This window comes from Cebidichthys violaceus, unplaced genomic scaffold (genome assembly GCF_023349555.1).
Source record: "Cebidichthys violaceus isolate CVI_PGR_0920_01 unplaced genomic scaffold, fCebVio1.0.p SCAF_16, whole genome shotgun sequence".
In the NCBI taxonomy this organism is placed as follows: domain Eukaryota; kingdom Metazoa; phylum Chordata; class Actinopteri; order Perciformes; family Stichaeidae; genus Cebidichthys; species Cebidichthys violaceus.
In genome coordinates, this window is record NW_027176329.1 from 12,998,079 (window position 1) to 13,059,026 (window position 60,948).

The 60,948-nt window shown below is 41.1% G+C and overlaps 3 protein-coding genes across 9 annotated transcripts in view; 2 read left to right on the forward strand and 1 right to left on the reverse strand.

Annotated features, from left to right (window-relative positions):
- Window positions 1-5,910, reverse strand: part of meaf6 (MYST/Esa1-associated factor 6) — a 6,170-nt gene extending 260 nt beyond the window's left edge. Inside the window, exons 1-8 of one of the 2 annotated variants that reach the window (XM_068711330.1) lie at window positions 5,815-5,910; window positions 4,958-5,073; window positions 3,843-3,930; window positions 3,688-3,733; window positions 3,405-3,597; window positions 1,072-1,101; window positions 561-594; window positions 1-202 (exon numbers count right to left, since the gene is read on the reverse strand). The exon at window positions 1-202 is cut by the window's left edge and continues 260 nt beyond it. In XM_068711330.1, coding sequence (XP_068567431.1) covers window positions 188-202; window positions 561-594; window positions 1,072-1,101; window positions 3,405-3,597; window positions 3,688-3,733; window positions 3,843-3,930; window positions 4,958-5,073; window positions 5,815-5,904 — 612 coding nt within the window. In that variant the 5' untranslated portion in view covers window positions 5,905-5,910 and the 3' untranslated portion in view covers window positions 1-187. The remainder of the gene's footprint in view (window positions 203-560; window positions 595-1,071; window positions 1,102-3,404; window positions 3,598-3,687; window positions 3,734-3,842; window positions 3,931-4,957; window positions 5,074-5,814) is intronic. The other variant, XM_068711331.1, reaches the window with a different exon arrangement.
- Window positions 5,911-6,080: 170 nt separating this feature from the next.
- Window positions 6,081-9,305, forward strand: stpg1 (sperm-tail PG-rich repeat containing 1). The gene is made up of 8 exons (XM_068710639.1): window positions 6,081-6,144; window positions 6,223-6,347; window positions 6,429-6,530; window positions 6,854-7,033; window positions 7,117-7,225; window positions 7,323-7,491; window positions 7,591-7,781; window positions 9,232-9,305. Exons 1-8 carry the CDS (start codon window positions 6,111-6,113, stop codon window positions 9,303-9,305), a joined length of 984 nt encoding a protein of 327 aa, XP_068566740.1. The 5' UTR covers window positions 6,081-6,110.
- Window positions 9,306-15,145: 5,840 nt separating this feature from the next.
- On the forward strand, window positions 15,146-53,921 carry LOC137872856 (MAP7 domain-containing protein 1-like). Of its 6 annotated transcripts, none has more exons than XM_068711332.1 (18): window positions 15,146-15,522; window positions 31,172-31,387; window positions 33,821-33,889; window positions 34,142-34,162; window positions 36,338-36,501; window positions 37,869-37,977; window positions 38,806-38,910; window positions 44,370-44,489; window positions 45,442-45,590; window positions 46,415-46,557; window positions 47,069-47,310; window positions 48,213-48,540; window positions 49,210-49,390; window positions 51,949-52,053; window positions 52,174-52,224; window positions 52,326-52,380; window positions 52,456-52,707; window positions 53,335-53,921. In XM_068711332.1, exons 1-18 carry the CDS (start codon window positions 15,456-15,458, stop codon window positions 53,343-53,345), a joined length of 2,388 nt encoding a protein of 795 aa, XP_068567433.1. In that variant the 5' UTR covers window positions 15,146-15,455; the 3' UTR covers window positions 53,346-53,921. The 6 variants fall into 6 exon arrangements, with proteins under 6 accessions (XP_068567433.1, XP_068567434.1, XP_068567436.1 ...); XM_068711333.1 differs by having other exon boundaries at window positions 52,459-52,707; XM_068711335.1 differs by having other exon boundaries at window positions 15,147-15,522; window positions 45,466-45,590.
- Window positions 53,922-60,948: the final 7,027 nt, after the last annotated feature.

Sequence of the window (60,948 nt, forward strand, 5' to 3'; positions counted from 1 at the left end):
TTGACCAATGGTAGGTGAAGTGTGGGGGGAGGGGGGGGGCGGCAAGCAATACACGCAGTACAGGCTGAAATATGGCAACAAAAAAAAAAAAAAAAAAAAAGGTATACAAAGTTCATGAAGTTCAGAATTCTTGACTTTCTCTACAGGTGTCCTCCTCACGTGTGTCCAGGTGTTCCAGTCGTCTTTGCTAAGTTGAATAGTCCTGCAGGAGGACAGGAGACGAATAACGGCAACGATTATTGAAATAAAGGCAGCGAGCCCAGTCACAGCTGCAATGATAAGTAGATTAATTGATTGCCAGAAAATTTATCAGCAACTAGTTTGATTATGTAATAATAGTTTGTGTCAGAACAGCTGATTTTTTTAAAGCAAAAATGAAAACATTTGAAGATGCCATCTTGGTCTGCTTTAAATTATAAAAGGCCATTTTCTGACATTGTAGAGACAAAAGAATTCATCTAGAAAACGATCGCCAGTTGCGTGGCTAATAAATGCAATCCTTAGTTTCTGACCAAATAACAGTATTACCGTACAAACAAAACAATGAGAACTCAACTTACAGCTCGGGGTTTCTTGTTAACCTTCATGTCAAATCTGCAACAACAACAAAGAAAGGCTGCATTATATATGGATCACGAACCTGGCTTTGATGGGAATTATGGTAAGAAGCGATACCACTACTATACCACGAAGAAGCCTAAAGGCAAGCTTATAACAAGAACACTAAATGACCATGTGTTTGTTCTTGTTCGTGCACAAATCTGAAGCCAGCCAAACATCTGACAAAACCAGCAATGTTTTCTTCAATTGCTGGAGCTGGGGAAGCACACTCTGGGGTCTGAAAGATATGGAAATACCCCAATAACAAGCACGAAAATCTAATGGAGATCAGAGTGCTGGATGTTGATTTGCATTCAAATGATGGAAGTGTTGGACATGCAGTATGACTGAATAACTAGCAGGCTTAAATTCAAAGTGTAGGTCAACAGAAGCAGACAGAGAGCAGAGGACGGGGTTCACAGCAGGCAGGATGTAAAGACCACAGGAGCAGGAAGTAAAATTCAGACTTACTCAAAGTCATAATCAAACATGGCAGAAGGACTGGGGGAGGGGCGGCGGCATTAGGGAAAGGAAGAGAGCAGCAACCGTTAATTCACCCACCTGAGTCTACAGCCCTACAGTCTACATAATACTGCAGTCCGGACTTTACAGAGTGAGAGAACCACTCCGTCACAGTGTGTTAGGTGGAGCGCCTGCTGTGTTAATATGTGGTTAGAACAGTGAGGCCTGAGTCAGGGAAAACCGGATGACATTCAGTAGTAGTGGTGTAACGGACCATTGTCAATCCGTACGGATCCCCCGCCCACGGATCGGCACGTATGTGGACCGTAAATTAATTACAGTTTAACGTTAACCATCAGTGTGAAAAAAAAGAAGGTTTTACTGACGATCGTTATCCGCCAATATTCAGTAAAATATGCTTTCAGGACATCAGCATTCAAGCTTCTCTAGTCGCCGATAGCTGATGTTACATTATAAACAACGTGTTTAAATTGACAGGAGCAGAGCTATATGGTTTTACATAGCTAACGGTCTCGAAGGCTCCGTTCAGTTACATTATGATGCGTTCAGGCTCTGTTCAGTGAAAATTAATATTGGGTGAAGGTAAATTATAACGCATCATGAAGTGTTCACATGTGATCTCGTAAAATGTAGTGATGGTGGGAAACTTGAATAAAACCAGATGTTTGAAGGAGATGTTTTCACAACAACATAAATAAATATTAGAGATGAATTATGAGCCGTTTACACTAGCTATAAGCAGATTATAATACATCATTATAACTACTAATGGCAAGATTGGTTTTGATCAATAAAATTACAATCTTTTACACTGAATTTGGAGGAGTTGAAATGATTTTTGGGATGTGACAAAAAAATAGTCTGGAGCCTTGTAAATAAAATCGTGATCAAGGATCCCTAAAAGTTATATTTGCTTACTTTTTTCTTTTGAGCTGATCCAAACCATGAGTATTATGATCTGTTGCACCACTATTAAGTAGATTGGTGACACGCAGCCAACTTCATCATTCAAACAACAATTCTGCTTAACAAACCTATTAGTGAACAGTTTGTTCAACTGACGACATTTACTTTTAAATCAATAAAACTAGACTTACCAATAAACAATCAGGGCGTTTACATGCTCTTAAGTTGGAGTTATTAAGTGTTGGATCCCCCAAAAGATCAAAAAGGTCTAACATAGAAGAAAATACCAGTGTCCCGAAAATAATATTGTTTTCCCTGGAAATTACATTTGAACAAATATTACATTTGAGGAACTACGGTATAATTCTCTTACACAAAATTTAATATTTTTTTGGATAGAAGCAAAACATTTCGTTAGATAAAAACATAAGAATTTAGGAAATGTTTTTTTCAATAACAAATTTGGGAGGTTATTATCAAAAGGACGTTTAAAATGATTACGCCACCTTAATGAGATCCGGCAGGGAGGAAATCTTACCCTGCCTAGGGATGGTACCGAAAGCCAGTATTAAACAAAATGATTATAGACCGCAGTATTGGTAAGCTACAACATTGTCAGTTCTTTTTGAACAGTTTGGTGTAACTTATTTCAACTACACAAAAACACAAGGAGCGAAGCAGAAAGGCTGCGGTAAAGACGGTGAAGTGAACCAGGTTAAGTGAAGGTAAATACGCCGACAACGCTCGTTCCTGTAAGTGCAGTAAAATCTTTGTGAGTTAAAAGACAATTACTTTATCAATACACCTGTTCAACAAGCATGAACACGTGGAAAACCGATATATCAATCTGCTCTGTCAGCAGTCTCTCATCCATCGCCGCTGTGTTTACACAAGCAGAGTGCTCGCTCAGCTGACAGCGAACTGCTACAGACAAACTAAAACAAGAGCTGTCTATTGCTGTCGAACTGTTTAGCTTTAGTTTGTTCTTGTAAATGTATCTGCTGGCTGAGACAAAGCAGCTCTCCTCTTTCTACCAGTGAATCACATCAGCAGAGGGAGAACAGGCAAAAAAAGAGATACTGACGGATAGCCGCATTCTTTATTCTTCATAAACTTCACTTGGGAAGACGATTTATTTTATTGCAATTTTATATTTGTTGAGATATGAGTGTATATTGTGACTTTGCTGTAGTAAAAATCACTGTTAACGCTCTACAAACATTTTTTTTAATAGTAATGTTATCAATAAACTCCCAACGAGGCCTGCTGTATGGAAACATGGATATACATACACCACTTTCTCCCAGTAACCTGGTTTCTGTCAAGAAATTGGATGTCAATTAACAGCACAAGCAGAAGGCAAAAGACGCAGAGATCAAACGGCACGATGACACACTTGGACCGTCATTGTTTACCTGTGTCTGTTTTTGTTCTTCCTCTTCTTGTGGCTCCCGTGATGGCTGCCTGAGGAGGAAGAGGAGGCCGCTTTCTGAGGCTTTAGGTCCTGCAGCGTTGAGTCCACATCCTCTGTGTCCTCCTGGCTGGGCTCGTTCTCTTGGTTCTGGAGATCTGGAGAGGCGTCGCTTTCTGTGCCGCTGCCCGCCTCACCTGACGGGACCCAAACGGCAGCACAAATTCAGTGTCAGAAAGAAGCCAAAGACCATGGCTTGAGAAAACGATTGTAAAAAAACAACTCACGTTTTTCATTCATGTGATCGGGTATCCCACCGAGTGCACAAACTGCCTGAAAAATCAAAACAGAGAGAGCAGTGCATTAGTACTTATTTTCTTGTCATGCCGCAAATGAGTAGCTAAAGTATTGTGTGAAAAAGTCCAGTGAGAGGAGAACTTACTGCAACTGATGTGACGGATGACTTGCTGAATAAACGCTCGGCTTCCTTGAATTTCCTATTCCTTCTATCAGTTTTACTATTGGAGTTCCTGTTAGAATATCAGAAATATGGTTAAAGGTGCTTTTGATTAAGGGTGCTCCGATCAATATGCTAATATTCATTTTGAATGGTTTGATCGGTGGTCTCTATGAAGGCCGATCAATGGAAACGTTTCCAATACTCATTTGCCTGCTCCTTCAATCGCCTGTTTGATCTAGTGATTCCACAAGCAAATCTGGCAAAAAAAACACACACTGACTCTAACAACGAAAGGATACATTATGATATGAATTAGATTGTGATACACAATTTGAATGCGGCTGAAATTAAATTTCCACACATCCCTCTGCATATGAATATTTTTTATGAATGTGTAGCTGCTCTATAACTCATCTCCCTTTGTGCACAGCAGCAAGCGGGAGAACAGTTCGTTGACCGCAGTGATGTTGTTGTTTTTGAAAGGCTAAATGCTAAAAAAAAAACTACATAGATTAAAGTAGAATATTTCATTAGATAACAATATGTTTTGGAATTTTGTAAATGTTTTTCCAATACATTTTTACTTTTGGACTTCACAACACCCTGGAGTTATTGGAAATGTTCAGATCACACAAGTCTAAAACAATCTGAGGCAGCCACCACTGGAATCCACACCCACACACCCACACAATAATTATAATGTCCACACACACTTGTGAGTTGTAATTTTTATATATATATATATATATGTATATATATATATATATATATATATATATATATATATTAATTATTCGCCACATATAAATGTCATGAATAAGGCCTTGAAGTAGTGGGATAGCACTACGTTCCCACCACACACCTGCTCATTAATTCTGTGACATTTACACAGTGATCATTTTATAACAAAGCTTAAGAGAAAATGTATGTGATTTCCAGTTAAGTAATGAAAAGCAATTACACAAGCACTACACATATTGAGGCTATTGTGATTGCTGTAAAATTCACTAATTTACTCTTATTTTCTTTTCTTCTACATATACACTTCATAAAGAGTTATGCAGACAGTGTGACAGTAATGTTTCTGATATACTTACTTTTGGTTGGTGAGGTATCGGTCCCATCCTCTGATGATGTTGCCATACATCTGAGTGTCTTCTAGATAGCTGCCTTCAAATGCATATATTTGTCTTTCTAAGTTCACCAGTGTCTCCTAGAAATAAATGCAAACTTTAATTAACTGTGATAAATGAGTAGGTACTGTGCACAGATGATCAGACAAATGTGTTAGAATGTTTGTCAGACTCTTGATTTTAAGTCAAGGATCCAGAGACATGCGAGTTATCTGAACTGCAAGCAGAGTAAAGATGCCGGGTGAGAGGGAGAGACAAGTCCGACTACTACAATTAGTTTACTTACTGCTCTTGGTTGTGCATGACTTGTGTTGTGCCCATGCATGTTCCTTGTGTCGTTAAATGAACGCTAGCCTAACGTAACTGTAGGTGTATAATGCGCCCATATAGCCAACGTATCGCGAGAACTTTGCCAACCGGGCGGCGGCTAAATTTAAGCTATGCTCACTAGTTAGCATATTCGCTGCAGTATAAACGGTATTACTTTCAAATAAAATGTTTTTTAAATAGTAACACTTGAGTGTAACTAAATATCCCCATACTAGTCCACGTTGGATGGGTGGACAACAGTTAATAACGCTACGCTCCCTACAGTATTGTCTTAACGGGAACGTTAGCTAGCTAGCCAAGTTAGCAGGAGCTACTAGCACTACTCTAATGAACGGCCCAGCGATAGCTAACGGCATTAGCTTAGCAGTTAGCAAGGCCTCAGCTAGCAACCGCTGAGATTAAAGTTAAGAGTTACCTGTAATTATACATGGTAAAACAACACATTTAATGCAGCATTCATCTTTGAGGGAATAGCGGTAATATGGACTCACAGCGAGTTCTTGTTTCCTCTTCACCAGCTCAGCGAGCTCCCGGCGGGTGTCCGGGATCTGTGGTGGAGTCGCCTTCGCATGCATCGCCATGATGGATAGAGCTAACTGTAGAAACAAAACAGAGGCGGGTTGGTATAAAGCGCCTGTTGGACGACCGTATGACCGACAGATGGCGCTAAAGGATCGCGTCAGCGGGACACACGCTCTGTTTTTACGTTTCCATAACAACGATAAGTTTTTTAATTACTTAAATAAGAACAGATTTACTGACTTTCTACGTGATAACCAACTGAAGCATGGCCAAGAACCGAGGATTGAACGTTAATAAACGTGAGTCTAAGTGAAAACTTTAATATATTTTTTAGCTAAGGAATACTATATCATAATTATTTTTTTATTTAAATGCAGATGTGATTCCGGCCTGCACCGTTTCACCCTCAATTCCAGCAAAATACCAATGTGTGGTGATGGTAAATGAAGAAAAGAAGGGGTTTTCATCTCGAACTAGGAGATTCCCTTCACAAGTCTGTCTGGTAGGGACTCACCCAACATCACTATAAAGTATTAGCCAAAAAACAACGCAATATAAACACGATGATGTGTGTTTGTTTCAGAATGAAAATCCAGGACCAGGCAGCTATGGATTAATGTCCAGCGCTGAAGTTGAAAGTCCTTCCTTCTCAAAGAAAGGCACCACAGGTTTTGTTGCATCCAAGGTCAGGCTCCCAAGTCATTCGCACTAATTTCAGGTGCATGCTCAGCAGGGCCATAGCCAGGACTATAAAGACACTGAGGTCAAGTCAGAGACAAAGTCACACTTATTTGAAACCTTCATATTTTATTAAATATGTTATTCATTTAAGTGTTAACTTAATTTAACATACATTTCTATAAATCCTATTTCCCAACATGACAGTCGAAATTGTGTCCCATGATTACTAAAACCCCCAAAAGTTTAGAATCAGCTGATTGCCTGTCAATACACCAAATATACTATTACAAAATGGATAATTATTTGTCGTATCGTCCTCTCCAATAGACTGCCAGGGCTTCCAGTGATCCGCGGAGAGGCCTCCCAGGACCAAATGCATACAACCTGCAGAGCACCTTCATAAACAAGAGTAACTTCAGCATTGGAGCCTCCAGGGTGTTCAGGTTGCCTGTGGCTGTGCAGCTGGATGGTCCGAAGCACGAAACTCCAGCCCCGAATCAATACGATGTATGTATGTGAATTGTGCAAGTAGATTTGAAATACTGTGCTGTGCATTCTGTAGTTAATGTGCAGTCTTTTTTTATTGACAGGTCAGTTGTGATAGAAGAAAGAGCTTTTCCTCAGTGGTTGGTACATCAACTTTCCTGTCAAAAACTGGACGTGACACTTTTTACCCAAACAAAAATGTGCCATCGCCATGTAATTACCTCAAAGTTCTCTATGAAAAGTCAAGTATAATGTAATTTTAATGTATGAATTTTATGTATCTTAATCTTGCATCCTATATATGTTAAAGGCCACTATGAGGTGAGCGGCCACTTTATCCAGAACGGCTCCAAGGCAGTCTCGTCCCCCTTCAAATCAAAAACTCAGAGAATCCCTCCTCCGATTGACCACCGCGTACCAGGCCCAGGAGCCTACAGTCCCCATCGGGCCCCTGCACCGGTGAAGAGGGCCGTCCTGCCGTAAGTAAACGCATAATATTTATCGCTTTGGTTATTCTCCCCCGTAGTTATTCCTTTTCATTTGTCTACAAATGGGAATCCTGTGAACTGTGTTTGTAGGAGGGGATTCTATTTGGCAATATCAGCGCCTGCTAAGATTGTTCCCAAGGACCCTCCCTTGCCAGGCCCTGGGCACTATGACATCAGGGATTATGATGGCCTGTCTAAGCATCCCATGTCCACAGCTGCATTTGCATCCAGATCTGAAAGGATACCACAAAACTCACGGGCCGACATGATGCCAGGTCCAGGTAATGCCTAAAAAAGCAAATCCACGACATAAAACAAAAATACTATGTATTTTACAAGAAATTATTGGTTGTTGGCATTTAAGTATATTCTTGTTTCTGTGAATAACTACAGGGGATGTGATGTCAGGATATTTCCAGTGCAGTTTTGGCTCTCTCAAACACAGTGAACAATAACCACCAGGTTGTGGTATCTCTCCAAAGAAACGGTTTCTTTATAGACTAATCATTACATACATTTCACACACAATTATATGGGTTACATAAGCTGAGATACTGACTTCTGCAGTGAGGTAGTTGTGGTGTGAAATGCCATCATTTTCATGCACTAATTTGTTCCTTGTAGTCACATGCTAATTTGTACAGCTTTAAATTTGCATAACATTTGCATCCCTACTCTGAGAGCTGTTGACATTTTAGTGTGGGAAATGTAGGAAACTGCTGACTTAAGTATATGGAAATGAGGCAGGATGAGGAAAAGTAGGAGCAGATCAAATTTTAATGACAACATTTCACCATAAAGTAACTCCTCGAAGCCACCTGTGATTTTTCCTTTAACCCTATCAGTCTCACTTTTTATTCAATAGTCTTGTTCCTTATGAGCAACATGATCTATCGTGCTAATATGTAGACTTTGTTGTGATATGGTTAAGACACATGTACTTATTAAGTATGGTAAACTTTATGAAGTCTGGGGAGATTCTGGAAAAAAATGTTTGCCTTTGTTTATTTATTGTGATGCTTTTGTAAATAGTTTACATTCTGGGTTGTGCCCCTCGACACATACAGTCAGAAAGTTTAGTGAGGGTTGACTGGAGTTTAAGTTTTGTTGTCGCACTTTCACCTTTTATTTATCGGTTATGATGATGTGCTACAGTAAGCCCAGAACCTCACAGATGATGTCACTGATAAACTGGATTACTGTTCTATTCACATCAAATGTTTTTTTTTTTAAATAGCCATAGTTATCCCCAAAAAAGAGAATGTGCAATTAATACATTTGTCTAAGCCAAGATGTGACCTAGAGAAGGAGATTGACACAAGCGGCACAAAAAAATGCGTTCTTTTTGGCCTGGAGCTGAATGGGTAATTTCACCCATCAAGCTGTGACACAAGGAATGCCCCTCATGGGCTTTAGGGGATTTTAGCAGGAGACCAGAGCTCTCGCTCATTGAACATTCATCTCTGTCTCTTATCGCCTGGAGCAAGAGAGAAGAGCAACTCCCCTGCAACTGGTTGCTGTCCTATTATATAAAGGTCAACTTGATTTTAAAGTTCCAGACAACATTAGAAGTCATGCACAATTTCTTCTTCGGTGGGAGTCGCTCAGGTTGCCCATTTGTCTGACATCATGTTCTCTGGCTGTTGGTGAAAGACACGTGTGTAGTCTTAGTTGTTCGATATGATTGCAAGTATGACAGCATTAAGTTATGCTTTCTCTCTTTTTGTCCAGGTTTCTATGATCCACAGATTCCACAGAAGCAGTCCTTCTTCTACAATGACTCCAGAGTCTGGCTTCCTGTATAAGGCTTTCAGGGAAACCTGCACTGCAGATATGTAAAATGTTCACACACACAAACTATCTGTATTAAAAAGTAAACCATAAACTTGATTTCTCCAGAGTGGTGATATAACGGAAGGCAAATCTTTTGAAAGGCCATATGTTTTATCCTCACCTCGATATCCTGATGCTCTTATCTGTAGATGACACAGAAGTAGGTGTTGCTGGGTACCCGACAGCTGCTGGTCCGGTCAGTGGTGCGCCATGGTAACAGCTGAGAGCTTGAGATGACACCACTGTGCCAACTGCTAGAGGGCAGACAGAGGGGTGGAGGGCGACTGTATGTGAGCAATGTGACTGACCGGGCATGAGGCAGCAGGGTGGTGTTTAACCCCCAAAGAACAAATGGACACATCAGTCATCAGCCTTCATCAGATGTTATATTGTTGGAACAGCAGCTATACAACACTTTTCTTACCCCACAATGAGTTAGTTGTGAGTTGTAGCTCATTGTTTAGCTGTCCGGCCTACAACTTTACCGTTTTGATTTACTCTCACAGCACTGACGGCATCATTTTCATAGAAAAAGGCTTTAAAAATCCTACTGCACACTACCTGCTCAGCAGCAAACAGCAGACAGACACAGTTAGACACAAGCTGGTGAGAATATTGTAGTATTTAGCAGCTCAAGAGACAGATATTTCCCTCAGGAGATGGCGGAGACAAAAAAAAAAAACAGAGCTAAAAGAGTTACATTCATCAGGTGGAGACAAACACAATGTGAATAATAATATTACTCTATAATTGCTGGATGTGTAAATAATGTGCGACTCTTTGCAAACAAATTTGCTATATCAACTTAAAAGGGGACGAATTGTCGATGTTGCATTCACAACTTGTTTCCACTTTCCCCAAATGGCCAAATTTGTTTTATTATTGCAGGTATAAACAGCAGCCAGTTTGCTAAGCTTGGCTTAAAGACTGGACACAACAGTAATACATATAGTAATATAAATAAGCGTACCAGCCCCTCTAAAAGCTCACTCATTAACATGTAATACCGTTTTGTGTTAAAAGGACAAAATGCAAAATGTTTGCAAAAGGTTGTTTCTTGGCACAGTAACTTGCTGAAGGTTGCTTGGCAACCGCAAATTGTAATTTGTAAGGCAGGTCACACATACCCAAACTGCATTTGGGTATGTAACGTAAAGATGCAAATTGCTTTGCCACCAGAGGCAAATGCATGTTTTTTCCCCTTTGGCTCGCATAGAAGGGGCGCTTATGTGTTGCCGCGCGCCCTTAAACTTCAGTTTTCGCACATAATAAACAAACAAGGAGTAACTTTTTAATTAGTGAATTTCAGGTGGTGCTATTATGGTAACTAGCTGTTTTCAGTATTTATGCTAAGCTAACCTAATGCTAGCTGTAGCTTCATATTTGCCATATAGCCATGGAACTGGTGTCAATATTCTCATCTCAACTCTCTGCCGCAAAGCAAAAAGGCTTTCCAGAGCTCTGAAAATGTATAAACATTGGCGTGGCATTTTAGTGTTCATCAGACGCAGCTGCTGACATGGAAATTCATCTCAGGGAGAGGTATCTGCTCTCTGGAAATTACAGATTTAAACAACAACATGGTGCCAAAGAGTTGTTTATTTATACCTCAAGCTTCTTCTTTTTTTCCATCTGCAAAGACAGAGGATGCTAACCAGTTCAAACCACAGTGTCATGTGCTCGCGAAGAAATCAGTTGGACATTTTTCTCCCGCTCTGCACTCGATAACCGCAGCAACTGCAGACTTGCTTGACTCCCACACTGTGGCAGCTGGAGTTATATTCAGACTCTGACTTCAGCAGTGTGCTCTCCAAATATGTCTGCTCACCCTGTAAAACCAAACCATTGTGAACGTGGTGGTTTATACAATGAGAGGCACATTCTGTAACTCTCTTTCGCAGACAGAAATGTCTTCTCCCCGCCTGGTCAAACACGCAGGGAGGATCCAGACGAATGTTTTAAGTGTAACTGCAGGCTTTTTAGGCTAGTGGGTTGCCTTTGTGGTAGTGTGTAGGAGGGGCAATTACCTACATGCCTCTCTGGGTTTATGGGAGGCGCTCTGAACCTCCCTATGTTTCAATCAGGTGCAGGCGAGTGTGGACATGTACTCCCTCAAAGGAGTGTATAGGGAGTCTCACTGAGAAAGCACTTTGTTGTAGGAAAAGTTGAAGGATACATGCGGATTGAATCAGTTCCTCATGGATCTTCGCTGATTAAATATCTTCATGCATTTAACTAAGTGCTCTCATCTGGTATATTAGCTTAGATTTGGCTCTAAATGATACCAATAATAGTCTGAGCGATCCAATTAAACTAATTTGACTTGCTAAAGTGACGCTGCCTGCATCAGCCATGTGTTGCTTGGCAGCACATCAGTGGATTGCAGGCACAATTTGTTCTGCCATAATTGTATGAGCCTTGCATGAAACGGTGTATTTATGGAATTCTTGAGAATCAAAAGTACGAGAAAAACCACGGTATAGCGCTTGAGGAGTTTCCTGTCATGTTTGTCCGTCACAATTTAATTTTCAAGCCATGCTTGTGGCAAAGGGGATGTCAATGTGAACCAAAATAACTCAACGACTAACGGATAGATTGCCATGAAAATTTGCGCAGGCTTTCATGGTCCCCAGAGGAGTAATCTTCATGACTTTGGTGACCCCATGACTTTTAGTCTAGTGTCATTAACAGATAGACAATTTTTGGCTTTTATTGACATGTTTCGACAATTACTGGATGGATTCTGATGATATTTGGTACAGATATTCATGGTGCCGAGAAAATGGATAACAATGACGTTGGTGAACCCTGAATATTTGATCAATCACCATTATAAGGTAAAAAATGATTTTAGTCCAGCTAACTTTTGTTTATGATAAAATACCTGCAAAACTAATTCCCATCACATTCCCATCAGCCTCAGCTGTACGTCATGTTTAGAGCTAATTAGCAAATGTTTGCATGCTAGCACACTATAACATTCTACCGGCTAAACATCAACAACAGATTCATACTGCTTCAATGGAGGGAGGATGAGACCTGAGGAGAACTTAAAGGTTTAGCTGTAGTCTGTTCATCGTTTCACTGCAATCTTTGTCTGAATACGGTCACCAGTGCAACAAAGAATCCCTTCAACGAACAAGATTTGCTCGGATGAATTAGGTAATTAATTTATTTTGAGGTTAAAGCCTTGAATATGACAACATCTCATCCCCTCTCCCATCTAACACATGACTTACAGTAGTAGATAAACAACACAAGTTTACAGTGTGACCGGTGTCATCAAGCGCCTCTCAACCCGTCTGCTGTCGGATTTTTCTGGCAAATGTGGAAACTTAGCAACAAATACTGTAGAATGTTTCTTGTGGTCTATTGGTCCAGTGTGTCTATGTACAATGTGCGTTCAGAAGGAGACATATTCTTATGCTATGCAGATGAACAAGATATGTAAGGTTTATTGAGCACTTCCTTTCCTCTGTCGCTGTATTGTATTTCCTGCACTTGCAAATCCCAGTAATGAATCAACAGATCTTTTTTCTTTTTTTTTTTTTTTTTTACCAGAGACTCCAGACTCAACAACAGAGCCGTTTGCTCCTTCACAGGCAGTTCAGATTCCATCAGCCCCGATGGAGCTGCTTCTCTTCCCCTCTCATGTGTCGCCAGTGGCTTGATTAGCAGTGTTTTCAGCACATCACAGGCTATCTTTAGCATCCCTACCATGTTTATAGGGATACTTCAAAAGAAGCTTTAAGTCAGCTAAAGATTTTTTTCGGATTGACTTGTGAAATTAAGAGTTTTTAACAGGCAACATTAGAATGTAGGCTGAATTATGAGGAAAAGGAAAGAAGTCTCTAGCGTCAGCCGCAATAAGCAAGGAGTCTGGAGGTCTATGAAGTCCTTAGTGTCTTCACCAAGCTAAGTGGGTCATGCATATTTTATCTCTCTGGTAAAACCCACATACATTTGGCCTTACAGCATTAAGCATGAGCTCTAACATCATGTTGTATCTATGCTCTCAAAGGAGTCTCAAAATTAGCTGTTGGGGAAAACATTTTATTCTATAACGTATGTTGGTACTCAGGGCCATCCTTTATGTCCTGCAGATTCAAGAAGAAGAAAAAAACAGAATGTACAGATGATCTCATCTATAATTAATCTGAATTTCTTGATTCAAATGACCAAAAAATGCAAAGTGGGTGTGATTCTGGTAAGACTATTTATAAAATGCCTCTTTTTAAAAATGAATGACGCTCCTCCTCAACTCTGTAGAAGTCACTTATGAAGATGAAATTGACTGTCATTATGGCAAATGATTTTCTGCAGTGTATATAGGATTGTATGTCCATGCATTGGAAGGTTTTACAGAGACATTTGGATGTTACTTTGTGTCATTCTTTCTTTATTAGTATTCCAGTAATATTCCAGTTTAGTTTTCATGTGCTGGTCAAGGCCAATTGCAAAGCTATAATATAAGCATTTGTCCTAATATATATCTTGTCCATAGCGTAAACAATACCATTGACTGTTACAACCCGTTAATTAATTACTGTAATCACACATACAGTCCGTTTTATACGCTGTCAATTCACCTCGTTCCAGGCAGCAGAGCTGTTTTCAGCTGCTGAAAATCATCTGATGGATCAAACCATTCGTGGTGTCCAAGGGGACACTTCTTGTCCTGTTACTGCGGCCAAAACCGATGAGAGAGTTCTAACGGTAAGTGAAATGTATTGTTTCGCGTTTTTCATTTGTCTTTGATAGATTATTTGTGATGGTGTTTTGGTAAATTAGTTTTGTCCCTTGCAAAAAAGTTGGTACAGTCTAGTTGTCCAGCATGCGGTTTTTCGTTGCGATCGGCGGCGTCAAAATATCATGAGGGAGAACGAGACATACACCGGAAACTGAGCAATGTTGCTTTCAGAATAAAACGCTGTTGTTTTTGCGGTACCTGAAACGTTTTAAGTAATATTACTTAAAACGTTTCAGGTATTGTTCAAAATCGATTTATGTTAATAATTCTCAATGGATTATTCATTTCAACTATAGTAGTAGTACGTATTTCAATGCAATCACATTGCAGTGAGGAAAATTCTGGGATACAAGCAACATGGATATAATACTAAATTCTTACTAATACTTTAGTATTATTTGTCCTGTCTGTTTAGTGTTGTATGCCTAAATCATTGTTTGTATTTTATAATTGTGACCCACCAAAGGACTGCAAACCAAATTTGGTTTTCAGCTAAATCATGTACAATTCAGTGAAGAGACGCATTTGCATAGGCTATATCATGCTGCAACAAAATAGTTATCAGACCTTTTGAATATAATGACCATACTTGGATATGGATACAGATATTTGGAAATCTGTTTGAGTATTCTTCCAATCTACAGAAATGTCTTCTAAGATTATTATGTTCATTACAGCCTTCTGTTGAAATGCATTACTTGTATTGAATTAGTTGTTTTGTGTATGTTGAATGGTCATGGTTTGCTACTTATTGTTTGTGAGAATCTGAAAAATATATTTAAAAATAAGTTTACGGTTGCCTAATTCTTAACTTTGGAAACGATTGAAAAAGTAAATCTCACAACACATCGGCTATCCTTCCGTGAACGGATATGCCTCTGGGGGCAAGGAGTTGTATAAATGTAAATAACATATTGATAAGAAGTAAAAACGAACTGGTCATCGTTCCATCGCACCAGCAGCGAGCAGAAACTTGAAATATTATGGCATCATTTTATTCTAAAAAATCTGACCGGAAGTGTTTTTTGTCAGTCATCGCAACTTGACTCCGGTCCTCACAGGACTCGCTGAAGCTTTTTATTCTCACACTGTAAATTTTCCACTAACGACTCGCTGGATTGGACCGAGTCTCTAATTTTAACAAGACACTGACATCAGTTTATTGTAATTCAACATTTCTGACATTCCCAGTCGTTTCTTTTTTTTTTGTTGGATCCTGTTTTTATTTCCACATTATTGTTTTGGTCACTTTTTCTTTCTATTCCGGTTGGATTTACAAAGGGCGTGTTTGGGGCGATCTGTACCGGGAGTTTCATCTCCTGTACTTGTGCGACTCTGAGGAATGACAGCGACCGGGAATCGTTCTGCCTGAATGGAAACAATGGATTATAAAGAGCTTGGACATCATTTCGAAGAGAAGCTGACGCTAACAGACAAATGTGAGTATAATAGGCCACAGCCAATAACGTCGCTGTAGAATTAAAGAGGGCGGTGGTTGTTGTGATTGTGATTATTATGTGTTTTTTTCCCCTTAATCTTTTTATCCTACCAATCATAATTAAAGTGTGTCGGTATTTTTCAGCCCTTCTGGGCACTGAACATTTAAGATTCAACAGCTGCAGCAATGCAACACATCAGATTGCCCCCACTTCAAATCTTAAAAGATGGGATGTTTGTCCGTCCGGCTGTCTGCACCTCTCTCTAACAGGCGGGTCCTAACCAGCAAGAGATCCTGGAAATGCTGCACTGAGCTGTGGTCTCCATTACCAAACACGTCAGTGGTGCACAGGGGTGAAAAATGGCCCACACATATGTACAATGAGGCAAACTGGCGCAGCTGAAGACACTCTGCACAAAAAAAACAATCACTCTTTGCTCAGTATTAGTGAGATACTAAACAGATTCCACGCAGGGTAAAACTCTTTAATCTCGGTCAGTGTCTTGCTCAAGAGCACATCAGCAGCGCTAATAGCGGCTGATGTTAACATCTGCATCTCCAACTGATGGTTCCTCACACTGACCAGAATCTTTGTGGCTGATCCAGTAGCCCAGTGAAGATTTTACTTCAGTGAAATCCTCATGATTATAAGCTGATATTAGTGAGTCCCATTTTTCTCTGGTACTGTACATGCTATAATGATTTAATTATGTTAATATTACATGAAATAGACCAGTAAAACCCTGACATATTATTCCAAAAGCCTGGAGAAGAAGGATATATGCACAATTTAATTAGGCTAGTATTCCAGTATTCATTTATATATATACATATATATACATTTATATTGGCTTATATATATTTGTGGTGTCTTGTATCCTTCACACATCTCCCCTTGACCTGTGTGCTGGCAGAAGGTGACTTTCTGTTCATTGGCATCCCTCCCCCTCCCTCCCTCTATTTCCACTGGATGTGGAGAGCATTGGATGGAGGGAGAAACGTTTGCTGCAGCTTTATATCACCGCAAAGGCAGGCTGACATGGTGCTGGCTCAATGTGTGGGTGTCTATAGGCGGCTGCATGTGCATCGGTTGTTGCAAGATGAAGAATAGCAACAGATACTGGAAATTCTGGAGCCAATACTGATTAATATCGAAATATAAAGTTCAATAACGATATGTGGGTCATCGTAACTGTTTTTTCTTACATAAACACACAACATAAACAAACAATTTTGAAATGGATCCCTTGGATTTTTTTTTAGGTCTCCTTTTGGTTACAGTCCTGATCCTGGTTTCTAGAAGAAACGCCTTGGAGTTCACAATCCAAAAGTCAGAATTAGTCAAAAGTGATCCTGAGCAAAGGCACAAACAGTATTTAAAGGTATTTGTCTTTTTCTTTCCGTTTTTTTATCCACTCGTGTTAAAACATATACAGCTATTGCTGCATTGATATTGGGACGTTAAAATGGTTTACAGTCGTAGAATTGTGATGCTTTGTGCTTTTAATTATATAGTTTGTCGACTTTGAGTATACATTGAACTGGAGGCTGCTTGTTCAGTGGTCCAAAGAAGGGAAATAACATCCTGTGTGTGTGTTTGAGGCATGCTTGTCAACTTTGACAAGCATGTCTTTAGGTGCTTGATCGTGACATTTTTGTATTAATTCTTCTTTAGAGGGGTAATTTCTGCTGGAAACAAAGTGCGTTTCTTGAAATACTCAAAGAGCTTGTATTGTTCTTGAGCAGGTTCGCCCGTGGAAAAGGGATCTGAGGTGGAAAACAAAGCTTGTTTTGGTTGCAGTCAGAGACGCAGAACGCAGCAGGGCTGTTCAACATGTGACGTTATCCGGAATGCTGGACGCCGAAAAAGGCAGTGGCGTTAGATAAACAGAAACATTCTTTTTGTCTGATGCCTTTGTCTGACGCCTTGAGTCTCATTCTTGTTAAAAAAAATAAAGAATAGAAAGAAAGAAAAGCCAACCTGGGTTTGTTTGCTTTTTACAGGCTATAGTGTGCCTGCAGAGCTGTGAGAGGGGGATCATAAGCCCATTTCAAAGTGATTTGTTCAGGTCTGAGGTTGGCAGACGTTTGGTTTAGCCCTTTAATGCACGTAGACCATCCAAATCCCTAACATATAGATGCATACATTCATCTCTCCTGACCTCATATATCTCCTGTCATCCCCCCACACGGCCTGAAACCAGTCAGCCAGCAGCATTACGACACTCAAACAGAGCCTGTTATCCCGTCTGCTGGTGTTTCAGAGTCGATGTCACAGAAGCAGAATAGAGGTTTTTTTAGAGGAAATGCAGCTTGCGGGGGCCTTTTTTGTTAACTCGGCGAGCGCTGGAGCCAAACCAAGACTCTCCAAGACACGACATGTTCAAAGAGTCTTTGTTTTACGGCCCACAATAGGAGTGGCACCGGCTTTTTGTGACACAGAAAATACCCTGCAACTCGTCTGTAAAGGAGTTTGAATTGTACAGTTGTTAAGTTATCTGCAGTTGTCTCTGTGGTCGCTCTTCCAGCAGCCTTGCAGTCAGAGTCTCAGTGTTGAGTTGAATGCTCCTCTGTGGAAGTGATCATGAGACGTGGCCTCCTTTTGGCCTTGCGAGCTTCCCAGTCGTGCTGACGTTATGTTCTTGGCACACGCTCAACATCACACAGCCAGGCTGGAAATGTGGATTCTTCCTTCCGCCCGCTTTTAATTTGCCGTCGTCCTCCACAGTTGAACTCCGGGAAGAAATAACCTCGGTCTGGGGTTCCCAGAGAGTAAATACAGTTGAGATACTGACATGTACTGAGCTGCAACTAAGAATTATTTTCACAATTGTCTTATAATTGCTTGTTTTTGTCTGACCAGCAGTCCAGATATTCAATTAAGAGGCATATATAAGCAGCGAGCCCTCACGTTTGAGAAGCTAGAACCAGAGAATGTTTGTCTTTGTGCTTCGATAGATGTTCACTTGACCGTTAGCTAACCTTATAGCTAACAAGCTGACAGCAGCAGGGGGTTCGTTCAATCACAGTTTGTCAACCAACACTGATGCTGTAGCAAGAGTGATACTCAAAGAATAAATGGTTTGGAGGTTGGTGTCTGTTTTAAAGAGCAAAAATGTAAAGAATGGATTAAACAGTCAAACGTTAGTGTGTCTAGCTTAGATTGAAAAGAGAAAAACTAAAGGTTGGTTAGCAACCAATCGATTCATCTTTAAAATAGTTGCAAATGAATGGTCTCTTGATCGTCTACGTGACTAATTGTTACACTTTAGGTTGTTAAATCCAGATTCCAACATCAACACAGTTTTTTTGATACCGTCTCTGTTGCATTGGAGGACCCAAACTTAAACTAAAGCTCCTGTCAGCTCTGCAGTGCGATGGAGCTCAAGTTCTCACAACTCTGCCAACTGTGTGTTGTCTGAGTCTTGGGGGCTTGAATGCTTGTACATGGAGGCGGGGACGAGGGGGGGGTCGGCTAGAATGACTTAGAAACTGGACAAGGAGTTGAGGTTTGAGTTGATCCTCGAGGAAGAAGGGAGGAGGATGAAGAGACCAGAGCGTCCCCCCCTCTCTACACTCCACGTCAGCGGCCCCTGTGACCAGATGCTATAAATCACAGCCGTGAGGCCTACCACTCGCACAGGAAAGGAGAGGAAGTGCTCCATTCTGCTGCCGAGTATGAAGAGGGAGAAGGCGGCATCCTCCTGAACACTGCACGTATTTCCCATGTTTCCCTTCATATCGGATGTTCGGAAAAAAATCTGAATTCATGAATAGGATGTCGATCCTGTTAGCTGCATAATCCTGTTAGGGAACGGTGTGAGGCAGAGCTTAGTCATAAAAGGAACTGTCATATCACATTTTATAGATTAGAGTCATTGTAGCAACACCTACACTCCTGTGACTATTTTAGAGCTAATGTGGAAGCAGTAATGAGAGAAATCAGAGCGCTGATCTCTTTATGATTCAACAATATGTACACATACTCCAAACGCTTCACAATCAAGCCAAAATTACCCAATTTTCAATCATGATGTTTTTGCGGTGCACTTCCAAAATACCACTTTAGTCCTCTTCGTAGCTGTTAGAGCTTCTTCCTCTGTTTATTCCACATGGCCCGCTGCTGCGTCAGGAAAAGCCAAACACATCACTTCCTGATTGTGCACCAGAGGATGTTTTAGTTTTTTACAGTCAAAGCTTCTATGACTGATTCAGACTTAGGTCACCGTGGACTCAAGTCACCGGTCGGATGACTTCAGACTTTTGACTAGACTTTAGACTCGATTTGACAAAATTAAAAAAGACTTGAAACACTTAAAAAGAACAACAAAAATGTGTGTTTGGTACAGCAGACCAGCTGACAGACAAACTATGACTTGTTTAGGACTCCACAACAAAATAGGACTTATAGTTTTGACTTGGAACTTGCAAAGAAGAAGAAGCTACACTTCATTAAATTACACACACATGACCTATAGATATGCATTATTGTTGTGGAGAGACGGAGGAATGGGGCTTCAATGGTCAGGCACTCATAGCAGTTGGGGGGTTTGGTGCTTTGCTCAAGGGCATCTCAGCAGTGCCCAGGAGGTGAACTGGCAGCTCTCCAGCTACCAGTCCAAAAACAATGACTTTGTATCACCAGATTATCAGATTATCAGCTTTACAAGTGTTTACCAGTCACATTTCTAGATAAAGAAGGAAAAAGGTGCTACAAAAGAGCCAGGGGATAAATTAAAAAACAAAACTCCATAAGACAATAAAATCATACAAATATTTTGTCGCAACCTACTGTATGTTTGCATACATTAATTCCTAATTCTGTTTAATTTAAAAACTATTTTGTGTTCCGGTATGACACAAAGTTGTACGCCTTATCCTCGAGTGATCGTTTATTTGTATTTTTTGCACATCCGTTGATTGTCTGTCTTTTAAAAAATTGGTTGATTTATGGTTCCAGGGCTGGATAGCTGAATATTATTTACATTTTTCAGGATCATTTTTTCGATACTTTGCTTTGAGACTAACAAAGATGTTAAAAGTTGGCACTTAAAAAAAAAAGTCAATCTGGAATTATTTTTATCAAAGAATATTTAATCAAGATTAAAACTGAAATAATCTGCAACTTTTTTAGCAATCAGATAACAATTGTAGTCATTTTTCAAGTAAAGATGCCAAATATTCCATCTTGTTTATTACAAAGATTTGCTGCTTTTCCTTGTCTTATGTGAATATGTTTAGGTTTTGGACTGCTTGTCTGATAGAACTAGTAATTTGAAGATGTCACATTGGATTCTGGAAAAATTGTGATCAACCAAAATTTGCAGAAAAACTGAAAATGATTGACCTGGTGTTGCAGCCACATTTCGGTCAGAGGCTTCACTCTACTCTTAAACTACAAGCAACTCTGCTCTTGAATGTAGCTTGAATATTCAAGATGACGATTCTCTTTGATGTATTACACAGAGTACTACAGTACTGCTTGTGTCCTCAGGGCCTTTCCAGCTGACCCGGAGGAACTCCCCCTCCCTCCCTCCCTCCCTTCCTCCCTCCCTCCCTCCCCCTTCCTCCCTTTTTAAAAATTCTGCAACACACTCAGATTTTACTTCCCTTGGCGTTGGGCTGTTCAATTCAAGTGTAATTGATCAATATTAATGCAGCTGAATTCATCTTTATTGATAAATAGGAGCATGTTTTTGCTGTGCTAGCTGCAAAGGAGACCTTGTAAGCTCAAATTTCTTTCCTCGAAGGAGATGATACATGAACATGTTGATTCTTTTAGAAAACAACCCCCTCTAATAGCAAGATTTTTGTATCAGCAACGCGGCTCTATCCGTTTGGTACTGTCCTGTACTTGTCCCCCGTTACCCATGCTGCCTTTCAGTGTGCACTGGATGTTTTTGTTGATGTCTTACTCAAACCTCAGTGGAATCACTAACAGATGTACACCCCCCCCCTCTTCCTGCTTTGAAGTGTGTGTGTGTGTGTGTGTGTGTGTGTGTGTGTGTATGTGTGTGTGTGTGTGTGTAGATAACAGGCCTGATGTAGCTATGTCTATGCCCACTTAAACACACACACACACACACACACACACACACACACACACACACACACACACACACACACACACACACACAGTCACCATCTCACAGTCACGGGACCCACAGGCTCTAATATTAGAGTGCTGATTATGGCTGGTGACTGCAACCTGGAAGACAGGACAACAAACCTTATAACAACACAGAAAATAAACATATCTATGTGATCAGCCATCTTGACTTGAGACAGATGTGACAATGGTGCATGGTGCCCAAACACGCTGCAACAAGGAAATCTTTTGGTTGTGTAAGGATGCGTCGTCACGTGGTGTTGTCAGATATTTTCTCTCCTTTTCAAACCGCCTCCATGTGGTTTTTCTGCTCTCGGCACAGCTATTTTTGAAAGGCAGATGAGCAGCGTCGAACCAGTTCAAAACTGCAGCGGCCCATGCTGCTCCAGTCAATTGATTACCTCTGCAGTCTTCTTCGATTACTCCACTCTGCTTCTTCCATTACCCGCACAGGAGTCGCGGTGACGCAGCTCGCTGTGTCCTTTTTATGCTCCTGAAATGATCCTTGAAAAGTCTTGTCTCCAGGATGGAGGGTGAAGACCAGGCTGCAGCAAGCTGCCGGCACATTTTGGCTGCATCTGGTCAGGTTTTCCTCAAGTCTAGCAGACCATCACAAACCCTTCTTGGTTGCCAGATTTTTATTGACAGAGCTGCTGCAGATCACGTCTGTCCTCTAGCATGTTGATTTTCTCTCCAACACAATTGAACATCTCACGTTTTTGTGGCAAAACACTACAGAGCTGATGCTGCAGCTCCCTGGTCCCGTTGAATTTAGTTAAGGGGTATCGAACCCTTGTCCTCATGGCATTTAGGTAATAAAAGAAGATTCATATTTTACGGTCGCCTCATGAATTGGAAGGGTCTGCTTGTCAATATTGGAAGCAAAAGGTGCTTTAAAAATTAAACACTTCCATTTTTGTATTGATCGCATCGAATGATAACATTCAAAAGAAATGCATGCTTGGGAATATATGTACAGCAGAGTTCAAATGCACTTTTATTTTGTGCATGTTGTAATAGCTTGATTTACTCCATTTTTTACAGATATTTTACACTTGCAGAAACAAAAATTTGAATTGATTGAATCAATTTGACATGTACTTAAACGATTCCCAGCTATTCATTATGTATCTTTCTTGTTCTACCTTCCCCCTGTTCGTCATAAAAGCTTCTCGGCTTGCTATTAAAATGATATTATTTTACAAAATATGAATCTCTTCCTGAGAAACTTTACCCAGTGAAACTACAAAGGTTCAGCTCAAATGGAGATAGAGCATGATATAAACCTTTTTTTTCTTTAGTGAATGTATTTTTTTTTCCAGCTGTCTCAGCGTTGTTTGTTGACCTGCAGTGACGCAGCACTGAAACCAGACCTCAGCTGAGATTAAATTTAGTCCGTCATCGCACCTCACCACGCTGCCAGGTCAACATTAGTCAGCCAGATAACGTTATGCCCTACATATGGGTCCAAAACAAGTGGGTGAGCTGTGGGCTATATACACTTGATTCTGATGTTTCCATCTCAAAAAAGGCCAACCAAGACATAGTTTTTATGAAATATTGACATACTTTCGTCATCTGTCTGTTTGTTACCCTACGACCTCGAATGTTGCTGCTTGTTAAAACTTCCTTCCGTGTGACTTAAATTGCCATAAAGACCATGCGGTAACAATGTGGTTATTTACATCATGTGTCTTGGTTATTGTTGCTATGTCTTCAAGATGCTGACCTAATGATGAAGTCATGGCTGAAGAAGTGGAACTCCTAGACAGGCTGTAGCCTCAGTTACAACAAACCACGCCTGAGCTATTTTCTCTACGTCTTGAAGAAAAGCTTTTCTCAGCACATCGCCATTTAAAATAGTTTAGAAATCTTTCCTTTCTCGCTGCATCACCTTTGACTTTATGTTTTAGTATCAACCCTGAGCTAGTGAATAGAGAAGGAGGAAGAAGAAGTGAATAATAGATTTTCTATATATGATTCATGCCTGGCTCTGTTGTGCGTCTTTGTGACTGGGTAACCCACTTCTTTGTGGTTAAAAGCATCTGGAGATCCCTTGTGTTTGCGGTGGAGTAACATCCTGTCGCCTGCCCTGACTGAATCAATTTTAGCTCTCATATTCAGACCAATGCAGGCTCTCTAGTACTTTTTTTAGTACTATTAACTTTTAATAGGTTGTCGTGTTTTTGCACCGTATTCAGAGACGGGGGAGGGGATGAGATAACGAGAAAATGGTCCTTCACACTGATGTTTGCTTTTACGCACCAGCATCTTGTGTCATGATCGGTCCAATTTTTGGTTGTTTGGAGGCAGAAAATGTCAAATGTCAGGCAGAGTCATATGGGTTAGTATTAAAGAGACAGTTAAATTACAATAAAAGTTTTCTCAGTTACCTTTAATGCAAGCAAGGCCAACAACTGCTACCAAGGTTAGCCAGTTAGCTCCTGTAAGCTAGATCAACAACAAATGTTACTCTGAAACCAAATAAATCAACTGTAAAATACAGTACAAAGGCTTCTGTTTATCTCAGTAAGCTGCAATCTTATCACATATCATGTATGGAGCAATTATTTAGGACCGTATTACAGGGTTCCCATTTAAAACAAGCCAAATGAAAACGTTAAAAGTCAGCTGGAGACCAACTCACTGAGTTTTAGCCTGAGCATTAGCTTATGCTAGCTAGTGGTCATCATTTCAGGCGACTTATTCCTCGTTTGTTGGGTAGAAATGAGGAGCCTTACTTTGTCTTCATCTGAAGACCCATAGTTTTTAAGAACAGAGAAAACTTGACAGGCATAGCCCAGGCGCAAACGGTGGCGTGACTTAGCGAAGCCGTCAGGTATGTTCACTTCTAACCAGACTCCAAAGAGAAAACGGAGCATTGTGCATTACAGCTGACACACAGGAGTCTTTAATTTAAACCTAGCCGTAAAAATTAAGGTTTCTCTTCTATCATCAGCACAGAAAAGCCACAATTCTTCTTCTGACAGTGATTAGTAGCTGTGCATGTGGTTGTTGCTCATTGCTGCGACATGGAAGTCGTTGCAAACACAGCTGTTGGTTCTGGTGACCTCTCACAGCGCAACAGGAGAATCTGAGGGCTTCAAAGGTTCGCGCAGTATTTGTTTTGTGATTCCTGAAGTTTTCCGGTTCCCTCAGACGAAGTTGGGTGTTTGACATTTTGTTTTGGGGCTTTTTTACATCATGCATGCTTGAGTTTTGACTCAGTGACCTTTCGGCTTATACTCAGTGCTTCTTGTTTGTCATGAGATGGAACTGGGGGATTTTCAGTTCAGTACAATGGACAATAGATACATTTGTTCCAGCTTTAAAGGTGTAAGACCTGAATGTGTACTAGGTAATTTAATTTTGTGAACATTTCACACACACTCAATGGTTATAGCTCTCCAGACATCCAAACTGGAGGCGTGTGTTTTGGCTGTTGTTGCTCTCAGCACCACCAATGTCTCAGGAATGTTCTTCCTCTGGTTTTCCCTGGGGCGTGGATGCTTGTTGCCCAAGAGCGTTTCCGTTTTTTTTTTATATCCACAGAGGAAGAGGTTGTTGAGGCGTCCATCAAGGCCAAATGTGCTCTTTGACAATGTGTAAGCAGTCAGATACGTCCTGCAGAAGGTTGTGAAATGAGAATTTATGTCTCAAAATGTCTGTTTTTGTTGTAATATTACAAATTCCTAGTCACTCAATCTGAGTTTGTGTATTTTGTGGGAGCGAAATCAATCAGATATTGTCCTGTTGCTTTGACTACACATACACTATTTAATCTCTTCTCTTTTTTGGATGATTTTAAACTGTTGCGTCTTTGGCACATGCAGAACATGCAGACACATACAAAAGACACACATTTGCTTTATGAAACACATGCAAGGGGAATGTGGATGCCAGGGATTCCTGAGGTTGGCCTGACCCAGATCCAACATGTGCCGCTCATCACAAAGACCCACACACACGAACACATGTGTGTTCACATACTGGCTCTCTCATGCACATAACTCCAAACAATAGAGTCTGACCTGCTTCACACAACATTGGTTCAGCTCCCCTCTACATCTAAAAAGGACTGATTAAAGAGATGCTTCACTTTAAATATTTTTCATATTTACTGTCACTACAATCAGAACAAACTCATACTAGCTCTTTAATATAGTATAGTAAACTGAACTAATGCAGTCTAACCACAACAGTTTATAAAGGTTATGAGTTGGACAAAATGATCGAAATGCATTGGAGCTTTCAAAAAGATCCAATTTTTTCCGGTGGTAATAACAACTTATGTGTTGATGTAAACAGCACAAGTCAAAAAGAATGGTAGTAAGCCTTTCTCCCAGAAGACAATTTGATGCATCACATACAATTAACGATGGCTGTGAATTGATTATAGCTGCTTTGGTTTCGAGGTCATGGACATACCATGACTTGGCGTTTATTGTGACTGTTATAATACAACAGACATTGTTAATGTTATCTGTATTTTTGGAGACTTTTTTTTTAAAGTAGACAGTAGAGTGTTGATAGGAAATGAGTGGGGAAAGAGGTGTAATGTCAGGCAAAAAAAGGTCTCCAATTGGAATTGAACTAGGGACATTGATATTGCAGTACAGTAAGCCATATGATAATAAAGGTGCATTTGTTTCCTTTTTGGATGAGCTGTTGCCTCTAAAAACTGAGCTCAGTTAGGTATATCTGGACCACCTGAAATACTTTTAAACTGTGTGCAAACACATACAAAATATGACTTTCCCCCAAAGTTTCTTCTCGTAATAATGTCTACGCTATAGCGGTAAAAGCCAGACTGAATGCAGAGAGAAAATGAGAGAATATGTGATTGGCTGGCCTACTGCCCCACTTATATGTCCCATCTTTAGTTCCATCATGCTCATTGTGAGAGATACCCCTCTTACAAACTCATCGCGTTTTATCTGCATGTAATGTAAGTTCTCTTAATACATAACCTCTTATCTGGGTGTTAAATTAAAGGGAAGTTCCACTGGAAAATTACATATGTAACATATTTCACATTTTTTAAACCATTTTACTGTTTGTTTTCAAACCCCCCCCCCCACATCACAGTTTTCTGTCAGTCCCACTACATGCACATACGACCCACAGCTGTCGCACCTGTTCTCAGAAGCCTTTCATCAAAAAGTAATTCTGGGAAATGCAGTGCACTAGAATTATAAGCATCTACACTCCCTCATCCGTCTGAGGGGAAACAATGTCAAAGGGTTTTTTCCTGACGATTGCTGGTAAATTTCAGTCAAGTCTGGCAGGTTAACAACTCTCATTTGGACGCCTGCCTCTGTTTTATTTTGTTATTGGTTGCACCAGTTTTTCTTAAATGCCAGATGGAGTTGGATTTTACCAGCCAATGTGGCCCACACACAAACAGAATTAAGTTTTCCTGCCCTGCCTGTGTGGTAAATCTGGTGTACCACATGCTGCAGTTTGTGGTCGCTGTGCCGTCCCAAGGTGCCTCGACAGAAGCCAGCCCCTTTTATGGCCGACATTCTCAGTATGGTGCTTATCGCTATTTATAAACCCAGAGTCTGTCACAGTGGCACAGAAACCTGAGATGGCAGTGGAGGGACGAGGAGCTCTGAGGAAGGGAGGGGGGAGTGACGGGTCGACATCATGCTGAATTTGTGTTTCTGTGTTAAATGGAGCTTGTCACATGAATGGCTGATTGTGTGCGATAAGACAAGTATTCCTGCAAGGCTGTATGGATTGTCATGTTGTTGCAGGGACAACACTGAAGCCATGTGTTTTAATATTATGGGTGCATGTTTATATGAAGGTATTATCCCATATTATGATTTTTTTTTTTTTGACCGATAATGACCAGAGCCTTTCTTAAAAAACTGCAGACAAACATGGAAAAAGTTAATATTCATAGATTGTGTTACTATTATTATTATTTTTGGTCTTGCTTTTTTTTGGGGGGGGGAATCATTTTATAACTTTTGGAAGTACATTTCCCATAATTCTTTGGGGGGGATGTAAACAGGAAGTAAGATGTTGCCATGTTTTAGGAAGCAAAATGCTGCTACATCTTGAGCCCCTTTTTTTAGCCTGTATTTAATTACCAATTCACCAAAAGTATGCCGAATTAGCTATTAGCGGTTCCTCTTCTTAATGTGCTCATGGATATACAGACAACTATCACTGGATTGCTTTGATGCTGAAGCAAACTTTAAAGCGCCATGATTCCCCTGCAGGTTCTGGATTTGTAAGCGCAGTCTTTCTTTCTATGTTTTCTGAGAGAATGTCAATTGGCTAAGACAGCAATATCTTCGGAAAGCATAAGTAAAGCTGAATCTAGGTATGTGTGGCATGTCTTTGAGTTTATTTTGTTTGTATTTGATCGAGTTATTACTCCGAGAAGGAGTGAGATTTTTTAACTTAACTGCCACCATGAGCTCTGCAAACCTCTGATTGTAATTAGAAAATGTGGCAAAACAAATCCCAACCTTTACTGAACCCTTATCAGAAACTTTGAAACAGCTGCAGTCGGTTGCTGTCATCTTTCTTTTAATGTTGTTCACTAATGTTTTGGGACCTGATTCTGTTCTCCTTTGTCCACCGCTTAAAGTCAAATTATGCAGCTTTTGCTGAACAGCGGACACTGTGGCCACAAATGGCACTTTTAAATGCTAAATCCAAATATGTACATAGTGTAGTTCAACAGTAGCACAAGTAGGGAAGTGAGTCATAAAGAAAGACTGACAGGGTCAGTGAACTGACTCAGTAGTTACTCAGCAGTATGTCTGTCTAAAGATGTCCAACATTAGCTCGCCACCACAAGCTACTGGTCGTACCAGACCAAGTGAAACTGTAGCAGTAAAGCTGTGTTTTATGCTCCTGAGTTTATACTGCAGTCTTGCTTTTACATAATTCCTGTCATCACTCCTCTTTTTCAGTCAGAAAACACACAACAGCCACACCCATGCTGTGCTTATTGTAATAACTAGCTAAAGTCAACTCTGCAACGTAAACTAGAGTCTTACGAGAGATCTCACCCTCTTTTTTTGTAGTTTTTTTTTTGTGCATGTCATCACAGTTGAGACCTGGTTTACATGCACATATAATCATCAGAGGTGTTTGGCGATAATTCACAGCAATCAAGTCACAGTAAAATAAAGTTTATTTCCTAAAATCTTTATTTGGTAAAGTACATACACAATTAAAGGTCAATGCTGATTAACAAAACAGGAAATAAAAATCAAGAAAATAAAATAGCATCAATAAAAACTACTAAACTAAAAGTCCTGAAAAACATACTGCAAAAACAAATTAGGATGAAAATGACATTAAGATAACAGTTAAGTCATTTACAATTGTATGATTGACTTACAGCTGCTCAAATCTCTGATTCTACATATCTGTTTTTTTGTGTATGTGTTTTTTCATCCTGAAGGAGTTATGTTGGTAGAATAATCAGCACCACTAGTTGCCTTATGTCCTTTTTTGAATAAGTTTGACTTATCGTTGTGCTGTGTCTCTTAAAGCCATATGAGCCTGGTAAACTGTTCAAATGCAAAAAGTCAGCCACACTTGTGAACAAGTAATCTTCTCAAGTGAGGAGGAGCACTGTGATCCTCTTTTTGCCAAATCCTTTTTTTTTCCAGCATCAGGTAGAAGCAGTGCCATCCTGCATCTTTTTTTTCTCACTCTCTTGTCTAAACACACGTGGGGCTCTACTTCACGTCCTATCATTCCACCATTAGTATTCTATAATGCAGCCTGTGCATTTAAGCCTTGTGTTTGAAGTACAGTGGGGGTAGCTGGAGAGGAGCCCAGTGTTAATCTGTGATTTATGTGGTTCGGTGAGCGTTTGGACCATCTGCCTGTCGCTGGCTGACTGGAGGAGAGAGCTGGCCTGGAGCCTGCAGCCTCTCACCTTCCTACCTCTGAGCTCCTGTCTCATTATTTTCCCAGCTCTGGGCCTAGCTGTTACTGTCTTTATCTCTCCCCTCCTTTCTTTGTCTTTTCAAATCCTGAGCTTTCTTTTTCCTCCTCCGTCGCTGTAAAAACAGCCTGCCGCACCATTTTTTCCATTCTCTCATTGTCCTCCAGCTCTCCTTTCTCTTTTCCCACTCTCTGTGTGTCCTTGTAGAAGTGCACAAATTGTCCCTTCTTCTTCTTCCTGCTCCACCCCACCCCCCACCTTCCGCCATGCGTCATAGCGGCTCCGCTCAGTTTGTCCCCAACTTCTCCAGTGTGACAGCCAGCGAGGGACAAAGGGGGGTCCGGCAAGCAGCAGCCGAGCAGCCGATCTCAGTGGCGGTACCGGCAGGAGTGTGAAAACAAACTCAGCCGGGATTAAGACAGGATGTGTTTTGTGGCTTTTTGTTTTTGCTGCCTCTTTGTCGCCCTCTGTGAGGGTCAGAGGTCAGGAAGTCTGGCCTCGTGACCGGATCTGTGTGGAGCCGTCAATGGTGCTCATGTTAGGAGGCCCAGAGGCTTTCGTGTTACATAAAACATGATATTGAAAGTAGAGCTGCAAGTGCTGGCCATTTTCATTATCGATTAATCTGACATGTCAAAGTCAAGTCAGTTTCAAGTCATGCAGAGAACCACACAGCCACGTTTTTACCACTATTACATTAAAATGTCCCAGAATCTAAGTCAACTTCTTCAAATTGCTTGTTTTGTCCGACCAACAGTCCAACACCCCAAATATATTACATTTACAATAATTTAAATCAGAGAAAAGCAACAAATCATTAATTGAGAAGCTTAAACGAGCATGTGTTTGGAAAAAAATAAAAAAATAAAACTATTATTTGATGATTCAACTTATTTTGATTCATTTTCAGCTTTCTGCCCCACAGTGAAGTCGGGGGATAATTCTGTGGGGATAATTAAACCAATTATCTTGAATTATCCCCATGCTACCCACTATGGGAGCATTCTTTCTTTTTAGGAGAGCAAGCTGAAATAGACTTGCACAACAACCTCCAGTGTTTTCTTCCGTCCCTACGGTAAAAATCAATGTGTATCTTAGCCTTTTTTTTTAATACTGCAAACTGTTGCTTCGGCTACACTCCTCGAAAGACAACCTTTAGAGATTTATTCCCACGCTCGTGTCTCACCTACTGCTGGTGCGTTTAACGCTGCTGACAGGAGGCCTTTTTCTCTGCAGGACTGAAAACCTACAGGGATGGAGGGGGGAGAGCGCAGCGGATCGACTGATGCGCGTGAATTGCGTGTGAAAGAGGTGTTAATGATTTCTAATGAGGCGAGAGTTTATTAAGTCGCAAAGGGATTTCTAGGTTTGCTCTGATGGTGTGTCGGCAAAGGAAGAAGGTCGCTCTTGTTTATTGGAAACGTCACCTTGGGGACTGTCCATCAGTGATGCAACGAGACGTGTGACATTGGACAAAAAGCATCAGCGACAGCATAAAGAAAACTACTTGTACATTAATTATCATTGAGATTTAATGTTATGAAATATCGGGTAACGAAACAAAACATCTGTGGTATCTTGTCAATCAATCGATTTGTCTTTTTTCCCCCCGTTCAGCTCTTCCTCTGCAGACGGGGTTGCAGTCCATCGAGAATGGGGACAAGTCTTTGGGGAAGGACACTCCGATCTCAGACGACTCAGCCGTCACAGACCTCTCCCCCAAAACAGACTCCAGCCCCATAACAGAGACCCCCACCAAGACAGATGCCTCCTACAAGACGGACGGGAGGCCCTCCACCCCGGGCAGCAGCAGCAGCCCTCAGCCCAAGAAAGGTTGTTGTTCAATATCTAAGTCATAGAGTCAGTGCCTAACTTTAAACCATCACATTTGTTAGATTTAGGCAGGGAAACATCAGTCTCCGCTCTTCTGGTAAGACTTTCCACAGGATTTTTTTGAGCCTTCCTGCAGGGATTTGCTCCCATCAGAGCGGAAAAGATTTCGGGGCAATGAAGCCTGGCTCGTTCCAGTTAATGGAATCCCAAAGGTGTTGGTCAGGTCTCCGTGTACAGACTTTCCTTTGTGGCGTTATTCAATTTGCTGTCTAAAATATCATTGTAAGCTGTAGCATTAACCTCCCCAGGCGAGTCCACGCACTTTTGGCCAGATAATGAATGTTTTTAGAAAAGGGCAGCGCCAGCAGCACCGTTTTTTGATCGACAAAATTGTGGCTTTGTCTGTTTATATGCTAATATTTTTCAGCAGCACTTGTGTTAATATTTTAAATGATTAGCTACTTTTTTTTGCCACATATAGGAAATAACACACAAGAGAAGCTGCCGTATTGTACAGAACTGGCAGTTTTGCGATTCATTTGCAGGCATCAGGCAGATAGCTGGGATCAGATAGGATGCTCGTACAAAAAGGTAATTAAGGCAGAGAGATGCAGCAGGGACACGACGGTGCTCATTCAAATAACACAATGCAAGGTCATAGTTGTTGCTGTAATGTGTTGTTGTAATGGCAAATAAATAATAGCTAGAATTACAAGTGTTGGAACCTTGAAGCAGAACAAATGCTGCCATTTGCACCCTTTTTTTTCACAGTATTAGTTGTAAAATGTTTTGAGTAAGTTTTAATATATATTGAGTCATTCCAGCCAGCTAGATGGTAGTGGCTGAATCATCATATGCTATGGGGGAGACGGGCCGAATACTGTGGAGGAAGACTGATGGTGGAGGTGGAGGGAAGGGGACGAGACCTCCACGTCGAGGAGATTTTTTTCTTTCTCCGCACTCCATAGCGTACTGCATATCAGTCAGACTGAAGTGTGCAGTCGCGTAGGAAACTGTGTGAAAGGCGGGGAGGAAATTCAGGTTGCCATGGAGATGGTGCTGAAGTGCTGCAGGGCCCTCTGTGATTGGTTGAGGATGCGCGGCATATATATTACATAGCACGGAGGAGAGCCAAAAAAGGAGACGGGCACCCCGGGGGTCCTGGTTTTTCAACGGTGCGTTACGGCTCTTCAGTCGTGGCTTTTCACAAATCCTCATGTTCCACCGCTGCGTCTTATTAAGCGTATCGGGATTCATGCTGATTTTCACTGAAGATGAGAACGGCTGAGAAGCAGTTGTTCATCACAGCTAAGCTGCACAAGAGTTTTCACATTGTCAGTGTACGAAGAGATGGAAAAAAATTACAACTGAATCATTTTCTGTGAGAAATTTATCAATGCAAATAATGGAAGGCAATCAAATCTTATTGTTGGTGCTCACAGCTTTGAAAAATGACGTGAAAATGTCTGAAGCAACACGGAAACAGTGTCCCTGTTACTCGGGATAATCCACAGAACATGCTGTCAGCTGTTTTCAACGGCACTATATCTCAGTTCCACTAAAAACTGTTTGCAGGATTGCAGGATTGCGGATGAATCAAAATATCCCTTTAGAAATTCCGCATTTCTGTTTGAAGTTTAATTCATTTTCAATACTGTGACCACCACAAATCTGTGGCCCAGACAGGCGTTCTTCTCCTTCAGCTACTCCCTGTGGGATCCCAAGACATTCCCTGGCCAGATGGGATATGTAATCCCCCTCAGCGTGTTCTGGGTCCGCCTGGGGTCTCCTCTCAGTCGTAGTCGTTCCTGGAAAACCTCAAGAGCGCATCCTAATCAGACGCTCGAGCCGTGCTCAACTGGCTCGCTTTGATGCAAATGACCAGAGGTTCTGCTCCAAGCTCCTTCAGGATGTCTGAAGCAGTTCTACTCAGCTCTACTGAGCGTTTTATTGTTTTTTGTGATACCTGCTCAGCACTAAACAGCAGAGAGACACAGTTAGCTAGCTGGTGAACATAGTGGTGCATTTAGCAGCTAAAGAGACAGATATTTCTCTCAGGAGTTGGTGGAAACCAAAAACAGAGCTGAAAGGAGAGTTAATATTGGACTCATACATTCATCAGGTGGACAAACCAGACTCCAAATGAATGATAATGTTACTTCTAAAGCAAGGGTTGGAAATGAAGGGAAACCAACAAGAGTAAGCTAAAAAATGATCAAACTTGGCTATTGTTAGCACGTAGTTACCATGACGTCACCTATTGGTTTGCAGTCTACTATTTTTAAGCCTCAAATTTGGCCGTCGCCATCTTGTTTTTTTGCAACTATAAGTGACACAAGAGGGTGAAGTACAACTGAGAGCTGAATTAGACATTTATTGCCGGTTTGTAATGAAAGATTCAACTGAAAACTTTATTTTTTATTTTCCCTGCAGATTCGATGAGCTCAGAGCAACGACAGAAACTTGCCAAGGAGCGAAGGGAGGAGAGAGCCAGATATATCGGTAAGAAATGATAAAACAATAAAATATGTTGAGCTTTTTCTTAACTTTGAATAAATTGGATTTTCCCAAAAAGAACTCTGCTGGTGATGCATGGAGCTGGAATTTGTTGTAACCAACTTGATGCGTGCACATCTTCTATTCTTGACGTAGTATTAACATTCCTCTTTCCTCTGTCACTCTCCTCTGACGTGACTGACGGTTATTGTCGTCTCTTACTGTTTCTCTTACTGTTTCTCCTCGCATGGCTTTCAGAACAGCAAACTCAGCTGCAAGGTAAGGGACTTCACTAAAAACCCTCGGCGTCCGCAGCCATCATACCATTTGGGAATAATCAAACTTGTGATGGGAATCATAGTCGCGCCCTTTCTTCTTTCCTCCATGAATCGCTTGTGCTTTTTATTTGGGTTGTCTGTCTCTTTGGAAAGTCTTAAACGTTGAATGTCTGAATGTTTCTGCTCACGTTTTGTTTAAATTTACTTTTTATTTTGGCATGGCCCACACCTAAAGTCATGGTTGTACTTTGTGGCTGCAAAATTAAACTTTTCTCTTATGAAAATATTGCTCTAGCCCCAAAACATTTAAGACAAAATCTACTATTCAAACACAGGGTCTTCTCCCTGTGGATGAAGGCAGCCAATCAGAGCAGAGCTCGGCTGGCGTTTCCCTGCAGAGACGTCCCTTGGAGCCCAGGGCATGAAAAATGAGCAGTCATTACCATAAACTGAGACCAGGCCTCTCAGACAGATTAGATTTAATTACTACTTTCATTAGCATAAATAATGTGGTCATGCCGCAGCACAGTTAAAGCAGAGTTCTGCTGCCTTTTCATCGATAAAATCTGAGGTTCACTTGGCTTCAGCTGCTCCGAGATAAGTTTCCTGCAGTCTGCTTTTTTCTGTAATTATATGGGAGCATGCAATTTGTTCAGAACCGTGTGCACATAATGGCATGTGGATCACAAAACATGATCTTTACTTTACATTTGCAATAAATCTATCTGAACATATTGTGAAGAACTGAGCATTGTTATGTAACAGCAATGGTGCACTTAATACTTTGTGCAAACTCTGCAAAATTGAAAACGTGAAAAGCACGCACACATTATACCGACATATTTTTCAATCCTGCTGCACAGAGTGCAGACATAAATTAATTAATTTTTCAGGAATTGGATTTATGGAGGAGTAAAAAAGGCTTTTTCATTGTAGAGAGGCTCAGACTTGTGTGACTCATTAGTGAAGATGAGCTGCAGAATTCTGAACTAAATACAAAACATGTGTTTGCCTCACAACACTGCTACATCCTCACAGAGCTTAATCCACTAAAATGTTTTTCTAATGCCGTCTAACTCCCAGCAATACGGGATAATATTGAAACATGTCATGCCATTACTTTGGTTGGATGCAACATGTAACCCACCCTCATTGTCCTCATCCATTGTTTAAACTCTCCACCGTGCTTTAAAAACAACAGTTGTGTAAACAGGCTTATATGCAAGTGATGAGAAAGATATAAATCTAAGAAAGACAGCGGCTGTCCAGCATACAGAAGGTTTAATTTAGGAAGATTGATTGCTGTTTAATTGTTCCCCCAAGAAATGAGCCACAGCAGCGAATGTGCAAAGAGAAACAGGCGTCTGCTAGAGGGTGCTGTATAACACAGTGGGACACCTCTGCTTATTTACTGTTATCAGGATTATAGTGTAATGAACACAGTGTCTTCCATCTGCTTCACCCATTGTGTTTGAGTATCAAGAGCTGTTACCACTGTTACCACTGTTGAATAAGTATATTTCACACAGATTAGCGTATAACTTCATATTCTCTTCATTGTCCCTTTTAATACTGTTTATGTTTTAGCCACTCTAGCGGCGTGGCTCAAGTGATAATGACTTATTTTGAAAACTATTAAATTAATTGCAAAGAAATTTGTTTCAGATATTCATGGTCTTCAGGGGTTGAATCCTACTTTAAGCGGTTCCCTGACTCTTCTCGAGTGGCTAAGTTTTGATTTATCAAGTTAAATAGCTCCAAATTTACCAGACAGATTGGCCCAAACTTTAGTACATATCCATGGCTCCCAGAGGATGAATCATAATGACTTTGGTGTTCACCTAAATTTTCCTCCAGCACCACCATGAGGGTTGCAGGTTTGAGTAGACTATTAGTCTTGTCATCCCGCAAAGCACTTCCTAAACATTGTTTAAGAAAGGTGCCATATAGAATAAGTTTATTAATATTAGGATCATTTTATCATCATTGTAGGAAAAGAATTAGGCCGGGCTTTTCTTAGAAAACCCTATTCAGATAACCACAGAATTTAAAAGATCTCAGACAAATGTGATTCTCAGCAACCTTTTGTTTTCGAACTTTCTCGTGTCATTTTTATTACCATCGCTCCGGCTTTTCTGTCTGGATGTTAACCCCTCTCTCTCTGGTGACCCTGCAGCAGCGAAGAAGGCCCAGTGGCTGGAGAAGGAGGAGAAGGCCCGACGTCTGAGGGAGAGCCAGTTGGAGGATCGCAGGAGGAAGCTAGAAGAGCAGAGGCTGAAGACTGAGAAACGCAGAGCTCTGCTGGAGGAAAAACAGAGACAGAAACTAGAAAAAAACAAGGTGAGAAAATACAATAAATCAGAATGTAGTAGCATTCAAACATGGGTTCATTAACAAATTATGGTTTAACCAATTAATGCAATTTCAAAGCTTGTTTTTAATTATCAACACTGAGCTAATATGGTTGTCATCGATAACACAGACATATTTCTTTTATAGCCTGAGACAGAATGTGTCCTCTCTAAAATAGTTCCTCTTAATAAAGTCAGGGTGGAAAAGTCAACACCATGCCAGTGTTTATGCAAGCCTAATGCTTAGTACAGTTTTTGTCCACTGGAAAATTGCCTGTGTAACAGGGATTTGATCACATCTTGAATATCAGTTGTGATGCCAAGTGTTGGCTGAGTACAGCAAATTTTCCGTTGGTCATAAGTTCAGAATTTTCATTGGCTGTAATTGGAGTTATCAGTTATTATTCACAGCAGTGGTTCCTTATCCTTTTGGCTTCTATTTGACCTATAAAAATGAAACAGTGTCTTCTTTTGTCTCCTTGTCACAAGTTGCTCATGCCTATGAGTCGGGAGCATTTCTACCAAACTGTTACTTTACCTTCTAACTGCAGATTGTTCAATTTCAGTGATTGTTTAAGGAATTATTTTCTTTGTTGACAAAAGTAAAATGTGAAGATCAATACCAATCTGACGCTTGGAGCTACATCCCGCAATATATTAGCCTAGCTTAGCATTAAGTGTGGAAGTAGGCAGCAGCAGTTTAGTCTGGCTCTGTTCAAACTTCAAAAATACACCTACCTACAGTATTTAACATGTTTCATCTTGTTTGTTTTACCCGTATTCAAACAGAAATGTAAAAATGAAAATGGCAACAATGTCTTGGCCAACAACAGCCGAGAGCAGTGACTCTCTGGAGTCTTGTTGTCACAGTGAGGTTGTGTTGGCCGGACAAACTAAATGTTGTTAAGAAATTGTTGTACAACATTACTAGTGAGCTTTAGAGGTCCGAATACGTTTTTTAAACTTTGGACAAAGCCAGACAAGCACTCTCCCCTGCTTCTGGCGTTTACGCTAAACTAAGCTATTCACCTCCCCTTAGATGACCAGATTGATACCCCATAAAACCACAACACGTTGTTTTTGTACGGATTAAACAACTGTTATATGTTAATTAGCGAGCTCTAAAGTTGTAGGTGCATTTTGATACCTTTGACCGATGCCAGGCTAGCTGTTTCCCCCTGTTTCTAGTCTTTATGCTAAGCTAACCGACTGCGGGCTGTAGCTTCACATTTACAGTACTCACCAAAAGAAAGCCAATCAGCGCATTTCCCAAGATGTCTTTACTATTCCTTTAAACTGTCAAAGAACTTATGAGTTTGAGTTTGTGACTCTGTTTTGACTGCGTGGATCCTACAGGAGAGATATGAGTCAGCTATCAAGAGGTCGACAAAGAAGACGTGGGCCGAGATCCGCCAGCAGAGGTGGTCCTGGGCGGGCGGACTCAACCAGACCTCCCGCAGAGAAAGTGAGTTTCAAATGAACCTCAATCCCATGGAAACTCTCGCGAAGAAAATAATATGTCACATCCTCACTGTAACTCCAACCTTCACATTGAGCAACGCTGCACAGACTGTGACTCACTGGTCCAACTGATGCAATTCAAGGAAATAACTTCTGAAGGGTCATAAAAGGCGGGGGTACCAGTGGCAGATGGCCTTATTCCGTAATTTAAACCTCTGTAATTCCTCAGTGAAATGTCTCTGTTTTCTTTGAGGCAGAAATCGGGTTTGAGTTCCAGTTAAAAAGTGATCACAGAGGCGGAGAGCTGAGCAGCAAGGTAGCTGTCATGAACTTGTTTCATTAGATCCGCAGTGTGAACAACGTTTTTCAGAGAGCTGTGAGCTTATTCCCTTTTTTTTAGACCGTTGAAATCACGTGACGGGCGGCGTCTTTTGGACCCGTGACACTGAGGTCAAGACAAGTTTCTCTCCTTCAGAGTGTGAAAGAATCTGAACGTGTGAGTGAACGTGTGTGTGTGTGTGTGTTATGCTGATTTCTTGCAGCAAATAAAAAGCAAAGTAGCTATGTGATTTCTAACTTTACCACACCCTTCCCACGCTTTCCTCAAAGTTCCTCCCCATTTCCTCCCCTCCAAGTCTGAGTCCAGATTAATCTCCTCCTTAATGTTCAATGAGAACCTCAGAGAATGGTGAGTCCCTGATCACCTCCAGATCCAGACCGAGGGGAGTCGGCAGCCCTCCTCCCCCGATTTCTTATCAGTCCTCAGCCGGGCCCGCCTGCACCCCGGCCGCCTTGTGAACAGTTGTTGTCTGTTGCGTTCTCTCCGGTGCAGGCAGATGCTCGGCCTCCACGGTCAACTTGCCGAGACAGGTGGACCCTGTCATTAACAACAGGCTGTCCAAGTCCTCTGCCACGCTCTGGAACTCCCCCAACAGAAGTAAGGACGACCCGGCGTCAATGTCCACCAGGCCTCTTCCTCTTCCCTCTCCCTTCCTATTCATCCCCCTCTCTGACCTCCCCCCCACTCCTCTTACCCTAATCTGTTTATTTTTGGTTTTCTTTTTTTACTATTATAACTGTCGTCTCTGGTGGCCTGCCTGCCTGCCTGTGCTTGGTGACTGGTCATTTACCACCTACTCCCCCCTCGCTTGTCACGCTCTCGGTCTCGTATGCATCGTGGTTTTTGATTTCAGTTGGTGGTTGTCATTGATTTGAGTCTCCTCTGCATTTTTGATCAGCCTCCCTTTCACCACGACATCACCGAGCCATATTTTGTGATATGTGTGTTTCTGTTCATAGGTTTTTTTAAGTTCACATCTTCTCTTTATTGGTTGCCCCCCTCCACTTTACTGTTGGTGGTTTGGTGTGGTGGTGGTATTGGTGGTGGATATTATAGTGTGACTGTCGCAAATGAAAGTAAAGCAACTAAATGCACATGTATTGTATTGTATTATATTTTGGTGGTTTTATGTAGACATACATCCTGTTTCCATGGAGATTAAACCTCTCTTGCTTCAGTAGTTATTTACAGCAGCGCATTGCTGCTGCCAAGACAAAAGCATATTTGCTCAGTTTCTTGTCATATGGAATGTTTCTTTGTAACACAATCCTTTAACGTTTTAATAAGATAATATTTATGTGACACATTTGTTCGTTATTTCTTCATACAAATTCATTTAGCTTTCCCAAGAAACTTGTTGAATCATGAACTTTCCGTTAATTACACAAAAGCAACATATGGTTAACATGACAATATTTATCATCATAACAGAATAAGTTGGCATGTTGTTATAACAAGCAAGTTAAAGTGTGTACAGCCATGCTAACGGCTACTTTGACACAGCGGTGCTTTGTGCTAAATGCTAACATTAGCATGTTAAAAGACTCTAACTATGCTAACATGTTGATTTTAGGTCGGTATGATGTTCACCATCTTAGTTTATTGTGTTAAGCTAACTTTAGCCAAGACGCTGTAACTGTTGCTGAACACCAGTGGTCACTGTTGTCACAAGCCACATAGTTACAGGATAATGTGATGCGTCTTCTCACGTATGAATTAATCATTTTATTTGTTAGAGAAACATTGTATCATTGCTTCTTTCAAAAGTTGCACAGTCTTGCTTTCAGTTATAAACCAAAGTACTTAACAAACTATCCAATTTTGAGACATTTACTCAAAACCGCGAATGTTAATGGTGGCGCTAGAGGTAGAGGTTCACCAAAGTCATTAGGATTCATCCTCTGGGGAACATGAATGTTTTTACAACATTTCATGACAATTGACCAACGAACCTACATGACCATCCATAGAAGCGTGGCTAAAAATGTCAATATGTTATTTTAACAGGTTATGTATATATGTAAGATATAAAAAATACGATACAGTATATAAGATAAATGGATATGTCTTGTAAGACCAGAAAAATGTGGTATGAACTGAGTAGGCAACGTTTTTCATTTTTAACAGGTGGAACGGAAAGTCGAAAGTCCCAATTACAAATCCGTCTGCTGCTTCAGCACCACGGACAGCGGCATGGATTTATCAATACACAGCACACTGAGAGCCACTTCTGAAACACAATGCGACGCGTCTGGTGGAATCACAAGACTTTTCTAGAGTGGTCTGTGGAGGCTACTGGTCTTGGTGACAAAGATTCTAACTTGTGCAAACCTCAGTCAAATAAAGGATCAATGAGTCGAGCAGCGAAGACTTACATGATACGGTGATTTTTACATTACGGTCATTTTAGCAGACGCTTTTATCCAAAGCGACTTACAATTCAGTCGCTTTGGATTCACTACAATTATCTACACACCATAGACGCACCGTACGGGAGCAATTTTTATTTTTATTTTTTTATTTTTTTGGGGTTAAGTGTCTTGCTCAAGGACACATTGACATGAGACTAGTAGAGCAGGAGCTGGGGATCAAACCACCGACCCTCTGATTGAAAGGCGGCCCTGCTCTCCACTTATTCACAGTCACCCCGCAGTCACTTATGTACTAAAGACAAAAAAAAATTTCACAAAAAGGATTTTGTCAAAACAAAAACCTTCTCACATTATACCAAGAAACTGAGCGGATGGTTTTTTTGTTGTCATGGCGGCCGCAACGCTCTGTCGTGCTATGATGAATATTTAAATGATCTTGTTCTATTAAACTCATTGTATCAGACTCCTGAGTTGCCACATGTACATAAGCAGCACTGTCTTCATCACAGATTCGTCATGCCTCATAACGTGTGTCATTACCGATCGTATCACCCACAGTGCAATCAGCAGTTCGGCTCTCGCTGATTCAGATTTGCCTGCTTGATAAATCACTAATAACACGGATGCTCCAATACTGCGGGAACATGAAAGGACAATTTATGTCGATATCGGAGCTTGTGTTTCTGGCCTTTGGAGGTGCTCTGCAACAGAGTACCAGTAATGTTGTGTGTGTGTGTGTGTGTGTGTGTAAAGTGTGTGTGTGGGTGTGTAAAGTGTGTGTGTGTATGTGTGTGTGTGTGTATATGTGTGTGTGTAAAGTGTGTGTGTGTGTTAGTGTGTGTGTGTGTGTGTGTGTGTGTGTGTGTGTGTAAAGTGTGTGTGTGTGTGTGTGTGTGTGTGTGTGTGTGTGTGTGTTGGGGGGGGGATGGACCCAGGCATCAATCTACCTGCAGGTGAACAGTCGATCACCAGGCAGCAGCACAGCTCAGCCTCCCCTTGCCGCATTGGAGGAAGACGTGGAGGAGGAAGGGGAAACCACTGTTGCCTAGCAACGGGAGGTAGTCGAGTTATCAGTTAGTCATAAAACATGTTGTGAAAATTATCCGTCCAATGTACAGCAGAGGTGACTGTTGCATAAGAAGGGCCAGTCTGCGAAATGTTCATGTAAAGTGCGTAAAAACGACAAAAGTCGCGAATCGTGATTGCGCTATTCTCATGTGTTTTGTGTGGTATGTGTTAGTAGGTGTCATGCATACCAACAGAGTGCACCACAATAGAGTGTTTAGAAGAAGCAGTACACATGGTTTGACTTGTCACTAAAAATACATCTTTGCACAGCATGTTGTCTGCTTTTGTCACGAGAGACAGGGAAACCTGGACTATCTGTTGTCATGCATTAGTTCTCATGTTGAGGCGGTGCATTCTGTGTCCACCTCTATGTTGTTGTCTCATGAGCACTCGCGTGTTATCTGTTGTTTTTGCACTGTTTTAAAGGAGCAGGACAGTTAAGGAGAACAAAACCTACAGGCTCTTCACTCAGGATCAAAAGTAACACTACCGTCACGTTACAGATTATTTTACTTAAAGGAATAGTTCAACATTTTGGGGAGAGGATTGATGCCACTCTCATGTTTGTACAGGCAGCAACCAGTTAGCTTAGCTTAGCATAAAGACTGGAAACAGAGGGAAACAGCTAGCCCTGGCTTTGTCAAAAACGTAACCAAATCTGTCCTCCAGTACCTCTACAACTCTCTAATTAACATGTTAATCGTTTGTTTAATGTGCATACAAGAGAAGCGAAAAAAGGACAAGTTGTTGTTTACCAGCAGTAAATTCCTGGAGTCTATGTCCAGTGTTTATGCCAAGCTAGGCTTAGCTTGGCATAAACACTAGCTTGCTAGTTACAGTAGCGATATGACAAATTTAATTTACATTCTTATCTAATTCTTGGCAAGAAAGCAAATGAAGGAATTTCCCAAAATGTCAAATTATATATATCATGGAGCTGCTATATAAGTAAAATGCTCCCAAGTATACAAAGACATGTATGTACATTTGTATCATTTCAGTATTACATAATACATACAAATGTAACTTCCCTGTACTGTCTGCAGGTTCTAAGTTTAAATTCTTCGAGGGAAAGTGCTTCAAACATTTGTTTCTTTATTTCAGTTACTGCTGAAGGAGTTTGAGCGTCGTCTTCGTGATATTCTGTGTGAAGAGTCTCTAAATCTGAGCTCTCTCTCTGCGTCATTCATCGTCTCTCTCTCTCTCTCCGTCTGCTCCCTTTTGGGGGTTTTCTAGTATTTGTCTTTTTGCTTTATAAAATTCACACACAGGCATCTCTGGTTTCTAACAAGACTGATTTGATTCTGGCGGAATCAAAGATGGTGCCAACCTCCGACTAAAAGCAACTTGACATTAAGTTTGCTTTAGTCATGAGAGAATGATTTATTGGTCTGTGTGTTTCCACCCGTCATTACAACACATTTGATTATAAATCACATGACACTCAATAAAAGTTAGATTAACACTATTAGACCATGATGGTGTTAAAGTCAGAGTAGTGTGTGTTGTGCTAAGGCTGAACTCACCAGAAACTGACTTTGCACTGCATTGGGTATGACTGGGGTCGAGGCTTTTAAGTGAGTTGATTTTGAGCGGTAAGTAATGAAATTAACTTGGGTTTGTTTTTCTGCTGTGTGTTGTTATCTGATGTCTGGTACTGTGTGTGACGTGAGGGCTAACGTTCAGTTATTCATCTTATCTTTGAGTCTGAGAGTCTCTGATTGGCAGACTGGAGTTGTGCGTAAAATACTTTACTTACGTAATGTAGGCTATGTGACAAACGCTCTTATTCGAACCCAAACCATGATCTTTTCCTAAATGTAATAACCAACATTTAATGGTCAAGCGAGGCCTGTTAGCCTCTGGCAATTACATTACTACTGTATGTAAGATAGCTAGTTTTCTGGCGACCTTCATATAAATAGAAACAAATAATGTCCTAGTTTGTTTTTTTCTGACTCTGAATTTTGCCAGTTGGTTCACTTCTAAAAATCATTGTGGATGCTTGGCTCCACCTCCTGATGTCTGAATCACAAATCAAGATCTGCATAATCCAATTCGGCTTTTTAATACATTTTGAAAAAAAAATCTAAATCAAAACCCAGAATACCGGCATACTCTGCTGATGATTTTTGTTGGTCTGAATGTAAATGAAGTTCTTGTAAATCTCGTGCAGTTTTTCACCTTTTTTTTTTTTTTACTTTTTCTTTTTTTTAAGTGATTAGGGTTTGTTTGGCTAGATAAACACAAGTAATAAGAGTGTTCATTTAATTTGTCAAAGATTAAATTTGATCCTTTTGTCATAACCTGGTAACATTTCCTCAGACTTACCAACTTCTAGCAACACATGAATGCAGCGTAAAACTCCCCTCTGCCTCAGATGGAGACAGTGTGTTCAGTGTGTGTGTGTGTGTGTGTGTGTGTGTGTGTGTGTGTGTGTGTGTGTGTGTGTCTGTGTGAAGATAGGATGTGCTGCAGTGTCATCAATGAGGAGCGCCACACGTCTAGGTTGTGTTCACCCCTGCGGCAGTATGCCGGACATGTGTTTTATTGGTGAGTACCTATGTGGTGCAGCTCCGACAGTAACCTGACACTGACGGCGTCCTCTTATGTCAGCCCGCAGCCTGCGTCTGAGCCCCTGGGAGAGCCGGATCGTGGAGCGGCTCATGACGCCGACGCTGTCCTTCCTGGCCCGCAGTCGCAGCGCCGCCACCCTCCTCAACAACAGCGACTCCTGTGAGTGTGAGGCCACATCTGGATGTTTCTACTCAATGTACCCACACTTTTTTTCTGCACATCACCGGAATGTGCAGGGAGGGAGGAATACTGCTCTGTTTTAGGACACTTTATGTAAAGTTTGTTTGACCCAAAACATTCAGATCTAAATTTTTCATCACTCTTCTCACTTTTTCTTTTACCCCCCTCTCTATCCTGCTATTTCTGTCTTTATCTGTGGGGACATTTGTTTCGATTGAAAAACACGACAAGGTCCATGTAGTAGCTGTTCTGGAGCTTTCCATCATATCACATGACCTTCATCATCAGCCATTTTTATAGTTATCATGAAATCTTGAAACTTTTACTTTCTTTCCGAGCACTTCCCTGGACTTGTCGTCAACTTTGAAGTCCTTAAGATGTTTAGGAAAAACTGTTAAAATGAACTCGTAGTGGTATTTATACTAATTCGAGAAATGCCCACCACAGTTTTTTAAATTTCACATTGTTGAAGCTTCTCCGCTCCCTCTTTGTCATTTTTGCTTTGTGGATAACTTGTTTCAGTCTTTGTCCTCTCCCCTCTCTCTTATTCTGTCTCTCTTTATCTATATGAATTCATATGTGTATATAACACCCTGTGGTGATGTTTGGTTTGTTTGAAGATAAAGCTGGTATTGATGATTATCTTCGATATCAGTTAATCTGTCATTTATTTGCTGGATTAATCGATTTATTGTTTTGTCTAAAAAGGTTAAAACATGCTGAAAAAGCAAGAGTCCAAAACTCAAAGATAGTCAGAATAAAGCTACAAAAGGCACTATTGGATAACAATAAATAATCAGTCATTGTCCTGGTGTGTCCTCACTGAGAGGCTTTTTATTATCCCTCTGCATGGTGTATGTGTTTGTATGTGTGTGGGGCCCCTGACAATCGGCCCCCGCTGCCGCTCTCTGCATGTTCATGTGTTACTCAGACTCTCACCACTGCTCCCGTTCAGTCTCCACCAGCCCCCTGAACGCCAGCTCCCATCACCACCCGCACCAGAACGCCGAGCGCTGGAGGGTCTCCTCCGCCAGCACGCCGGACATCACCCAGCGCCAACGCCGGCGAAACTCCACACCGGTAGGCAAACATGTTGACCTCTCATGTACATCATGTTTGGATATTTCAGGCTCCCAAAAACAGACAGTTAGGACACATTACACATTTTCAAGTTAAATCATGATAGTGAAATAGTATCTGGTGATCCATCAAACCTATTAGACGGACATAGAAACCTAAATTACTCTAATCAATGCTTTACATAAACAATGGGTCATATGAGTTTAATATGAAAGGTGTCGCTCGGCGTGACAAACCCACAGAGAATTATCACACAACATTGTAGCATCTTTTTTTTTTTTTTGCAACTTCACTGTTTCAGTTCACTCTCGCCGCTTTCATGGGAGCTGTTTACAGAGAAAAAAAGTCTTTAAAAAGACGCTGTACACTAGCACCAAACAGCAGAGAGACACAGGTAGAGACCAGCTGGCGAACACAGTTGAGCATTTAGAAGCTAAAGAGACCAAAAACAGAGAAGTTAGGGTTAGGGTCAAAAAGAGAGTGAATATTGGACTTACATATGTGGACTGTTTGCCGCAGTAACACACCTTTAGATGGTAATATGTCAATGAAGGTTTACCGGCTCGTCAGACTGCCACCAAGTGGGAAAGAAAACAATAAAGGCAGATTTCAATTTTAAAAAATATTTTAAAGAACCATAACTTCACCATTAATTTATTAAATAGCACATGCAAAGGAAATAAGCTGCCAGTCTTAAATGTTGTTTTGAAGGAGCCTCTATAACATACTGACATTTAGCAAAAGGCCTTCATCTCATACAGAGTGTAAATATCGACCTCGGCCTCAGGTGATAACTGCTTATTTGTGTTACGTCTTCCTTCAAGTTGGACAAAAAGAAGAAAGAGAAGAAAGACAAGGAGAGGGAGAATGAAAAAGAGAAGAACTCGCTCACAAAAGACAAAGTGCCGAAGAAGAGACAGACGACATCACCCACCACCCTAACCCAGAGATCCAGGCCAGAGACCAGGTATCATACAAGCTGCCTTGTGCCAGCTCTACATACCAATGTATCCCATAATTCAACCAGAAAATCTTATGCTATATTGTGGACTTAGTTAAAGCAGGAGAGAAGCTGAGAGAGAGAGGGAGCTCATGTGTTCTGGTGTTTTATCCTCGGAGCAGGTTAATGTCTCACAGATGGTCCAAGGTGCTATAATCTAACTACTGAAAGGGACTCTGCTGGACTCCGTTCAGTCAGCCAACAGCAGGTCTGTTAGTGTCAGACCGATGCACAGGGGGAAAAAAGATGTCTCCCTGCCTCCCTTCCTCTCAGGTTACACTCCCATACAGCCAAAGAATCGTGGAACTTCAGATGGAGTCACTCATATCTTCCACATGACCTAGTTATGAGCTTTATCTAGTGCACTGGCAACCTCATTACCTTTTGCTACACTGCTATGAAACCCGATTGTCCATGCCGCCAGCTCTCTCTTTGACTAATGTTTCACCTCCTTCTCCACCTCCTCTCTTCTCATCAGCACCCCGAAGCCCAAAAACAGACCTCCGTCACCCGCCGCCCCCAAAAGTCGGCCCCTGTCCCCTCTGGTGCCGGCAGCGGCCTCCAAGACCCCGATGGGCAAGAAGACGCCTCCCCCTGGCACCAAGACCCGACCCAAACGAGCCCAGACGCCCGCCAGGGTGCAGCCCCAGACGGTCGCTGCGGTCGCCGTGGAAACGCGCCACGAACCCCAGCAGCCCGCCGCTCCGGAGGAGAAAAAGAGTAAGTGTGGTTACCATGGTGACCATATCCAGGCTTCAAGATGACCGAGAGGTGTGATCACTACAGAGTGAATGTGCCAGATTTTTACCAGCTCTGGCCTTTACTGACTGCTCTGTAACTGGAGTGATGAAGCCACAATTACGCTTTTCACTTTTTTAATTAACTATACAACATAGTTCCTACAACACATCGACAAATCAATTAAAACTTCTCTCTATGCTATTGACGTCCACTCACACCAGTCCTCCCCCAGCGTATCCATCCAAAAAGCTGGATAACATGGGGAATATCTGCAGGCCTCACCTGGAGCTCCACTTTTTAAGTCACAAAACGTAACTATTCCGTTCCCTGATGTTGAGCAATTATTTTTTTCCATATAAAACTGAATAAAAAACAGAAAAGAAAAATACAGCATGCCAAAAATTAGACCACATTTTCATTTTATTAATGGCACCACGGTGGTATTGATGGTTAATGTATGAATCATTGTGATGTCGAGTAAAACTTGAAGTTACTGTAGGATCTTGAAAAGTCAGCTGCTCTGCTAAAATATTTGAACTGCTGTATTCATATTTAGAACTCTGCACGCAGCAGACAGAAGTTTCCACTGTGGAAAAACTCTCCACAGGATTTCCCAAACTGTCAGTGCGTCATGACGAGCAGGGCCTCTCTTTGTTCCTCTCTTTTTTTATATATTTCATTTTATCTGATCTAAAATTCAAATTCTATGTTGAATCAAAGCTACGCAATGAATAATTAAGAAATGTATCATCTGGCAGTTTCTAGAGACTTTCCCGTCATCTTATTCTTCAAATGATTTATTAGGAGATGTTTGCTTCCTTACTATTGTGTTTTTAGAAACATAATCACCAGCTGCCCTCTCTTCGTCCTCGCTCTCATAGACTCCAGTAGTCCTCCTGCCATCGTGGTGTCCTCTGCACCGGTTACACCTCCTTCCCTCAGCCCGGCGGTTGCATCCGAGGCAACTCCAGCTGCTCCAAACGTAGAGCCGGCTGCAGCCGCCACCGGTAATCCTGCTCCTTCTGTTGCACCCGTCGCCGCTGCAGCTGCTGCCTCCACCACCGGCCCGGCCGCACCGGCCAGCAGGCCGTCAGCAGGCACCAACAACCCGGAGGAGGCTGCTCGCGTTCTGGCGGAGAAACGCCGGCAAGCCCGGGAGCAACGGGAGAAAGAGGAGCAGGAGCGTCTGGAGCAGGAGCACAAGAACAGGTCAGTCACATTCTGACTTTGAGGGCTTATGAAATGAAACGTCATCTTGAGACAGAACGTTCAAAATTACAGGAACACCTTCCAACATGATGTAATTCAACACAACAGTATTGCAATACAAAAAAACCCCCTTAAATTCCTAATAATTTCTATGTAATTTGGCAGCGATTGCAGGAAAGATAATAATTGAATAAACAAAGAAAATGAATGCTCACCACTCATTACTTTGAAACTTTGTTATAGTCATTTATTATATTCGTGACAATTTGATGATGATTTTTTTCATGTTCAGTCGACCTGCTGCTAAAGAAAACTCTCTTAGTTAAAAAAAAGTTGTATAATTACTGTATTTATGACCAAATCACATCACTTGTACAACATTATTAGATACAAAAATAAATAAATGAAAGCGTTACCGTAACATGTTTTTGCTTAAAAGTTAAATTTAATTTAAAAGAAAGATATTTTGGATGTTTTTAATCATTTTAGTGGCCTCGGGCCTGCGACTGTATGTGTCACACCATGGGATTGTCTTAGCCTCAGGTTCTGAAGAATGACTTCTGAGAAATATGGGAGAAACTGAGGGTTTATAACCCCGCAGACAGCTGATCTTTGTCCGGATACATAACATGTGCACGCTGTATATGTAACACGGACACGTCTTCTCAGGATCCTCCGGGAGGAGGCGATGGCCCGGGAGGCAGAGGAGAGGAAGCGCAGGGAGAAGGAGGCCCAATTCATGGCTGAGCAGCAGCGTCTCAGGGACGAAGCCCAGCAAGCTCAGGAGGAGAAGGAGGCGCAGGAGAGAGCCGTGGCCGAGCAGGAGGAGAACGAGAGGCTGCAGAAACAGGTCAGTGACCAGGAAACATACTGCAGACTTCCCTACATCATACAGGCATGTTATTCCTGATCTGATTTTTACCCAACGTAAATAATAATAAAATATGTACCTGTACCTGCATTTAAAGGTATAATATGTAACTTTTCCGTGTGACTAGACCTATGTCATATATTTAGTTGAGTTGTGTACTTATATTATCCCAAATGTTTCCAACAATTTTCAAACCTACAGATTTTAATCAAAGTAGCGATCCTTTTAATTTGGTCCCATGTCAATCGCGTCATACCCTCCAACAATGTGGTCATAAATTGACTTTTTATACAGTTTTAAGCCACATTTTTATGATACAAATGTTATGATCTTGGTGCCTTTAAAATAAATATTTTAACCAGAGGAAGAATTTTAGTTTATGTCTGGATCTTAAGTTATCAGAGAAACAAGCCGAGCAAGCATCACACCACCAAACAGCGTTCGGATAATTTTTAACATGAAACTACTTCATTCTTTTCCTGGTTTTAATCACCTGGTCGATTTGTTTTGGAGAGGAGGAGACCTCTGCGGATAATAGAAACCTCCTGAAGAACTCCTATGATCCCACGCTGCTTCACAACATCACATGTAGAGAGAATAACAACAAATATAAACCTGCGCTTAGCCCACCTGTAATCCACTGTATAAAGAATTAACATTTTAAAATGTCTTATGTCTTTATTTTAAAATAAAGTTGCTCTTTATGGATGTGTAAAAAAGCAACAGTATGCTAACAAGTTCACAATTTTTTTTGACTAAATAAGATCGTGAATAAACACAAAGCCTCTGATTTGGACCAGTTCTATACTCAAAACCCCATGACTTCAGTGAAAGATTACTTTAAAATACCCAATTCTTCCGTTTCCTTGAACCAACTTTGCGATATCTTGTGGGAATCAAACCCTCAGCCCAAGCTAACCAGGCCCGACACTTCATCACTGAGACAAATGATGGGTTCTGGTTTACTGTAAATACTGAATGCACTGAAACCCCTCTAATTTTCCATTAACCAACATGAATCCCTTTGATCCCCTGCATACACTAAGCCCACTTACCATCTGGGCAGATTAATGCATACAAGGATGCCTGAGCTGTCGGGGGGGGGGGGGGGTTTGATACTGTACGTGAGCCCAAACATTGGGCATCACCCCCTGACTGACTGACTGACTCGCTGTCTGGCATCTGGGCAGATTAAAGGAGGAGAATATGTGCTGCTGTCACAGACAATTCGTGCGCCCAGTTAGTCAGAGGCCCCTAGTCTGGCCCGGGCAGATGCCAGCTGGTGACCTCCATAATGGTGATGAGCGCAGGCTGAGGGGAGCCATTGTGATCGGGGAGATAGTGACAGGTCTGTGTTGCCCCCGTCTCGTACACTTGGCTCTGCAGTGGGCCGATAGTCGGATAAGCAGCGTCAGTGCAGGCCCCGCCTGAAGCACTCGGCCCCACTCCGCTCCCCTCCTTCGCCTTCAATCGGAGCATTGTTCCACCCTGACAGCTCCAGACCAGAGTGGCCTCATATCTTTTAAGAGCTCTCTCTCCAACGGAAACATAAAAATGTGCGTGACTATTTAAGATTTGTTTCTGCAATTAAATTGTTGCAGTTAAAAGTCAGTCATCAGTTAAAGGGTGTGAAAATGGCATATTTTAAAAACAGACGGTTTTAAAAGTCGACAGATGTGATTTATGCACACATCATAACCCTTGTTTTCATTGCTGACTTCAATACATCTGTTTGTTTGGTGCTGAATCTAAATACCCAGTGAAGCAAGTAATGGATTTGCTCATATAATACCAACTCTGGCCCGAAGGCTGCAGAACAGACTGAGCATGTGCTGCCTCCCGGTGGTCAGGAGTTGTTCTACGTTACAGTACACACACACACACACACACACACACACACACACACACACACACACACACACACACACACACACACACACACACACACACTATGTGAATACCAGTGGTGTTTTAATGCATATTCAGATCCTTTACTTTACTCAAAGGGTAACTTTGGTCCAGTATTGTCAATGTACGGCCACTAAATGTGCTTGTTTTTGCCACCGATTGTTATTGTAGGTGTCTGACAACATTATGGAAAGCACTCATTTACACATGCATTTCTATTATATAGATAGACTTTATTGTCCCTGGAGGGAAAATGTGTTTGCACAATCTGTGCTTGTTCATGTCTCACAAGAAAAACATGAAAGTACACGACAACGAATACAGTGGAACTGTGGTCCACACTGAGGGACATTGATGCTCTATTTACATCTCTAACCACAAACCACAGAAATAAAAATGATTTGCACCATTGAGCATGTCATTTACATATTCAGCTGTAATTCTCTGCGGGAATCAACACCAGAGCATCTGATGTGTCACAGAACATTTACATAAAGTGATGTCAATTCAATATGACTCACATCCTGCTGCTTCTTGTGTTTGTGTAGCTGCACGTCGGACTTTTATCATTAGCTAATAGATCTTTCGTCTGCTTCACATTCATGTTTTTGTCGCCTTCTTTTTTTCAGAGAGAGGAGGCTGAAGCCAAAACTCGCGAGGAGGCCGAGCGTCAGCGCCTGGAGAGGGAGAAACACTTCCAGAAAGAGGAGCAGGAGCGGCTGGAGAGGAAGAAGGTGAGGAGGAAAAACAACAACTTCGCAGTTCAGAGAGTTCACACTGGAGTTCATTCCAGGACTCCCTCTCTCGGAAAAAAACACATCTAACTAACTGATCTCTCTGTCTGATCTGCACAGCGCCTTGAGGAGATCATGAAGAGGACTCGGAAGAGCGACGCAGGAGAAAAGGTTTGTGTGATTCCCTTTAAACGAGCGTGCAAAAATAAAATCTAAACTTCCTTTGTGACTTTTTGAAATAACAAATGTCTTTTTGTTCTCTATCATCCCAGAAGGATGTCAAAGCTTCTCCGCAGGTCAACGGCAAGGACACGGAGCTCAGTAAGGGTGAGTGTCACAGTCGCTATGCCATATAGGACTCAATAGTTTATTTATCTGCTCATTAATCTTACATTTCTGCAGCAGCTGGAAACCTGCAGAATCCCGGCGCAACTGTGTCCGGCCCTGTCGCAAACGGCGTCCAGCCCGCCGCTCACCAGAACGGCGTCTCGGCCAACGGAGAGGCGGCCGACTTCGGGCAGATCATCCAGCTGAACAGCGGCGGAAACCCGACGCAGCCTCAGAGCGGGCTGGTGGGCGAGCCCATCCTGGTGTTCGAGGGCGGAGAGCCCTTCCTGATGAAAACAGGCCCTATGAAGCCTCAGCATGTCGCAGGTACAGTAAGGAGACCCCGGATGAGATTATGATCATACAGCAGAGTCTTACATACATTAAACAGTGCATTAAGCTTACTGTATGCTTGGTGAGGGGGGGGGTCCAGACTTCAAACTTTGTGGACATAAAGGAGGTTAAATATTAAAATTTCTCTGGAATCAATGAATCCTGAGGTCCATAAAATACTTTTGTCTCATGGAATATTTCTGTCCACATCCAATCTTAAGGTCCAATCCTACATTAGTGTTACTTAAAATAATAAGCCTAAGTTTTAAGGACTTTCATCCAGCTTAAACAAATGAACATATTCAGTATTTCACAAGATAAATCAATGGCAGATATGAATACAAATACAAATAGTTAACTTTGTTTTGTGTCACAAAACAACCTGTGACACATGTGGCCCCTCATATTAATCTTAGGGACCACTTTGAGGGTCCTGAACTGAAAGTTGGGAATCTCTGTCTGTAGATCAAATAAGTCAAGCTCGTCAGTCTTTCTTGGAGTGTGCGACGACAAAGAATTTTATCAAGGTTAGACAGGCGGTGTCGCATTTTAAATTTCCTTCTAAACTTTCCTTCTAATGTAGAATCCTCTCATCTCACCTCTGTTGTTCTGTCCCTGCAGAGGTCCTGTGAGTCCCCACACATCTCCACGGAGACGCGCGCCTTATGGCCCTGCTCGAGCTATGAGATTCATGCCCTACCGCAGCGGCTTATGAAAAAATCGTGTGCCAAAACAAACAATGAACTGCGCTGAATTCCCATCCTACAGTTTGTCGCAGGAGGACGAGGAGGAGGAGGAGCTCTCATCCGAAATATACCAACATGCAACAAGTATTCTCTGTCTCCACCGCGTGTCCTGGTGCAGCATCTGTCAAGTTTTATTGAAATGTCACATGCAGATTTTATGGTGCACCTTAAAGATGACTGACTGTGTAACAAATTTTAGAAAATACATAATATTTGACAATGGTTGTTATTATTACCGTCGTTGCGATATTGTTATTGTTATCTTAAGTTGAACTGTGTGTGTGTGTGGGTGTGTGTGTGTGTGTTTTTTTTGTTGTTGTTTTCGTCTTGAATTATTGAGTTATTTAACATGGGGAGCGTTGTAAGGACTGGCCACAGACAGTGTATGTAAATGTATAATGAGCCTGGCTTCCTAGGCCTCCTGTTACAGGGGATCTGTGAAATAAAGCTTTACGAAAGGGACTGGGCTCCTGCATGTGTATTATTATTATTATTATTATTCGGAAACATTACATCTTCACTCCTTCTGCAGAGATTTGAAGCAACTAATGCTGCAAATTCATATTAAAGTTCAGATTTTTGTCAATTAATTGTTTCAGATTTTATAATAAAGCTGCACAATTACAGTATAATAACAAACTGTAGAGACACTTTTGCATCACAAGGACATGAGACGGTATTACATTTACTTAAGTACAGTTTACAGGTTCTATTATGTGCCACTAAATATGTCTACTCCTCTAAATAGAAGGATTGTACTTCTTATTCCACTGCATTTATTTATTTGACAGCTTCAGTTACTAGTTACTTTTCAGATTAATATTTTACATAAAACATATATGATGAGCAAATAAAGTGCAGCACATTGTTAAAGGTGAAGTCGGTGGTTTCCAACGTTCTTGGCTTGGTCTGGTTGTTGCCCCTTGTTGCTCATGTCAGATGTCTATGAGTTGTTAGTATTTCCACCAAACAGACATTTCCATTTAGCCCATGACTTTATTTTTATAGCAGCATTTTTGAAAGAAAAAGTAGTTTTTGTTTTTTTACACAGTAATCTTATTCTGGCCAATTCATTCTTGAGTAAAGTCGAGTTTTATTGCAGATAATTTTGAACACACACCTTTGTTTCTATAAGAACTCTTGGCTCATTATGTATCGTGAACTGTGGCATAAGATCAGGCAGTCTGTGTTTTTTTAATAGGAACTCAACGTGAAATCATCCTTAGCTTGATTTACAGCATATGGCATGGTGGACCTGCAGAAAAGCTTCATTTTAGAGCGACTGAATGACGATTATATGAAGATTACAACTAATTGAACTGAAAATGGGCATTGTTGCCAGTTCAAATTTAGCCTGGCAATCCAAAGTAATAAAGGTGAAATCAGCCTCCTTTGTATTGTCTCAGGTATCATCTTGTTTGACTTTATGGGAAAACAAATGAACACACATCAGCATTAAGTGCAGGTCCAGATCTCACTGTCCTTCAGCTGTATTGCAGAGTTACAATGTTCAGAGGGACCAGAAGGGGGCAGCATGATTTCAATGAGAGCGCCACTACCAGTAATCGGACAAGTAGTCATTGTGGTCCATCTGTTACATCATGAGTGCTTATGATGGTGAAATATTACATTTATATACATTTCTTTACCCACATACAAATCCCTTTTATTGACTAAATATATGCGAATACTCAAAACATCATCAATTAAAAATAAATGGTTTCTCCGGCAATTTAGTTTTGCTTTTTCACTGTAATTTTGAGAGGCACATTCAATCAAAAGAATGATATGAGATTAAAGCTGCAGAGGCCGAGATATCCTGACTCTTACCTCTGGTTTGGATCAAGCTTCAAAAGCACTGCATCCTACATTTCCCATAATGCAGTTGTATCTCATCATTAGACCCTCCATGCCTCTCACTGTAAATTCCATCTTTAAAACTCAATGGCACAGTATGAATGCAAGCTTTCTGTTATTTTCCCACATTTTTAATAATTGTTTTCATCAGCTGATTCCCAGTGAAGAGTGGATCTAACATTTCTTTTGGAAGAATTTGGGGCAGTTCTCTTAAGATTTCGATGATTAAACTTGTTCCCAGAATTAATGTGAACACAGAAGTGAATATTTCCAACAATATTCAGGAAACATTATGGGATAGGATGGTAATCTAATATGAAGAACTATTATACAACAGCAAGACTATCAAACAAAAGGCAAATATGAGAGTGGCCGTATCAACAAATATGCAAATATGTGATCACTGCACTCAGATACCAAGAAATTAAGCAATGACACCTGAAGGTTTTTTATTGTGTCTTCACTCTGGACTTTCCATTTGATAAATTGCATTTCCTGTGGTCGTGACCAGAGCTATGTGTGAACCCTATTTCACCTGATTTGCATACAGTAACAAACAATATTTTAGATGTTAAATGAGACACAAGCGACCGAGAGTGTCCAGTTTTCAACTAAATTTGTATTTAATTTTTTTTATTTTATTTGACAGTTGAAAGTGTAGAGAGACAGGAAATTGTCCCTGGGAAATGGGATTTTATGTATGAAATAGAGAAAAAAGGGGCTATAAAGATTGCCTCTGTTTTCAGCCTGTGTTTGTTTGGCTGTGGCTTTATGTTACACAGAGCAGAGAACTGGCCCCATCCAGCTCTGAGGAGAACTCCAGCCAAGGGATCAAAGGTGTGTGCATGAGACTTGCTGTCCACTTGCTATAATGCACTCTAGCAATCAAATATTAGAAGCCTTGTGGTCGCTGCTGTTTTCCCCTCAGCTCCAGGTAACGTTGTCCTCAAATAGGACTCTCATTGCTGCAGCGGCCGATATGTTTGGGTCATAGTGCATCTGTCACAGGGTCGCTAGCATGTCGAATGACTCACAGAATACACTGGAGCTGGGTTCAACGTGACCACGCCACCGCTGGGCACAGAGATGTGATTCTGGACAGAAACCCGCAGGGGGAGGACATGTTGTCTGTTTGCTTTGGTTTAGGTGGGGACTGTGTAATTGGAAAGCTTTCTCACCAAACAAAGCAGCGCTGCATACAAAGAGTCGGTCCACGTTGTGCATAATGAGACCCCATTTACTTATCTGTCTCTGCAATTCATGGTTCTATTGTGTTTCCATTGTTTGTCCAATCAGTGGCTGTTAACATAGTAACGTTACTCCGGTCCGCTTGAAACTTGGTGCAGAGATGGATTTTCCCCAGAGGATGAACCATAATGACTTTGGCAACCTGATCGCACAGAAAAGACGTGTTTATGTATTTTACTTAGTTTACATACTTATTTCATTCATAACCATGACGAAATGGTTTTGTTGCCTAAACCTAATGTTACATTGCTTTCGCGGTGGCGGCACTTCATTTTAACACATTACGTGCCGCCGCCATCTAATGCGCTTGTAAGAGGTCATGGTCATTTCATGTATTTCTGTGAGATCATGTTGACTTTGTTAAGCACCAGACTTTTCCTCTAGCACCACTATGAGGCTGACACTTTTGGTTTTGAGTGGAATATCTCAACAAATATTAGATTGATTTCCGTGAAATGTGGTTCATGTGTGAAATGATTGCATGGTTACCAGTTCTGGGTAAGATCATCCAAATAGAGTTATGTTATCCTATTGCTCTTTAGGGTTTCTGAACAGTTTGTTTTTTGCAAAACCTCTTTATGACTGTGATACGAAAAGCATCTGTGTTTGAACACTACAATGTGACGTCATGTCGGGCTCTTTGCTGTCAGGCTGCTATCTCTAAACCCACATTGATCCTGTTGGTTTATTGCCCAATCAAAGTGGAAGCACAGATAGCAGTCTGACTGAAGAGTGTCAGTGTCTCTCTCTTTCTCTATATATAACATTCATTAAACCAGGAAGTCACATTGAGATTAAAACCCCTTTTTACTAGTAAGGCGAGACGCAACATCCAACACATGATAGGACAACGACATCAAATCACAGCAGCGACAATACGTAGATACAGAAAAGAATACATTACATGCAGTGCGTTGACATGACAGAATTTTGGTCAGGTTGGCTAAAAACGTCTGTGATCTGTGAACAGGGCCGAGGCTGAGCACGAAGCCTGGCTGCTCGCCGCTTACATTTACACTGGACTTTCAGCCAAAAGCAACAGGATACACAGTTCAAAATGTATGTCATGTAGCTGAGTGAGTCAACCTGCCCACCCCTCACACGACAAATGAGATGGGATCAGTGTCGTGTATAAACGATGATGCACCTTCAATCCGTCTGTGTGCTCCCTGAGGAATCAGCAGCAGACCGCTGCAGGGCATCTCAACGTGTGGAAGCAAAGGCATACTGTAACTCCCAGATCATCACTTCAAACAACAGCAACATCACTGAAAAACGCTTCCAGAGGGTCAACTATTTATAATTGAGATGTGATTTCACCAAGTGCTTGTCAGACAGTGGTGGGTGCTTCGTTCTCAACAGCCACTGCTGAGGTTTCTTCCTCACACGTTTCTATAAACGAGGAGGCAGAGAGACGTCTCGCTCTTCTCTGCTCACTGTCACTCTCCCCTGCAAGGTGAGCCTTTTCCTTTCTATTCTCTCTGTCACACGTGTTTGCAGGTCTCACATTCTTTGTGCTGCTATGTTCTTTGTAATTTGGGTTGTAGGTTTCAAAGTTTAACGATCTATTCCTGATTGAATCAAATGTTTCACAGTAGAAGCCTCAGAACAAAATGCCAACAGAAGATAATCAAATCGAGACATTAACATTAAAAGACATTAAAAGCAATCAGTGGTGGAATGTAACTGTAAATTAAATCAAGGTAGTGTACTTAAGTACATATTGAGGTACTTGAACTTTACTCGAGTATTTCCATTTCACACTTCTACTCCACTACATCTCAGAGGGAAATACTGTACTTTTTACTCCAATACACTTATCTGACACTAGTTACTTTATTTAAACACGTGATATGTTTGTATAATATGATGCAGTACTATTGCAGTATTTAAAGTATCTAAACTTGTCTCCATATTGAAGAACTATACAACATTAAAGTTACAAAGACAGAATGTTCACTTTTGAAGGAGCCATTCTGGATAATGAGTACTTTTATTTTTGATACTTTAAGTACATTTAAAGTATCAAAATACTAGTATTTTTATTAAAGTCATATTTTTAATTCAGGACTTTTACTTATGCAACGGAATATTTATGTTTCAATATTTCTACTTTTACTTAAGTAAAGGAATAGATTGCTTCCTCCACCACTGAAAGCGGTACACTTATTTACAGCCTTCACAGCTTTCTTATTAGTGCAAGATTTAATGGTCTCTAAGTAAGTTCTTTGTGTTTTACTTTTGATGCAATTTTGCTTCAATTAGAAGAAAGTTTCTTGTTCTACTTCAGAGAAATAAATAAGTTCATTAAGATATCCTATCACTAATTGAAAGACAATATTTCATAACTTGTTTGTGCTCCTTTGCTGTCGTTGTATTCTTGCTTGTTGCTTGTTTTTTCTGTTCTATTTTGAATGATGACACAAAATGCTCCACACGTTTCATGTTGCTGCCACAATCTCTTTAATCCCACTGACTCTTATTTCACTTTTCATCTCGGGAGCTCACTGGCTAGAGTTGTCCTCTGCCACTTGGAATTCCAACCTCCGGGCGATGCCACATAAACAGCTTGTAACAGTGAGTGACAGACAAGGAGCCATGTCTGCCTGTCACATTGTGGCCAAAGGAGGGATTTGTTGGGAAGGGGGGGTTAATTTTAACTTTGGCTTGTCCAAGGGTCCAGCACCTGTGCTGCGACTGTTTGCATGTCTTAGCCAAAGGTCAACGAGGAGCGACTTCATCACAGCGTGCCATGCAGGGTTGTAGGAATTCAAACCAGGTCTTTTATGCGGACTGTGGACCAGATGACATGTTATTATCACAGGGAGAGACAGACAACAGTTGGGTTTTGAGGCCGCAGCTGCACCTCGTCCCAGCGCATGAACTGTGATGACAGTCTTTAGTGGTGGACCTGATTTTCAAGTTTTGGATTAAATTCAACTAGCATCCAATACAGTATAAAAATATATACAGTGTAGGTATAAGTACAAGTAATGGCAATAGTGAGACACTCTATACAGAAATAAGGGCATGATATGGATATACTGTATACACTATAGATCAGATATGGACAGTAGTATGAATGTACTATGACTGTGATGCAGGACGTATGAGATTGTTACACCATGTTGGCTTAAGACAGTGGATATAAAATGTTACTGCACTACATCAATTACTTGTTCTACATGTATAAACATATTTTGTACACTCTGGCTTTGTAATCTCTGAGTCTCTATATGTGTATAAGAGAGATTAATAGTGGGGGTAAAGTGTTCAAAAACGACTTGAACAATAAAGTTGTGTATTAGAGAGGAGAATTGAGACGACACTCAAAACGCTGGTTATTGAGGATTGATTTCCTCGTCTATGTGGGATTAAAGGTTCTCTGAGGGGGAACAGATGGTATGCAACTTAACAAGAAGACCTTTTATAGTCAGGGAAGCCAGCGATTCAGTACGTACTCTTACTTGAAATGTCTCATTTTCTATATTTTGATTCAAAACATCTCGCCAAAACTCGCCACACATCCCTTAGCTTTGAATATACGCTGACGTAACGGTTGTCCCATAGGAAGAAATGACTGAAATGATTCTAACTCTCAAACAGGAAACATGTCAGTGAGATGAGACAGACTACAACTTTAGTAACTAACTAAGTGTATTTGTGTTTTGGCCGAGGCCGAGTGGGCCCTGAGTGGTGTCCCGGGTGGAATCTATCTCTGTGATAGAAGGCGTAACTTGGCTTTTAGTCTGATAAAAATAGTGCACAGCGCTGCAAAAAGCCCAGACCCTATGGACAACAACGCCTAGCTAAAAGACAGCTGTGTGTTTGACACACAAAAGACATTTATTTTACTTTGTTTGTGCTTTGTTTCAATGAAGTAATTAACCCAAAGGGAAAAGTCAGTGTGAGAGGATCCTGACAATTATTATCATTTCACTTATTTATTTACAGGAACAAACCCCATCAATATATTTCTGTAAATGTGTCACTGGTGTTGTAAGAAAAACAGCTTGAAACTATTTTTCCTATCAGAAAACCAAGAAGGATGTACTGAAAATGATGAAGACACTCTTACCACATATGAGTATAATATAGATTTGTGCATGGCGGTATTAAAGTGGAAAACACATAAGTGCAGCAGGAAGTTCTTAATTTGATTACCACCACTGATCTACGTAGACCTACTCTAAGTAGGGAACCATCGAGGGAAACCTGTGATGCAGTTATAAATACTTAAAGCAGAGCTACTGTTTTATTTTTTTTTACCATCAATAGTCCAGCTATTGAGCGTACACTGGTGCATATTCCCATTGGTGGAATGTAACTAAGTATATTTACTCAAGTACTGTACTTTTTGAGGTACTTGTAGCCTACCTCACTT

Coding starts and splice junctions, on each gene's coding strand:
- stpg1 (XM_068710639.1), top strand. CDS start 6,111: ATGGCCAAGAACCGAGGATTGAACGTTAATAAAC. Junction 6,531..6,853: donor CAGGTTTTGTTGCATCCAAG/GTCAGGCTCCCA, acceptor CCTCTCCAATAG/ACTGCCAGGGCTTCCAGTGA. Junction 7,034..7,116: donor CAGCCCCGAATCAATACGAT/GTATGTATGTGA, acceptor TTTTATTGACAG/GTCAGTTGTGATAGAAGAAA.
- LOC137872856 (XM_068711332.1), top strand. CDS start 15,456: ATGGAAACAATGGATTATAAAGAGCTTGGACATCATTTCGAAGAGAAG. Junction 49,391..51,948: donor ACGAGAGGCTGCAGAAACAG/GTCAGTGACCAG, acceptor TCTTTTTTTCAG/AGAGAGGAGGCTGAAGCCAA. Junction 52,054..52,173: donor AGCGGCTGGAGAGGAAGAAG/GTGAGGAGGAAA, acceptor TGATCTGCACAG/CGCCTTGAGGAGATCATGAA.